At 39.0% G+C, this 72,089-nt stretch overlaps 2 protein-coding genes and 1 long non-coding RNA gene across 3 annotated transcripts; 2 read left to right on the top strand and 1 right to left on the bottom strand.

Moving 5' to 3' along the window:
- The first annotated feature begins 4,482 nt into the window (after positions 1–4,482).
- Positions 4,483–7,129, top strand: socs1a (suppressor of cytokine signaling 1a). Its single transcript, XM_042505066.1, has 2 exons — positions 4,483–4,802; positions 6,277–7,129. Exon 2 carries the CDS (start codon positions 6,334–6,336, stop codon positions 7,039–7,041), a length of 708 nt encoding a protein of 235 aa, XP_042361000.1. The 5' UTR covers positions 4,483–4,802; positions 6,277–6,333; the 3' UTR covers positions 7,042–7,129.
- A 6,876-nt stretch (positions 7,130–14,005) lies between these two features.
- On the bottom strand, positions 14,006–63,564 carry clec16a (C-type lectin domain containing 16A). Its single transcript, XM_042504234.1, has 24 exons — positions 63,387–63,564; positions 61,820–61,948; positions 60,745–60,878; positions 59,922–60,070; positions 57,764–57,869; positions 54,218–54,223; positions 51,561–51,684; positions 50,636–50,810; positions 49,181–49,231; positions 48,220–48,336; positions 42,923–43,247; positions 40,802–40,913; positions 40,583–40,683; positions 39,730–39,849; positions 38,805–38,914; positions 35,864–35,908; positions 33,114–33,164; positions 32,857–32,985; positions 31,445–31,565; positions 22,918–23,069; positions 21,753–21,957; positions 20,728–20,898; positions 18,578–18,715; positions 14,006–16,571 (listed from the first exon to the last, which is right to left on the bottom strand). Exons 1-24 carry the CDS (start codon positions 63,458–63,460, stop codon positions 16,018–16,020), a joined length of 3,399 nt encoding a protein of 1,132 aa, XP_042360168.1. The 5' UTR covers positions 63,461–63,564; the 3' UTR covers positions 14,006–16,017.
- Positions 63,565–64,641: 1,077 nt separating this feature from the next.
- LOC121956621 lies at positions 64,642–68,425 on the top strand. The gene is made up of 2 exons (XR_006106710.1): positions 64,642–64,785; positions 65,647–68,425. It is a non-coding gene; the product is annotated as an uncharacterized LOC121956621 (long non-coding RNA).
- The last annotated feature ends 3,664 nt before the right edge of the window (positions 68,426–72,089 follow it).

Raw genomic sequence — 72,089 nt, 5'->3', positions numbered from 1 at the left:
GGATGTAGTTTCTGCTGAACTGCTGCATTCATTCATTCATGCACACACCAACACACTCTGAATAGTCTGTAAGGATCTGTAATCAGACACAACAGGCACTCTGTTGAGCTGGCTACGTTTCAGTCTCTAGCTTCTCTCCCCCTTTCAGAGAAATGAAACTCATGGAGTAGCGTGTGCACGTGCAAATGCATGTAAACACTGAATGTATGCAACACACATGCACACATAACACACTGTTACAAACCGAATTGCACAGTATGTGATAATAGTGATTCAGAAATGCAATGACCGCAAGAAATCCCAAACAGACACACATGCAGAGACAGCAGCAGACATCCAGTGCTGCCGGGATAGTGTGTTTCTGATTAAGCAGAGAGCAGTAAACCCACTCCTCCCTCTCTCTGCCTCACCTCTCTCCGTACTTGAATCACATCTTGCTGCACAGATCTAAATGCATACTGCATGCGCCAACTCGAGCAGATAACATTCAACACCCTAGTAAGAAATAAAAATACACTTTATTTCCGGTATCAGCGATTATTCTCAGTGCCACCCTTAAAACACACACTGCTGCAGAGGATGAACTCTTTGCTTATAAAGTGCAGATAAAAATGTTATTTGTCAAATTTCAGAGTAGAAACAAAGGCATGTTTAAAGAAGCAACAATAACAGTGCTGGTCCACCATGAGATATGAGGCCAATTCTTAGAAGTAGTGGTTGCTTTTTAAAAGTTGTTTAAGGGTCAAAGGGCACCATTAAAAGAATGCTCCAGTAATTTGGCATTGCACTCTTACAACATTGGGGCGTATCAAAGCAGAACTACACTTATCATCTTTTTATATTGCTCACATTCTTCTTCCTTGTGATATTCAAGTGGGTGGAGATTTGGGTGTGTTATGGTAGTAGTAATTAATGTTGCCAGGGCTGCTAGCCTCAAGCAAAGGGCCAGAGAAGTCAGGAAAGCTACTTTCTTTCTAACTCCACACCCCCAGAGTCTTTTTCATTTTCAAAGCTCTGTGCATTGTACACAGAACAAACTGTCAACAGTTTGCAAGGCTCTGAGGTAGAGATGCATGCCAAAAGAAAAGCCCACACTATTGGTCGGAGGGGAAAATATTCCTACTTTTACACGTTTTGAAAGACTTGTGCAAGGTACGTCAAAAATCACAATGTAGACATAAAAGAAGGAGGCTATGATCACAAGGGTCACAAGGTCCAACATGTCTGACGTCAGTGGAAAACTTAAAAAAAATATCCTACTTTGATGTAAAGCAGCAAAATGGCACTAGCTGCTCCAGCTCTTCAACTTTTCCATATTTTGATCAATGTAAGGGCACGTTAATCAGAGTATGCTTGGCTGCATGTGCAAAGAAATATTGGTGGAATAATCATTTTCATTCAAACAGCTCAGTAGGAATAGGTACTTTTTCAGAATATAGGCAAAAACCTGAAAACTATTGGTAAAAGGAAAAAAAAAAGCAAAAAAAAAAGAATATTTGTGAACATAAAACCATGCATGTATGAAGAAACCGGTACAGCATTGGAGGGGAAAGCCTTTTTTTCCTATGATAGTTGTTTTGAGGGCACATAAAGCCAAAAAAGTTAAATTGCTGTGTATAAAATGACAGGGCATCACATGACAGATGTAATTACCCCATTTGGCCACTACAAATATCCCACTTCCACAGGGCCAAATTAAAACTGTAACTATTGACTCAATTGAGAGACTCAGTTGAAAGAATTTGACAGCACCTTTAACACACACACACACACACACACACACACACACACACACATATATATATATATATATATATATATATATATAGTACTCTCCAAGACCTGTAAACAGACTTTGATGTGTAAAATGGGTGGAGTTTCCCTTTAACAGTTGGGATATTGGATACAAAAAAAAACAAAACAGGTTGCATGCCTGTTTACTGTGTGGTGGAGGTGGAGGAGTAAACACATTTTAACCATTACCTGATAAGTAAGATGGGTGATGCAAGACTGATACAAAGCCCAAATTTCTTATCTCAGTGCTACAGAGTGGGCATGCTTAACACCAGCATATATACTGAAACAAACTAATCTGAGTACTAGTTGAGTCAGACTAGTCCTGATAAAATGAAACTAATCATGACACACACACACACACACACACACACACACACACACACACATACACACACACACACACACACACACACACACACCATGACCTCACCAACAGCATTTCTTTGCTATCATCTGTCTGTCTGCCTGCCTGTCTCTCTGCCTCTTTAAGCCATGCCAGCTGACCGCAAGTCTTTCCTTAACTTTCTGTTTGCTCTTGAGTAACCTAACAGCAGGACCGTCTGGGGCTTAGTTCATCTGACTCTCTAAAAACACCACTCAACCTATCATGCCCACATTTATTTGTGCATATTAGTGCAGCTATATATAGAATTATCGTGTAAGCTAAATGCCCAATACATGAATCATTTGGTATGAAAAAGTCATGAAGTCACTTACAATCATCTGCATAAACAACACAGCAGGCTAACAAAAGCAAAGAATCTCTCAGAATAATGTTAAGGTGAGATTTCAAAAATGTCCATCTTCAATTTAAAGTTTTTCTGCTGTCATTTTGGTACTTACTTCTAATTATGTAATTATAAATTGGGGCACAGAGTGATGTGGCTTCATGTGAAACAGTCGGCACTTACTCAGAAACAACACACCTCCGAGTTTCACTGGTCATGAAACAGCCACCATTTAACCACAGCTAAAGAGGGATACTACCTATCATGTGTCACACACACACACACACACACACACACACACACACACACACACACACACACACACACACACACACACACACACACACACAAGGACTCACAGTAGAATCAGCCTGATGTGGCTTAATGTTGAAAGACAAAACAATTAAATGATTGCCAGGATGTCACAACATGAGCATTTCTGAGATGAATTAGCCCAAAAGTGAGGGCCACGTGACACATTTTCTGCAGAAGAGCTATTGACAACAAATGAAGAAGTCCAGAAGAGGCCAGATTTGGTTCCCCACATGGCTCTAGTCAGCTGTTCACTACTGCTTTTTTGTAATCCTAACTGCTGAACATATTCTAAATATTGAGGGGGACATGTCCTGTGTCCCCCCTCTGCCAAACATGAGTGGATTACGAGACACAATGGGCCTCCGGGCACAGACATGAAACCCCCCCCAACTCTCCTACATAGGAGTAAAACATGGAGATTTTACAGTTGCTTAACCACTTTTTGTATGTTATCAGTCTCTTTGCAGCTGTTTCGCATCAGTTTGTGGTCATTTTGTGTCTCTTTGTGATTATTTTGCCCCTTTTGTAGTTGTTGTCAGTCTCTGTGTGTCTCATAGCTGGTGTTTTATATTTCTTTGTAAGTGTTCTGTCTCATGTTCTTTTTGTGTGTCTTTGCAGTCATTTTATGCTATTTTGTGCTCATTTTGAGTCTCTCTGTAGTCATTTTTAATCATTTTGTGACTGTTTTGTCCATTTTGGTAGTTGTTGTGAGTCTCTTTGCAGCTGTTTAACATTTCTTTGTAGTTGTTTTGTGTCTCTTTGTAGCCGGTTCATGTTTTGTTGTGGTCGTTTTGCCCCTTTATGTTATTGTAGTGAGTCTCTATGTTTCTTTTAAGCTGTTTTGCATCTCTTTGTTGTTGTTTTGTGTTTATTTATGGTCTTTTTGTGTGTCTTTGTGGTCATTTTGAGTCTCTTTCTGGTTGTTTTGCCCCTTTTTGTAGTTGTTGCGAGTCTCTTTGCAGCTGTTTTGCATCTCTTTGTGCTGTTTTGTGTCTGTTAGTAGTCATTTTGAATCTCTTTCTGGTCACACATGTTAGTTTAGTTTTTGCAATAATCCATCAATGCCACAAAAATGTTCACCTATGATCACACATGTATGCTATCTGACTACAAAGATCATTTTCCGTGCTTATCTTTTTTTTTTTTTTTTTTTTTTTTTTTTTTTTAAAGCACTTGATGTTTCTAATTTTTTCGGGAACTTCTGCAAGATCTGTTTGAAATGTCAACTGAGACTAAAGCCAAAACCAGACATGAAAGACTTTTAACTTGATATGTCATTAGATATGCAAAACGTTTCAGACAGGGCCATCCCACAGAATATACTGAGCACACCCTGTGCTCTTTTGAAATGACTTTTGACTTTTGCATGTTTAATTGCCTGAATTACAACAATGCATCTGTCATGACTCAATAAAATAGATCTTATCAAAGGCATACAGAGAAAGAGAGAGAGAGAGAAAATCCTCGTAAAATTTTTTTTAAAAGACTCGAAGCATATGTAATGGCAGCTGTCATTACTCGGATATGTCACCTGTCTTTCTGTAAACGTCCTGCTATCATGTGGCTTTGCGGTTTATTCGAAATCCTTTAATAATAATAGCTGCGTTGAAAAGAACTGAACGAGTTTCACTTTCGCTTCTCAGAAACTGGCTGTCTGCCTGTAAGCCGGTCCTCTCTGACAGAAAGGACATGAACAAGGGCGGAGCAAAGGAGCTTTATAAAGACACGAGAAATAAGCACCATACCAGCGCAAACACACAGCAGACAACGACCTGACGGCTGGAAATCACGGCCAGCAGCTCGACTCTGAGTCTTTCCCGAGCTGTCAAATGCAACGTTGCCGTCCAACACCGCGCTGCGGCACGGATTACCTGCAGGATATTTACTGATTTCAACGCAGTTTGCACTTTGGAAATACAGACAAAGGGATCTTTAAACAGCCGCTGTTGTTAGAACAAAACGGTAAGACTATACAAACTGGAGTTATGCTCTTTTGTGTGTATTTGAGGTGAAAAATGATGCTATGCAACAGTCATGGCTGCCCATTTCTGCGCTTGTGCAATGGAAAAAATAATGGATTCAAATGTTTAACTGTGGCTACACGGACTTTTTTGGTGCAAAAACGCGCTGTGGAGTTTCAGTCTTCCTCCTGTTTGATCTGCCCAGATGTTCAACATCAGCTCGCTGTGGACAATTAAACTGCATGTGGCGATGCAGTCAATAAAACAGGCACACTATCAAAGAAACACTCGCTCTAAATATAAATAGATTTTTAAAAAAAAAATAAATATGATTATATTTTGAATTTGATCCATTTTTATGGTTCAAACATCTGTTTGTGATAGCCTGGCGTTGGAACCTAAGTTTCCCAAAATTACAACACAGGTCAGCACCTGTTAGTCATTACCTTTTCCTGGAATGTGAAGCTATTTTTCATTAACTCGTGGCACAAGTTTTAGGTAATTCACAATGGGAGAAGGTGAAGCACACACAGGATAGACATGTTGAAATGTGATAAGATTTGGGTACAAACTGTCTTGAGTACTTATCGGATGAGTATCTGCAGATGGTCATCACTTCATCACATCAGTTCATTTTGATATTTCAAACCATTTATGTCATTAGAAACTCATGTATGCATGTATGCTTAAAATAGTTAGCTTTAAACATTTAAGCTGACTGAACTTGAGTACTTTTGAAATGATTAAAAACAAATACATTTAAAAATAAACTTAAATAAAATAGACTTGATCTTAATTCAGTTGTAGTTAAGTCATTTTATAACATAAAATAAAGAATTAAGGTAAACAGAAAGATTTAAGTACAATTGAAGTTTATTTGACTAGAAAAGTTTGTTTTGAATAACAACAAAATAACAACTCAAGTTCAGTCAACTTAAAATTGTAAGGCAGTCTGGACTAACTTTAGTAGGTTCACACATATTTTAATTTGACTGTGTAAGAGATAACTATTTTTTGTCTTTTGTAATCTGTTTGAAAAAAAAATGGTGTTTCAGTCATCAAAGCAGAAGCTATAAAGAAAAATTGCTGCTATAAACTGTGTGTGTGTGTGTGTGCGCGTGCAGCCAGTGTACACTAACCTAACTGTGGCTGACATCATAGCTGACTGTATTCGGGCCTGACCGCAGATTCCACTCACATCAAAGTCTGTGGCGCTCCATGGAAACTTGAAATTCTTTCTAACCTACAGTCAAAGAGACTGAGTTATGTGTCACCCCGCCACCCCCCCACCCACACACACATACACACACACACAGAGGTCCATATAGAGTATTAGGACCTTACATAGCATCTCCTAAAGGTTGTGTGTTGTTGATGTGAGTGACAAAGTTCACGGCCGCAGTCTGTGGCAACTGACTTTGAAAAATGTAATTTGTTTACATAGATAATAATTTCTTCTTTCTTGTCTCTGGCAGGATGTCAGTGTGGTGGTTAGAGATGGGAGAGGGTCTGGGGCCGCTCTCCCCTGTAGGATGGTAGCCGACAGCACGGTGGAAGGCAGTGACAAGATCCAGTTGTCAAGTTCGTCATCCTTGTCGTCCTCGTCATCCTCATCATCATCCTCATCATCGTCCTCATCATCTTCCTTGTCCTCATCGTCATCGTTGGCCAGCCCTCGCCGCACAGAGTCAGATCAGCTTCAGCATCGAGCCGCTCCAGATCCAAACCCAAGATCTGTGTCCGTCCCCTCTGTGTATCTGACCCACTTCCCCACCTTCTCCTGCAAAGAGGACTGCAAGATCATCACAGACACTGCAGCCAAGCTCGAGCGCAGCGGCTTCTACTGGGGCCCGCTGGGAGTTGAGGACGCCCATCGCATGCTACGAGACGCTCCTCTGGGCAGCTTCCTCATCCGTGACAGCCGCCAAAAAGACGTCTTCTTCACGCTGTCCTACCACGGCAAGAGTGGGCCGGTCAGCGTGCGCATCGACTACAAGCGGCAAAAGTTCTCACTGGCGGGCAACGAGCGATCCTTCCCGACGCTCTTCGCCCTCTTGGAGCATTACGTCAACTCTCCCAAGAAGAGCCTCAGCATCCCGTACAGGAAATGGGAGCCGACGCTGCAAGAGTTGTGCAGAAAGCGCATCATGGAGCTGTGTGGCGGAGAAAGCCAGGTGCCAAAGCTGCAGATTACTCATGTTGTGCAAGACTTCCTGTTGGAGTTCCCTTACAAACTATGACTAGCTTGCAGTGTAAAGTTCTGATAGTATTATTTTTACTTTCAAGACGGCAGCTTTTACCAAGTGATGGTAAACAAGACTGTTTGGTAAAGTCTGTCCATCAAGTGATGGAAGTTAAGACTGCATCGCCATGTTGCGGCAAAATGTTCCAGAAGAGACATTTTCGCCACAGTAAAGCACAGGCTGGCTGGACTGGGAGTGACATTTCAACATACAGAACCTCCAGAGACTCAACTTTCACACGCACAGAGCGCCTTCTGGTCTTGAGGTTGCACGAAAACTTGGAAAACGCTGCATTAAGAGAAGTCTACAGACGTAATGGAGCTTTTACAGAGATAAAAGAACTGATGGGGTTGGCTGTAGTTGACTGTTTGTGGCCTAAAGAGGCCCAAAAGTATTTAAAAATGGATTGTGGAAGGACTTTTAGAGCATCAACAGAGTGGACTTGTTGGAGGCCGAAACCATCCCAGGCTGTGGTACCAATAGGATTTACTTCTGTAGCAGACTTTAATACTCTAATGTTGAATGTTTACATAACAAATGAATGTTTGCCAGCATCGATGGCTCAAATACCACTTGATGTCTTCTTAAAATCTGCTCGCATGCAGATAAGATACTGTAGAGGACGTCAAAGAGTGTTGGAGTCACAAGGTCTGGTGTTAAGTTGTACTGTAAGTAGAGGCAGCTCACCTCTGATTCAACCACTTCTGCCAGGCAGATATTAAATTTGTCTTAACTGATATTGATATATATGAATATTTTTATATTTTTTAATGTATTTGAAATAAAACATATTTAAACTAACTTTGCTGAATTTTTAGTTATTTTTTCACTTTTTTTCCCCCCTGGACAGATACAAAGTTACAATAACACACTTTGTCCATGCTATTTTACAGACAATGGGACAGACAGACAGACAGGAAGTGTGACACGGTGGCGTACAGTAGCGTCACCACAGTGATTCATCTGTGTAGGATAAAGTGACAGGTGGGCGGGGCAACATTGGTAGAAAATGGACTGTTACGCTTAGACACACACACTTACCAGAAACGGGCAAAGGTGACACATAATGAAGTGTGTGATTGTGTGTGTGTGTGTGTTGTACTTTTAATGAGGACCCAGTGCACAACATTTCCTCAAGAGGAAGTGGGAAATTTAGGCAGGGTATTCGTGGTTTATAGAGGCATGTTAGATCAAGATTAGGATTAGAGTAACTGTTCATGTTTCAGTCTAGAGTTATGATAAACACTTTATATGCAGCAATCATTCAAAACACTTTTAAAGAAGCAGAGTGGAATAAAAGTAACAGAAGAAAGCAGGTGAAAGGTTAAAAGAAAGTCAAAATACTATGTCTGGCTAATGCACACAGAGATTAGAAGATGAATTTGCATATTAAAGTTATTTATACTGACTGACATGTCACCCATTCATAGTGGGTGTGGCAACTCTGAAACAGGTGGGTATACCTGGTTTGAATGCATGACTCATACTGCGTGTTTGACAGACAAACTGCAAACACTATATGGATGACGTTACACAGGCTTTTCTTAAGACTAGTCTAGTCTTGAGAAATAATGCCATGGTTAAATGGGAACAGCATGTGAAACACAGTGGTGATTAAATAGGAACACCCTTTACACATTCTAACAAAGGGCTCTTGCATTCATCCAAACTGTTGGGAAATTGCAGCAGAAAATTGGTGAAACCGTCTCTTTGTCCAAACCCAGAGTTTAACTTTAACACAAACCGATTGTAAAATGTGAAATGACGAGTATCCAGGTTGTGAAAATATTATCAGACTGCGAAACAACAATGACAAAACTTCTCGACATTGTTTCAAGAATAACACCAGTGTGTTTTTTTTTCCCTTTCTGACAGGTTTCCCTCCCATTGCCAAACATTTCATGATGCCCGTAGGTGCTTTCTATCAATTTCTATCAATCAGCCTAACACTTGAGGGAAGACACTGAAGTCTTTTTCAAGAAATGATATCTTAAAAATGTCACCTTGAGGGGGGTAGCCCAGGAATTAGTCCTAAAACCCAGAAATAAATTAGCATTTTAGAAACTCTGGTTCTCTGTCTTGAAGTCAGTGGGGTTTTTGACTGGGTTTTTGGTTAGGTGCAAGTTCTGTGGTTAACACAAACTGAAGAGACTTTCAGATTGTTTTCTATGGCATAAAATCCATCACTTAATACCCCATTCATCAAGTAAATAATCAGAAATGTTAGCTTGCCACAGAACGTATTTTCGGCTATCATCTAAAATCCAATGGAAAAATCCTATAGGACTTTAAAGGAGGGAACCAAGTCGACGACAACTTCTACATCACCGTACAGAAAAATATCTTCACAGAGCACTCCACAGCCTGCTTTATTATTTGCAGGGTTTGTTTTATGGTTATTAATATACAGGTTGGGAAAAGTAATTTTCCCTTTTCTTGCCAAGAATTAGACTAGGCTAGCTCTTTAAGCTAAGCTAACCTGCTATTCAAAATATTTACGACACAAACATGAGGGTATCTTCTTGTCTGTCTTTCAGCAAGAAAGCAAATTTCCCACATTTTCAAAGTATTCTTTTAGTTTGGTTAATTTGGTGCCAACGTTTAATAGTAAAAATTAAAAAGAGAATGTATGGGAACACAAACTAGATGTAGACAGACAACATGAACATTATGACTGGCATTTTTTATAGAAAGCAGAATCATTTACTCATATTTTGCAGTTTCATGACATTTGTGAGAGTGTGTGTCACCTTTTCAGACATTGTGGCTCACTTTTCATTTCTAATTTGGTTGTAACTTTAACTAACCTCCAACCTCTTCCTCATACCAAACCAGAACTCCAACGCTCAAACCAAACCTTACCATCAGGCTGTGTGATCTTTTCGGGGATTTTTTTTTTTTTTTTTTTAATCTCTTGGGTCTAGACAACTGCTGCCACACACACACACACACACACACACACACACACACACACACACACACACACACAAACACACACACGTTGAGTCATACTGAATATAATACTCACATCTTAATTCAAGTAAAGCCTGACTAGTTTGAGGATATAATTATCTCAGGTTGAGGAAGAGGCTGCAGGGGTGGAACATGTACACATACAAAGACACACCACAGTGGAAGATGAGTCAGTGATATAAGCGTTGATTGTAATATCTTAACTCTTATAGTGTGTATGTGTGACCAATCCTAACTTTTGAGGCTTTACGTAGAAAAAGAGATCACAGATTTAAACTCAAACTGTGTGTGCGTCTGTTATTGCGGTTCAGCGATTGAATCATACGTAGCAGTTTCATTCATAGCTACACAGTTTTCAGGACATTCCCGACTATTTTGAGAAGTGAAAGGTGAAGTGAGGTGTTCTGTGACGGTGAGCTTATCAGCTGATTTCTATGGAATCCTCCGCTCGGAGTTTCATGTCCTTTAAACAAACACACACACACACACACACACACACACACACCCTTCTCGAGAAATCAATTAAAAACCGACACCCAGACAAAGGTCCACACAAAAGGCAGAAGACACAATGAGAAAGAATAGCAGGGATGTTCTTTCAAAAATGAGCTTGATATTCATCGTTGATAAGAATGAAGGTCGTTAGCTTTTATATAGTCATACAATCTGGCTGCCTCAGTGATCTTGGTTTGTTTTTTTTTTCTTCTATAAACCAAACACAAATTCCTGAGTTGTCACTGAGAAAAGATATAAAAACCAAATTCCCTGAAGTCTGACATTAGTCACCAATTTCCTTTGTTTCTTTACGCCTCTTCACTGGATTTTTAACTCACCAGTTCTTGTTAATGGGATATCTTAGAATTTATGCTATCATGAGGAACTGATGTTAATCACACAACAGGGTAATGTTTGGACAAACTCCAAAAAAAGTCCACTTGGGATGTGTAATACAGCGTAATACAGTAGTTCCTCTTAACAGCTGCTAGATCATGACTCCAAGAATTCATAAACTTGTATCTCAAAACTCTCACAAATGACCCACAGCTGTAGGTGTAGAAAATAAAGGGGCACAGCCAGTTGCAGGGTTATTTACTATAAATGACATAAAATAGAGCCAACATGTAGACAGAAGGGTAGAAAGAATTGGGTCGAATAATGGGCTAGCTTGGTGTGACTTTAAAAAAACAGGTCAAGGCTGTTAAAAGTGTGTATTGTGAGGGCTTGATATGTTGTGCTTAAGACAGATACTTTAAGCAGCACTTTACTGTTCTCCCCTCTCACTAAAACAACACTTCCTTGTTTCTAAGACACACGTGACTGAACTAACGAATGAGACGCAAGGAGGACTATGGCATATTGGAGAAAAACCACAAAATAAGATATACACGTTATTAATCTTTGCTTAATGGTTAATACCCAGAACCAGCATCTGTAAAGAACCATCTAGTTTTAACTCGGAGGTCATGCAAACTTAAAAGCATCCTAGATATTCAAATCTGTGTAAGATCTCTACAGTCAGAACTTCAGCTTAACGCTGCATGTGTGGTTTAGAACAGAGAAAAAAAACACATGCATACACACACTAGTATGGTTGCAGTACCAGGAACTCATTCACATGTTTACGCACATGTAACCAGACTTCCCTGAAGCAAGAACCGCGATAAAAGCAACACATACAGACCACAAGACGACTGAGGGCTCCTGCAGCAGCCGCAGCAACAAAGGTGGAAAGTGTAAAGGTAACACGTCAGTCTCTCTCTCTCGCAGAAAAACACAAATATGAATTCAGGTTTTCACACAACAGTGTGTGGAACTGCAGTGTTTATCTTTATCGTCTACCTTTATCAGTGTAGGTCAGGGGTTTTGAGTTAATACGGCCATGAAAAACACCAGTTAAAGCTCTCTCACACAGTAATGTAGTAAGGGTGTGTGTGAGTGTGTTTCTTGGGTTGACAGTTCTTTTCTAATATTTCCTGTGGTTTTCTTGCTCAAACACTGAGGAGAACCTCCTGTTACTACTGGAGTTGATTCTGTGAAGAAGAGGGTGGAAAAAAAAAAATCACAAGCAAGAGCGGAAAAACGAAACAAACCCTCGTCTGCCTGCAAACACAACATTTAAACAGCGGCCTCACTGTTGTTAAGTAGAATAATTTATTGCAGTTCTTTATTTATTCCTCTGTTTCAGTTCATTAACAATAATTACAGGTTTAAAAGCAAAAAAGCATTTACAGAGCATACAAACATGTTACATACACGCACACTACAATCAGAGAGTAACGGAAGCGTGTCATGACGTTTGGATAGAGGTTGCCGATGGTTGACCTGCTGCCGCGTTGTCTTTCAACATGGCGGCGTGTTCAGTCAACCCATCAGAAGCAGCTCTACAAACTGTGCCAAGCCTCTTCAGCACGCCAGTGATCATCACTATCATTCTTCTGCTATTTACAGTAGCAAGATGGAAAGAGACAAAAACAAAAGAGTATTGCTCTGAATTTCTCCTTTACAAACTCGATGACTGTACAGTTACAAATAAAAGTGGTTGAGCATTAAGACTTGAGCTGTAAGTTAATGGCACAAAAAAGAAAGAGAAAATAGGGAGGGCTGAAGTTAATAATTAAAAATGCTGAGGAGATAATGAGAAAATATGTTCTACAGAATCCTGCTTTTGTTCCTAAGATTTACAAATAGAGTCATAAATCATGAATTAAGGATAAAACACACGGATCCCATTCAACATGATCAATAACACTGCAGTTTGGAGAGATAATTTGTCTGTTACATTCATCTCTCATTGGTTAGCTCTTAAGATTATTGCAGTAGTAAAGCTTTGTTCAGCTGATTAAAGGAGGGGTTCGCCCCCTCGACACTGACCTCAGAGCAGCACATAGCCCACATTCAGACGAGAACGCCCCAACTAAAAATTAAAAAAGTCTTTCCTTTGCGTTTTGAAAATATCCTCGCTCATAACATTGAGAGAATGACCCTCATGTACGCAGATCCGCAAAAACAACCAGGCCAGTAGTTGACGGTGCAACTTTGTCATGGTAAACCATAAATGCATGCAGGAAGTGCGGCCGTGACGTCAGCGTTCTCACAGGATCCGCGCATTGCCATTTACACCGCAACAGAAGAGGTTACGTTTCCGAAAGATTACACTTTGGAACCCTGCTTCAAAAGTTTGTGTTTGCATTTAATATTTCATGCAGGAACCGTTGCCGTGTTAAAAGCCCCTTCATGTTAGTTCATGTCAGTACCAAAACTTGCTTTTGGGTTTTGAGGTTATTATTTGTAAATTTCCTCGCTTTTAACGCAACCAACAATAAAATCTAAACACTAGGGCTGGGTATGGGTACTTGATATCATTAGGTATTTAGCAAAATAACCTAGTACCAAGAAGTAGTATCAAAATTTCTCCAGACAAAAAATACTTGCATTTATCCTCTTTTTCCCAAATTGAGAAAAAAATATTCTTGCTTTTGCTTGCAGCCAATCACAGCAAGCGTTGTACATTTCAATGCGACACGTGATTAGACCACAGTGGTTACAACCCACACAATGTGCAGTATAGTAAAGTCCAGCGCTGTGTTTTGGAGTTTGCATTCAGGGCGCTGAGATTCCAACAAAGTGTTTGAAAGTAAAGGTATCGAATTAAATAAGCTTTTGGTTTTGGTATCACTAAGGGTACTTGTATTGGTATCATCATCTTTTAAACGATTTCCGGTCCTAATACTGAAAGACAGAAAGGGCAGTCCAGCATTTCAAGATGCCACCAAAATGTTCAAAAGTATAGATAAACCACTCCATTCACATTATGAGTATGAATGAAGTACTTCACTGGTGCAGTGTCTCTTTAAGGACACTGGTATTGGTACTGGTGTCATAATTTTTTAAACCGACCCTACTAAACATTAGGTGCTTTAAGTTTTTTGCCTTTCCTTGAGAATCTAGATTTTATGCTGTACAAGAAGATGAATGGGGGATTTTTTTAATTTTTGGACATCTTTCTGTTTTGACAGACATTAAATCTCATTACAGACAGGATGTACTCTGTCTGTGTTAATCCAGATACATGGAGGGTTAAACTGAGCTCTGGTCAGTGCCTGAGGGGCAACCGGCAGATACATTCAACCCAGTGTTGCTGTGGCAGTGTGCAGACCTGAAGACGCGGATCATATTTCAAACGGTGTCTCATGACTCTTTAAAAGTTGGCACGCTAACACCACTTCTATCTATCAGCTCTATGTCACCCTATGAGGCTGTCAGTTAATCAAGCAAAGTAACTCTGAATCTATCGTCCTAAATATATCAAACAATACTCAACTTTTCAAAGAGAAAAACAGGAGTTCGCCTGTGTTGCTACAGGCTGAAATGCTTCAAGAAGAGAGTGAATGAATGTCTGCATGAACAAAGTGAATTATTAACTGCTACTCAGTGAACTGCTATCCATTATGTATAACCTGCACCACTCATTCAGCTCCATTCAGGTCTTTCAAAACAATTATTCTGTCAGTCAGGTTGCTTATCTGTGAATCTGCTCTGTGAATAAACACACATTATCTAATCCCTGCTGGCTTTAAACTACGGCATGGATATGGGAGGTCAGTTAGTGACCGAGAATTGAAGCTATAAATAAAACTCAACGAGGTCAAAGTTTGTTGATTATTGTTGCATATCTGACAGAAATGCTTTGTTAAACTGCACTCAAGCAACCCACACTGACCTGTCAGGCCACAAGCTCAACGATCGCAATGATGGAAACCAACTGTGATGACAATCAAAAAGCTGCTTTCACACACAGCTCATCTTGCACCTCAAGATGAATTAGTCCAAAAGTTTACTTGCAGGGGACATACACTTTAGGGGACAGTTCACCCACAAATCAAAAATACATGTTTTCCTTCTTAGCTGGAGTGCTATTTGTCAATTTAGAAAGAAAATAGTTCCTACTGAAACTGTTCAGAAGCTCTGTGAATTATCTCAATTAACTGGACCTTCTGGAAAAGGACACCACAATCTCAGTGCTGTCTACTTCCATTATATTGGAGAGAAGGCAGACATCTCTGTGGGCTCTTACACCAGCAACTCACAACCAAACAATCTAGATTGATAAATAACAAGACAGGTGAAATGAAAAATATGTATTTTTGAGTTCTGGTTGAACCGTCCCTTTAAAAAAAAAGTATGTGCTACAACGTAACATTAACACCAAATGAATGCTTACAGACCTGCTCCCTCCTCGCTGAAGATGCTGAAGATGCTGAAGATGATTTAACACATTTTCTACAATAGACACCAATCAGTCTATGGGAAATGAACGGATCATTACTTTACAATACCAGCTAAACAAAATGTAGAAAACACACACACAACCAAGGTGGCTGAATCATTCAAACACACCCAATGGCAGTTCTAGGTGGCAGTAACTGCTATCGGGTCTGACATGCAGCGGCAAAAAGGCAAGTGCAGCTGACTGTATGTAAAGCACGTGTGTGTGTGTGTGTGTGTGTGTGTGTGTGTGTGTGTGTGTGTTAGCATAGAAGTGACCACCACCTAAAACATTAGTGGTGAACGTAAGACAGAAAAATAGAGCAGGTCTAAACGGCTCACAGCAGCAGCATGTGGCGTATGCGTGTGTCTTTGAGCTGACAAACAATCGATCAGAATGAGTAAAAAACGTTGCTGGTTGTGCGCCTTTACACGCGCTTGCTAAAAACACGATTGGACACGCTCAGGTGCACAGAAAATCAAATGTGCTTTACGCCTTCCTCGAGTTCGCTGTCTCATCCTCTCTGAGTAAAAAGAGTCTTTCTTCATGTGCAAACACAAATGCTGAGATGCTTCCAAAATCCTCTTATGACTATTCGCATCACACACTATCTACAGGTAGCGACACGAAAATATACTGCGGTCAAACCGGATAGTTTAACTATCACACCTCACTGTCCTCTTAGTGCGCGAGAGACATGTTTAAGTGCATGAACGTGACTGTGTGTATGTTGCTTAATCCAGTTCAGGTGACTCTGGCGTTTCAGTGCGTGTCTCTGTGGCGTCTGTGTTCTCTACATGATCTTTATACGTGTCTTCACCTTCATGCTCGTTTTCTCCCTCTGGTCTCTCCAGTGCTTCATCAGTGGGAGTGACCAATTCTGTTGTTGTGGTTTCCTCTTTCACCGTTGCATCAGTCTCTGTCTCATCTGTCGGCGACCCCTCTTCGTCTTCTTTCTCTTCGCCACCATCCTCCTCCTCCTCCTCCTCTTCTGCGATGGAGGCGTCTGGTCTCTGGAGGGAGTGTATTGTGGGAATGTGGCTGGTGCAGGGGTGCAGGTGCGGTGAGTCTGCGGGGGGCAGCAGTGTGAGCGACTCCACGCTGAGGGTGTCTGCGCTGTTGTCGGTGAGGAGGGAGATGGTGGGCTGGGACGCTGGGGTGAGGCTCGGGGCCAAGGCTGTGACTGGGGCCGAGGGAGTAGAGGACACTAGTGTTACTTCTCCACCTCCTCCTTCCCCTTCTCCACCTGAGGAGGAGGGCGGGGTGTGCTCCAGAAATGTACCATCATCTAGAGAAGAGTGAGGAAGAGCGTGAGGCATGGTGGAAGACATGAAACTATGTGGCTTTTCTTTAAGAAAGCCTTAAAAAAATGTCTGTCCTGCTTGTTAACGTTCATTTTCTGAATAAAGATCATCTAAAAAGGTAAACAGTGTAGCTTACAATTATTATATCATAAAGTTCAACAAGAATATTATGAAATATCTCCAACTAGTGAAATTTCACAATATTTGCTGAACCCAGCAGAGACTTTAAAAACCTCATGATAACTTTGTAACCAGGGGGATACCGAACACCCTTAGGATTTGAACATGGCAACATCGACACACACGGGAGTAACTACATGTAGTAACTACATAGATCTATGCATATAAGAAGTAACACAGCACAGTGTGTTCACCAGGCACCTCCTTTTGTTTTCATTCTTACAATGTTGGGTTGGTTTCACGTGTTGAACATTAGTGCAGAACAGCTTTAAAAAGAAAGAAGAGGTACCGGATGGACACAGAACACAGGAATGTAATTATAAGTAGCGGAAGAAACACTACCTACAAAATAAGCTATGTGCAGCACTACAATGTAAACTACTATGTTACCATACTTACATTGTACAAGTTTAAGAATGCAAGATGAAAGACAACAAAACTGTTTTTACAATTATCACCGTCAGATGTAGAAAAATGGAAAAAACACTGTATGATGTATTACAGTTTTCTTAGGGAATGTAACTCTGGAGGTCTCTGCATTTCTGGGCCTATGAGTTGTAAACTGAGTGAATGTAATTAGCTAGACTGATTTACTTGTGCAACAATATCTGAAAACACTGGCTTGTTTCCACAAATGCACCCTCGTACTGGAATTGTTTTAGTCATTAAATAAAGCTTTTTTAAGATGTGCTGTTTACATTTGGTAATATTAGCTACAGTTATAAGAAACACTTACTGTCTATACCGACGTTGCCACGCTATGCAATACTTTAAGAAAAAAAAACAATATTCTATATGTCTTTCAGTATCACAGCAAAAAGAAAGAAAACTCCTATGCACACGAACTTGGACTTTTTTTCGTCTGTGCTGGTACAGAAAATGTCACTGAACACACACCTCCAGTCACGTGGTAGGTTCGTTGCTGGACATGCTTGAGGACCAGTTGATTTTCTTCCTCGTTTCATCTGTGCAGCCTTGAGTTGTAAATCTGATTGAAGAGCTGTTTTTTTTTTAAAATAACTTTAACTAAAATTGCAAAGTTTTCAAAGTGTGTTATTGAAAAAGTACCAAAGTTTTGATACCTTTGACAACCTTAAACTGTAAACATAGACTCAGTACCAAAAGAGCGGAGTCTGAACGTATGAAACGCTTGTATGAGATGAAACACTATTGATGTGAAAACTCAAATGGTGAATAAACAGCTAGAATCAACCTAACCAGAGTACTTAACCTTCCTAAACTCTCACTGCACTCAGTGTAACGTAACGCTCACCTGCTCCAGTATTCAGCTGAGGTGAGTTCAGGTGAAAGTGAGCAACAAAGCTTTGGAAACATACGCCCTGAATTACTTATAGCAGGAATTTACTTATGTTTGCTGCAACTCTGTAAACCAGTTTAACAGGTACTCTGAAGGGTGGATACATAATTACAGCAAACAACAAACTTAGTAACATATTGTGTATGACCCCAAGAGTTCTTATATACTAACGGCTCAACTGACAATACTGCAAACTAATGTGGTTTTTGTCTTGTGTGCATATGTAACTGTACCACAGTTACACCCTATACCCTAGATACGTGTCAAGGAGGTATGTGTGTGCTGTGTGCAGATATACTGCGTTGACCACACCTCAGTGCTCCAGTCTAGCTACGAGGTATGTTAGTTATTCTTTGCCAGTAAAATTTCTCTTTACCAAAAAGATTGATTTACATCACAGTCCAGATTCTGTGCCTTATAATGTAGCATATGTGCGTCTTTATGTGTGTATTTATGCATTTAGGGGGTGTTGATGTACTGTGTGTGAGCTACCTGTGGGGCTCTGAGCTGAAATAGTGCTTGCAGTAACAGAGTCACATCTTCCTGTGCTCCCACTCCCACTGGAGGGAGGCGAGGGGGAGGAGAGGGGCGATGGACTGTGCTGAGACACACAGTGAGCCACTGCAAAACCTGGAGACGGCGCACATGAACATAGACACACACGCACAGACATACAGTCATGTGTTACCATGGCTGGTAAATTATTTCATCTGACCATATCTCGCTCTAATGACTCAAGTTGAGTCTGAATTATTGTGTGGTACACAGCATATATACACACACATACACAACATGTACCTTCAGTAAGAGACTTATGTGTCAGGTGCAGTTTTTTTGCTTACATGCACATGTATGCCTATGTGTGTTTTCATATTCTGAGAGAAATATGAACTACAAACCACTGCAGTTCACCCAAAAGATACAGCAGTTAAGTACTAATCAGAAAAAAACATGTGAAAACATGTGGACCTAAATGAATGACTCAAATACAAGCCTGCTATCACTTTTTTTCCAGGACCTGCACGTGTTAAAGCTGGGGCAGACAGTTTTATCTTCCCATCTTTGGACAAAAATCCCCAAATAATCTTTAAGCACATTTTAATTCAAGTAGACTAAGAGAAAACTAGAACTCTGCATCTCCTCTTGGTTCTGTTTCCCGACATTGGGAAATCAGGGCTGTAAAAAGAGAGTTTGGCCAATCACAGATGTGCTTGCGTGTCCCCTCAGATTAAATGGCGGGGAATCCCACAAAGAAGTTGCTATTCCAACTTTGCCAACAACTGCCCACGCTGTGTAAATCAACCCAAAAAAGGAAGACGGACTTTTCAAGAGTCTAAAAGAGAGCCTTACAATACACGAAACAAAACAGGTGTCAATATTGGCAAAGCATTTCAGAGATGGAGAGAGAATGCTAATATTAGTTTAGCCTTCTCCTAACTGGGGCCAAAGACTTACGCCTGCTGCTTCAATTTTAAGTTTGTGTAGCATGACACTTCCAATTCACTCCTCACTGCTACAGACCACCACATCGAGAGGAGAGTGGGCAGCAGCTGCTGAGACGGACCCAAAGTTACTGGCAGAAAAATCAACGGTCCAGAAAAACCTGACTAACCGACGGATCAGCAAACTCTCTGTTGCTGTCGCTACAGGTGCGAACTTGTGCTGTTGTTGGTCACCAGCCTGCTGTAACACCCAGCACTGGGGGGATTCCACAGGCCAAATTTGAGCCACTTCAGCTGCCAACTGAAGACCAGTAACCAGAACTGCTGCCCCCTCTCCTCCTGGCTAAGAAGCCCACAGTGGCAGGGAGAAAGGCAGAGGGAGCCAGGGTGGGTAACTTGCTAGTTCTTCACTTATTTGTGGTCTGATAAACAGAGAGAAAACTCTACACTGAAATAAGATTAAATAAATCAATGCATGAGAATTGTCTGGTGGGAGGGGCTTAGGACAGAGAGGGGAGACCTGAAGGAGAGTATTGTAAAATTTGGCCTTTTTTGGTGCCTTTTCTAGATTTCTGCCTGCCCCAGCTTTAAATAAGAGCAGATTTCTTCACTGAGACAAACAAAATGTTCTACTCAGTAACTGCAGCAGGTTGTATGAATCCATGAAAAGGGATTTTTCAGGAACTAAAAAGGATACACAAGTGAACCTGAGGTAAAAGTACAGCAGATGGTATTTAAAATAAAAAGGAAATACATGTTTAATAAATGACAGCAAGGTCAGGGGAGTTTTCAGCAGCATTCTCAGGAGTCAAATCAAAAACCTATTTCCACCTAAGATACTATCACTATTTTGCTTGAAGGTCAAGGCAACTTTCAGAGAAAACTTTCTCTGAGAGTCTAAAAGAAAGGTCTTAATATATTTTAAATTACCTGATGCTATATTATTGATTATTATAATGATTAATATATGAGTATCTAGAGTGTGTCAATCACAGGAGAGCTTACTGCCATTGTTTTATGTTTGTATGATCATTCAGATCTAGATTATAAGCGCTCTGCTATTTTTCTTTTTAGTGTCTACTATGTTTACTTTTAAAGCCGAGAAAGAAGCACGAAAAGATGAGTTTCTGGATCTGTCAAGTCGTGTTTAGGCCTTAGTGTGTAGACGGTTTGTGTGGACTCTGGTTTTCTGTATTTCACCTGGTACTTTATCGACAGAGGCGAAGACTGATCTATTTGCCGTGGGATCGTTGGGCGCCCGTCTCGACTGCTCGTAGAACCGGAAAGGCAGAGCGCTGGGTGAAGCGTTGGATGTCTGACCGAAACCCAACACCTCTGTCGCACTGGGCTGCACAGGCAGGTCCAACAGAGCTGCATACGGAGGAAGGAGAGAGAGCAAGAGCACATTTATGGCGTCAAATGACAGAGAAGAGCGTCTACCTTACGTCACAGAGGGGGACTAAATTCAAACTTAGTCAAGAGCGTGTCTCACTGGTGTCCCCTGTATTTGTTTTTCACTAGTTTCAGTGTAACTAGGAAATGTTTTTGTATGCATGGATGTTTAGTCAATGAGACTTTTTGTAACTGCAGAGGCTATTTTGGCAGGACTCACATCCTCTTTTAATTTGCTGCATTGGCAAGATTTCTGATTTCTGTTATGACTTTTGTGTGTAATTCTACAGAACATCGTGAGGGGAAGTACAAGTGACTGATGGGCAAATCCATCAGTGAGAAATGACTGGAGGAGGGGGATGTCATTTTTAAAAATGGACTAATTGATTAGAACTGAGCAAGGAAATGATAGCTCTTAAAGAAATTAGCTATCAACTCTGTTGGAGAGCAGTTTCACTTCAATTAAATTTAGTAAAGTGACTAATAATTAATTGACCTTTTGATTACGCTTTTTTAATAATGTTTAATGAATCAGTGAAGCCCTGCTAAACATCTGTTAGGAGCAGTTAAACTTAAACATAAACTTTATTTAATTGTCTATTGTTATATTTTCGGTGCTGTGTACTACTGTTTTAAAGAGTTTTATTTTAACTCATTGTTTCGTGGTTGACATCTCATGATTTCAGTTAAAATCCACTTTACCGTATTTTCAAAGTGGCTTCTTAAAAACTTTCAACCTGTACGTGAAAAAAAAACAACCACACTACAAATGCTGAGGGGGTTTGACCTATTAAGCGAAGGCAGAAGCTTTAAACGACTTCCTGTTTACTCACCTGCGATCCTCTGCATCTTCATGCGTCTGGCCTGGATGCGACCCTTGGCCAGCCTCTGCTTGGCGATGATGCAGCGGATGTGGTCGGCAAAGATGAAGTTGGCCTGCAGGATGGGCAGGGGCTTGGCGTGGGGATTGGAGCTGGGCTTATGGATGACGATGTTCAGCGCTCTGCTATCGTCCTCAACGCCAGACACCTGCATGTCCTGTTGAGAGAGGGAGGGAGGGAGGGAGGGAGGGAGATAGTGTTGGACAGATTAAATAATGAGATGTAAAGAAAAAGTAAAATGGAGAAAGTGGGAATGAAAAAGTGACAATAAGAATAAAACAGTGCAACAAAGACAGACAGAAACAAGAAAATAATTTGAGTAAAGTAGCATGAAGCAAAAATGATAAAAAAGTGACTTAAAGGGGAGATAAATCTAATGTTAATGTTAATGTTAGATGGATTTGCAAGTTCAGGCCAAAAAACAGCAGTTCACATTCACAGAGAAGAAAAAGGAAGGAAATGTTATATGATATAGACTCAAATAATCAGGAAACACATTGTAAAAAGACTTCCACTGTGTCTGTTTCATAACAGCATACTGTATGCTCTGTTATTCATATTTTGGAACTTCGCTAGAAAAATTAAATGCAAAATCACTTTAGCTTATCTGAAACCATACTGACACAGCATGATTTAACATGTTTGACCCATCAACATGCCTAGAAATGACGTAAATGTGTTACTGTATGCTCAGTCATGATTTCTAGAATGCCTCCAGGTATAAGAGAATAAAAAAGGCTCACACAACAACAAGTCAACATCTGATAAATTAAGAGGAGAAAGAAAAAAAGAAGAGAAACAAGAACTTGGAGGGAGTGAGAGGGAGGATTGAGAAAACTGAGACAAAAAAGGAATGGGACATAGTATAAAATATTCTGTAAATTCATAAGATCTTGACTCAGTAACAGTAAAGTTGATGTGGATGAATTGGAGCTAGAAAAGAGGGAAAAAAATAAAATATGTGTAAAGTATACAAGAAGAGGAAAGTAGAAGTAGTTAAAATATAAAATAAAAAAATAAAAAACATAAATTGATTGTTCTATTGACTGAGCATTTCATTCACTCTTTAGCACAAATATTCATACACACAGACATCAACACAGCACTTTTCTCTTACTTGCAGAAGGCCCGCAAACTTGACTACACCCCATCCAAGGCGTTTGGTTTCTGGTTCAACCAGACTCATCTGGTACACATCGACAGCGAGGAACCTCTGGGCCTGGCCGCCATCTTTACTGACCACCATACAGGCTATCAGGTCACTATTATCTGAAAAAAACGACAAGACACGACAGTGAATTACTGCTATGTTACTAAACTCCAGGTATGGCTGAATAGGTGCCTCGAGTACGTCCGTGACCTTTATCAAACACAATATCACCTCTAATGACCAATATTATGCACTCAAATCATGAAATATGCCATTTCAATAGACACAAAAGATCAAGAGTCTGCAGCCAGGACAGGAGTCATCTCCATAGAGTTAAAATATGTACAGTAAGTGATGAAAGGAATGTAAAATAGTGTTTTTGCAGGCCCAGGCCTGTCCTGCAGCACTACAGTGCAAAGTGGTACTTGGAATTTCTCTTGTGCTGCTTTTCCAAGTATTTAAATCTTTGAAACCTGAAGCACACTGGAGTGATTTCTTTCTTCACCATGTTCACAATTTTAGTTTACAACATTAGCATGTTAGCGTCTGCTATTTAGCACAGCAGTTGAAATGTATCAGACATAAAGAAATGTATGGTTTGTGTCTTGTCTTGGTTTGGTATTCAGTCCTCAGAGTCCTTCACACTTGGCACATTTTATGAGAGGAGGCTATAGACATCTGGAGGTTAAGATGAGACAAAGACCTCTGTCTGTCCCAACATAAATAGTCTTAAGCAACGGTTGCACAGCATGTTTTGCCTTTTCCATGGTGGTGTTATTGTAAGGGATTCTGTATGCATGGGGACACACTGTAAAAAGCTGATAAAATGTAATGTTACTTAAATGTTTTGGTAAATCTGTGTGCATGCATACATGCTGTACCAAGAGTTTCGGTCATGTCAGATTGATGTCATAAACATGCATTATATTAAAGTAAAGACTCAAGTTTATTATATCAGTCAAAGTGAAGATTGACAAAAGGTTTTCCACATCAGGCGCTAAACATAGAGTACAGCTGATGTGAGTGTCATTGTTCTTTGCAGGAACTTTTGCAGGAAGACCCTGACACATTGTGATCAGTGTCGCCACCTCTTTTCCACTGAAAGTAGTGACTACAGCTTTAGATGATGTCATGCGCTCATTTGCAAAATGGTGCTGTCACTGCGTATTAATATTAGCATTCAAACTTTGCTGAATTAGGTTCAATAAAACAAATCATCATCATCAAAAAACAAACAAAAAAACCCAAAACATATGAGTATCATGAAAGCTTTGCTCAGAAGGAGACATGCATATACTCCTGCACGAGAAGCTCATGACAATGCAAGATTTAAAAATTAATGACGTCCTCCTACACTGAGTTGTAACATTAGCTAGCTAAATGGTCAAAGTCAGCTAGCAGTGGACGCACGCTTCCTTCTGAATGTTGATACAGCTGGCAGGTGCAGTTTGGTAGAAAGAAAATAGCCCCTCCTTGAAACTGCAAACAACAAGGTCTGTGGATTATCTTGAGTAACTGGGTCATGATTTCTGGAAAGAGACATTGCTGTTGAGTTTTTTTGTGATTTAAACACCACCAGCACCACATGTGCCGTCTAGTTCCATTAAATATGGGAGAGAAGGCCAAACATCTCTACGGCTGATATCTGTGACACACAGCAACTCACACTGAAACAATACAGATTGACAAATAGCGCTATAGGTAAGAGGAAAAATATATATTTTTGATTTTATGGTAAACCGTGTCTTTAGTAAGCTTTATAATAGACATTTCCACTTTAAATGCTGTAAAAATTATAGCACAGGGTACATAAAATGTATCATGAACATACAGAGTAGACATGGAGCACTTTCTTAGGACAAAGGTTGTTAATTAAACAATGAAGTTTCAATAAAATAAAATACAACAATAAATTGTCAGATGATGGAGATTAAAAATACTATATCGCCCACTAAAACACAACACTAAGATGACAGACTGAGACACACATGATTCATCATGGATATTTCACTGGAATATACTTGATTACTAATGCAAACCACATAAAATGAAGATACTGTAACTTTAACAGTGAGCTTCTGTTTTATTCTTCAATTGAAATTCAGACCCAACAATGAGTCATCTTCTTTAGAAACACCAAGGTGCAAAAATAAAAATACAGTCACTTGCCAGTCACTGAAAGAGTACAGTAGTGCTACTCCTAAAACACCTAAAGTGTATAGTTATTATTACTTAAACTATTCTTAATAAAGCAGTTTTATTTTTTTACTGTTGAGCTGCATTTGACTATAAAATTACTTTTGTGTCCACACACTAAAGTACATCCATACTGATACAAAGCACACAGTCAAAACAGACACACTCTTACACACACTTAAAGGGCAGAGCAGACTTTTCTCCCACGTATATCAGGGCGGTAAAGAAATGATAAGCCCACATCTTCAGTTTACTACAACACCTACAGAGAGGCAAACACGTAATGTGGGACTGATGCTGATCTGATTTGACAAGGCTGGTTTTGGTTTTAATATCACCCAACGCAACTGATTATAAATGTAAACTGGTAACACCTCACTAATGTACAGTCCCCCAAGGAAACTTCTATTATGCATGTAGAGTCTCACTCATGTCCTTTCAACTATTTATGCTCTATTGTTCCTTGATTCATCTTTACATTGTGAGTGGCTAATGTTAAACATGTGAAATTGGCTGAAGTACGTTTGTTCATTTAAGTTGCCTCCATGTTCACAGCTGTTGATGATGACTACATACTACATGGTGGCTTGTGGTGTAAATTATAGTGGCACCCTTTGGTTATATGACTTTCTCTCTTTCCTATATAAAACGATACAGAGGGTTACCAGGAACTTGCCTTTACACACTGAAACAGTGTGAAGGGAAAAGTACCTGCAGCTGCAGAGGTAGTCCCCGACTCACTAAGCCAGCAAAGTGACGCTAACAGCAAAATGGTCGGAGAAATTAGGGGAAATTTGATGGCCTGAATCCCCTGACCAGCTGGAAAAAAAACCCTCCCACCCCTGACTTCTTATTAACTTTGAGCTACCGAAGGCGGGGGTGGGGGTGGGTCCACTTGGTCATAAAGGCATGAGAATTTTGATCATTTAATTGACGACACCTTGACTTTGGGATCTTTAAAAGTTTCTATGACTGAACTTGTTTTGAAAGTACTTTTGGACAAATTGCAGGGAAGCACCTCTCTTTTTAAGATTTGGTGTCAAGTATCTTTCCATCTTTTAGCAAAGTCAACTCTGTATGGATACATAGATTTTAAATCTAAAAGATGGGATAGGATTAAATAAGTTTAGACTTCTACCTTCTCCTTTTCAGACATGAAAAAAATTAGACACACACACACACACACACACACACACACACACACACACTTTTTTAATTTACTTTTTCTAATTATTATTTTATTAACATGTTTGAAATTAAACATAATTCAGATTCAAAACTCAATTCAATTCAAGTTAATTCTTAGATACCCTCCCTCTCATAGAAGATGGTTGTTAAGAACAAAAGGAATATTAATGTTTATTCAGCAGTTACTGTTGCAGTGCCTGGAGGCATTCTGCTGTGTCACGTGTTACATTTATCAGTCCTTTTTGCCGGTTATCATCATTAGTCATTCAGCAAATGTGTTGTTGATGCTATTTATTGCAATAAAATTCTTCAGAAATTTGCTTAAGAAGAAATACACCCTGTGTTTTGCCTTTTTTTTTTTTTTTTTTTAAGAAACAGTGTGTAAGCTTTGGCCAAGTTGGCCCACATGAATACATGAATGGCCCTATCTAGAGCCAGTGTTTGGTTTGTCCGTTGTGGGCTATTTCAGAAATATTACAGTGCAACGTGGTGATCTCCATAGACACCCGCTCCCCGTGTGAATATTATCAACTCATTCTAAGCTAACTAAAACACAACAATCCTTATTTTCAGGTTATTATACACTAAACAAAACATACTTAATATATCATATTCCATTTCTGCCAATATATCCCCCTAAATCCTACACACTGGACATTTAACTACAATCAAAGTGCCAGTGAGCAAGATGGCGCCGTGTAGCTCTCTGTTACGTGTTCAACACTCCCCGTCCTTTCAAGTATTCCCTGGAGCTATCAAGTGACACGAAATAAACTTGCCAGGTTGCCCAAACATTACTGAAGGTAGACAATGGAGTGATTGTATTCACAGGTACAAGAAAAAAAACAAAAAACATGTGACTCCAGTTTAGATTCTCGCTTCATATCCCTTGAGCATTTCATGCTGCGATAACAGAAATGACTGGTTACACCTGATCATGTCCGTATAACACAAAGTCAGTGTCATCAATAATCTTCAAAAGTGACTATTTGAACAACTGTGACAATTTTAAACTCATTGTTGTGGATTACCGTTTTTGCATGGTCATGTGATTCACAAATATATGCAACTAGGAGTAGGTGCACTTACTAAACTCCACTTTTTCTGTTAAGGTTCCTGTTGATGGGAATGCAACATGACCTTCCAGTTGCAAGACCATCTGTATGAAACCACAAGACTACTACTGCACTGACACAATACACAGGTACAGACATTAGCAAATGTTCTGTGTTTCAACAGCTACCCAAGGATGTGGTGAAATGGAGGAGGTGGCAACTTAATGGTCAAAATAAGGAGTTTGTGGGTGGAAGGTTGCAGGTTCAAATCCCCCAACCCACAAGGAAAAACCCTCCCTCTTTCCACAATTACTCTGCCAGAGTGTTCTTAGTAAACCACCTTGCTCAAATGAAAGTGACAGTGACTTAGTAAGAACTAGAATTACCGCCTTGTGGTTGTATGCCTCAGCTAACCAGTCAAATAGCAGTTCACATCAATGTCTGTCTAGACTCATATGTATCCATGACAACAGACAATGCTTTAAATATACACGTTGCTGTAAAGAAGCTACTAATTCTGAAATGTGGATGCTTCACACATCTTCAGCACGCCAAAAAGGTGGTTTCAAGGTGGGCACTTAGGATAGTGTCACCAATTCAGTATTTGATTAAATGCCTCCCATTCTGTTCCTCAGGTATGGCCTTGAGTAATGGCCAGAGAAGTGTTTTGGTAGACCATTACAAATCACAAGTGGAGTTGACCTTTGACCTTCAGGATATATAATGTCATCACATCTTCATTTTATCAGATTAGACATTTCTGTGTAATTTTGTCATAATTAGCATGTGAATTCTTAAGTTTTAGCCAAAAATCTGTTTTGTGAGGTCGACTTTGACATTTGACCCACAAAATTTAAGTTTAAGTTTGAAAGCCAAATTTGAGGAAATTCCCTAAAGGTGTTTTTAAGATATTGTGCTCACAAGAATGAGAACAACACATCTTTTGTGTACATACTATTCTATTACTTACTTATTATTATGTGTACATACCTTATTTCCTCTATGTACATACTTATTTTATTACTTATTTATTGTTATTTGTTATTGTTATTTTCTTTGTTACATTTCACTTTTCTTTTTTCATGCTGCTGTAACATTTGGAATTTCCCCCAATGGGGGATCAATAAAGGAATATTCTATTCTATTCTAACACATGGTCACAGTTACCTTGAGATTTGACCTTTGACCACCAAATTCTAATAATTTCATGGTTGTGTCCAAGTGGGCGTTTGTGCCAAATCAGAGGAAATCCCCTCAAAATGTTCTTGACATATTTCGTTCATGAGAATGGGACAGACAGACAACCTGAAAAAATGATGCTTCCAGCCATGACTGTTGGTGCAGATGCATAGAAAAGGAAACAAAGTAGTAAACCCCAAAATGTTAAAGCAACATATTTTTTAACCATACATGTGTAAAGTTAAATGCAAGATGGATAACCATAATAACAAATAATTTTTAACTGAATCTTTTCAAGTTACAGAATTTTACTGGAAATCATGTCATATATGTTATGATAACATTTATAGACTATCATTAATTTTATCTGCCACAGACTCTTTCAACAGGCATTTGGAATGTAAAAACAGTCAGTTTCAATCACTGAATTCAATTTGAAAGTAAAACTGCACGGTGACATTTGGTTTCAATAAGTATGTTTCTATCTAGATCCATCAAGTATTCTTTTTTTTAGATATAATTTGCCCTTCCACAAAAAGGGAAATGAAGAAATACCAGAATTAAGTTTGTTTCCATTACCAGTCTAGCTTTCACCACAAAACATCAATCACAAAAGCGAAAAGTCTCTCAAGAATGAAAACTAGGTCAGCTATGAATGTCAGCTTATTATGGCTGTTTCATGCAGTCTGGGGACAAAATGTATAAAAAAAAAAAGAATACATATATTTTTAAATATTATGATGCATAAACCAATGGCAACATGACCACAACACATCTACAAAAATCATCTTGCTTCTGCGTAATTGGTTTCATCCATTCATCAGGCTTCTTTTTTCAGGTTTAAATCTTTAATCGTTCTGCAAATGTGTTTTCAAAAAGTACCGAAACTGCTGATCAGTCATCAGAGATGATATGATAACTCTTAAAAGGCCATGGCTACAAAGATTTGCCACAGGCTGTACAGTCATCACTACTTAGTAAACAACCCCATGGAATTTACAATGAACTCTTCTCTTCGAGTAGAATTCTAAGAAATGATATTAATGGTACGTCTGTAGCCTTTCCATTCTTTCAAATCACAAATAAGATTAAATATATGATGTAGGTAAAACAAACCCAAATACAGAACATTTTACTTGTATAGTGGTGCATGAAATGTAATTTGCAAAAAACTGTGTAACTTTCTTAACTTTTCATCCTTATAGTTGTGCGAATGATCAGTGCAGAGAATGAGAGAAGAAAAGAAATAGTGCAAATAAAGTGTGAAAGAGGAAAAGAAAACACACTGTAGAAGAAACTTTCTCTGCTTGCATCATAAGGTACACCTAATATAAATACTACATGACATATTGCGGAGTTTGTGGTCAGTGTTACTTTCTTTCTGAGAGCCTTGCTTATCAAAATAAACTTAAAATAAAATAAAAACGAGGGAATAGGCCCATTTCAAAGAAGAGAGGTGTCCTTCCTGTCTACACTTCCACTCCGCAGTCAGATCGAAAGCCATGACTGAATCGGTATAAACTCTATCCTTTCATTTTTATTATGTAAGTGACACTGAAATTAATTTTTACAAGGTAGTAATAACACACTATAAAACAATAATATAATTGCGTCAAAGGTGTCATCTATCCATGTCTATTTCAACTCATCCAGCGCAGGGCTGATAGCTGACATTGGGCGGGAGCTGTGGTCACATTGTGACGGCATGCCTTGCAAATATGATAGCCATCTTTTACCACAGATCATGAAGAAAAAAACTGGACTTATACACTACGTAAGATGAACAGTAATTGTTTGTTTTTTAATCCTATGTGATTCCCTTGTCATTTTGGAGATATCCAAAATGCTCCCACATTGTGGGCATTATTTAATAATAAAAAAAGAAATACAAATGGCTTAACCTTCAACATACTTTGGCGTGCAGCCTTGATGCAGCACCTTTGTGAGAACAATGATTCTGAAATTACCTTTTGAACTTACACACTTGAACAACACGTTATTCTTTATAAGTGAGTTGCAGCCTACTTTTAGTTACTGACAAGTGGAGCACTGTAAGGTTGCGTTGACAGAAAGTTGAATATATACATACATTTTGTATTATTTAAAGGTGTCATAGCACTGGTACTGCAAAAGTATGCATGTACATGTCAGCAAAAAAAAAGGCACAAACAACTTTGCAGAGCTTGTGCACTGAGTGTGTGTGACATCACTCCTGTTCACATCACTGTATGTGTGATATCTGACGAGGCAGAGCTAACCACGTGCAAGTTTCCTTCACATCATCTACACACCTGTGTACAGTAAGAGAAGGTTGTTCAGGTTATCTCGGCGTGTGGGAAGCTGCGTGCTCACATACGTGTGAGTGTGTCTGTATACTCGTCTGTGGTTGTGAATGTTGGCATGTGCATGTGTGTGGGTTAAGACTGAACTGAACCGTCCGTGTTGTACATCGAATGCTGTCCTCTGCAGAGAGAGTGTGTTCGACAGAGAGAAAGCGTGTCTGATGTGAGGCAGACATTCATGCTGTAAATGCAGATTGATGAAAGTTGTTTTGCGGAAACTGTAAACTGGTGGGGTAGTTTAGAGTTGTTTATCCTTCTCACGTAGGTAAAGAGGCCAGTGCCTGTAATTTTCTTTCCTTGCCTTTCATAGGTTACACTTTAATTGAACTAATTAAATTAAATTATGTCTTTTATGGTGTCCCTCCTTGAAGTTTGACCCTATTTCCCAAAAGTGTAAAAATTATAAATAAGCACACAAGCCCTCCTGAAGCATGTGGTCTACAAGTATAGAGTATGCCTCTGTTACTCTGTGGGTTTGTGTTCATGTGTGAGTTTCTGTGTGTGTATGTGTGTGTGTGTGTGTGTGTGTCTTACTGAGGTCTAGGACGTCATCTGTCTTGATGAGGTCTTCAGGTCTCGTCAGAGGCAGCTGCGTCTCGGGTTCTCCCTGGAGCTGAAGCGATAAGGACCGCAACATGAAGAACACACGGATCGCCTGTGCAGAGAGCAGAGAGGTCCCGCATAAACAGAGATGTTATGTTAAATGAACAGTTCACCTCAAAATCCAAAATATATTTTTTTCTCTTAACAGTAGTGCTATTTTTCAATCTAGATTATTTTGGTGTGAGTTGCAGTGTTGGAGATATTGGCCGTAGTGATGTCTGCCTTCTCTCCAATATAATGGAACTAGATTGGTGCTCTGAGTGACAAAAACAATCCATTTGAAAAACTCAAAAGCAATGTCTCTGTCCAGAAACCATGACATGGTTACTGAAAATAATCCACAGATCGTGCTGTGAGCAGTTCATTTACAAACTATTTTATTTCTATTGAACTACACCCGCCAACCTTATCACTGCACTGAAGGAAAGCACCAACTAATGTTACAGTTCAGTCCAGGAGGATGCCATTAATGTTTGCATTCATCTCGTGCAGTCACCAGCACAAGCCTCTCGTCCATGAATAGATATATGCGTTCCTGCTGCGTGGTGATTCCATAAGCGGGTGTGGTTTGGACAGAAAAAAATCAAATTGCTTGCAACAAGGTCTGTGGATTATCTTGAGTAACCAGGTCATGATTTCTGGAAAGAGACATTGCTGTTGAGTTTTCTCATGTATTTTTTTGGCCGAGTGCCATCTAGTTCCATTATATTAGACTGAAGGCAGACGTCTCTACGGCCAATATTTCCAACACTCTGCAACCCACACCCAAACAATCTAGACTGATAAACAGCAATAAGGGTAAGAGGAAAAATATGTATTTTTGATTTGGGGGTGAACTGTCCATTTAAATCCACTTTCCTGTCTAAAACATACAGTTACAACAAGCCAATATAAGAATTTAAGCATGACAACGCTCCAAAAAAAATGCCATTAGAGAACAATAGGTGAGGCTGATACGTCAGCCTTACAGTGTTTTTGTCACTGTCAGAATCAGGTTAATGCGTTTCATCTTTCATCTGAGCTTTGTAGTGCTGCAGTTTGTGTGCATCATGGATGCTTTTTTGGCAGAGCACCAAACCAAAGGAATGTGACGTGAGATGCACCTGGTATGTGTGTTACAGTGCAATTACCCTGATGTTTTAATGTCAACAATTCTCTAAGTAAAAATAGTTCTACTTAAATTTGCATATGGCATCAAGACGAAATTCATATTTATAGTACAAGACCCGACTTTCCCACAATCTTACATTTCTGAGAGTCACTGATTTCAGACTTAAGTGTTAGATGCATAGACTTAGTAATGTAGACTAAGCTTAAGCGTGCGTGCGTGTGTGTGAACATACCTTGCGTGTCTTTTCTACGTCACCGCAGGGCAGTCTCTTTACAAAGTCAATGCCAGTCAGAGGGGTCCCGGTGGGTGGCAGCAGCACTGAGGCATCCATCATTAGATACTCCACATTCAGCGGTTTACTCTGCAACATACACACATGCACAAGTCCAGACAAGCCCACGCACAGCACCGCACAAACATTACGAACACTGGAATTTTTTTCTGTAAGCTCAGGTCAATCATGCTACATTTTTTAAAAGGCCAACTAACCGTCATGCTCCTGTATTCATCTTCAAACATGTCCAGAAAGATCTCCTCGCCCTGTAATGACATGAAACAACTGGTAAATTAAAAATACTGCAGAAAATGTGTGGACAAAACATTTACAGTGAATTTTCAGATGGCTCGTGATTTTCAGAGTTTCACTGCCTTTTTGCATAAAGTGAACTCAGCTGTCAAAATGTTAGATGTATTCACACAATAAGTGTGTATGCATAATCTCTATGGACACACTGTTCTGTATGATAAATACATATTACACATCATGCATGCATACCCACTCACTCCTCTACACCCTTTCTTGTTAACCATCATCCTGGAACAGTGCCAAAGCAGCCAATACTAAATAGTAAAAGTCGTAACATACTGATTTTAAAGTTGTGGGCCATACTGGAATGTTTCTGTACACATTCTCTATCAACTAAAACTCTGATGAAACTTAACTAGCGGCTCCATTATTATTATTATTTTTTTTAGGTTTTTATATCATTCCGTAGCTTCCCAGTAATGTTGCTTAAGAATTCAAACCTGAAAACTCAAATTTTGATCCAAGCAGGTATGTTTTAGCCTCTAAATTGCTATTTCCCCAAGTCCTTCTAAAAACTTGTTTTCCACATGACTTGATGTATTTTCTGCACAATGTCACTGCTATATATAAGCCCAGTAGACTGCATAAAATGGATGTAGCTATTGTGACGTCACCCATTGGTTTTTGGAGTAGCATTTTAAAGTGTTGAATTCAGCATTTCAGTCGTCCCCACCTTGACTTTTTGGAGCCAGAAGAGACCATATTTAGCAGGCAGTTTTGAGCTATAGAGGAGCGAGAGATGGATCTGACTTACAGACTGTGTTTGAAGAATGCAGATGGATCTTCTTCTTAACAAGCCACCGCTGTATACTAAAAAGACTCATTTGCTTCAAGTACTTCTTTCAACTTTTCCTACTTTTCACCACTAGGTCATACGACATGACTCATAACCCATGCCAGTATCATATACTCACAATTGACTCATCTGTCTGCAGTTCTGTGCATGCAGGTTGTTGAAAAATAGTATATGGGAGTCAACACATTCTCACAGCACTTTGTAATAAGTACTGTTTGCTGTGGGAAGAATGCTGTTAATTTTCTTTTTGTTTGTGTTCATGGTCATATTTCTGGACAGCCTCCAAGTGTTACGACATTCTTCTACTGACGCACATAAACCAGTGACTTACTAAACAACAGTTTTTTTTATCTGGGGATATGAAACTGTTGCTGGCCCCCTTCTTGCAAACCTTGGGAGAGGTTTTCCTAAATGACGTTCCATCAACAAAGCAATGTTTGTATCCAAAACAGGAAATGCTTGACAGATAAGACAAGCAGCTTGGGCATGCATAGTTAAGCATCTAAGCATACAAGACAATGATTGCTTATAGGTTAATGTGAATTTTATATAATATTAATGATAAACTCTCTGTCTTTGTGGAACCACACTTATACATCCAAAACATTCCAACTAAAATCTGACACAATACTTGTAAAGGTGTTCTTGAATTAGTGAATGCAATGCTAAATGAAATTGTAATAATATGGTTTAATATTAAAAAGAAATTATTAATCGAGAAATAATCGTGATTATTTATATTAGGAAGCACTTCTCAGATTTCAGCTGTCAGATTAATGATCCTTTAATCCAGATAAACTTTAATCAAATAAATGTTTCATTTAATGAGATTTATTAGTCAAATGTTGTTTCCTCTTCTTAAAGAAAGTAGCTATACTGTTTCACTGTCATCCAAACTGAGAGGATAAGTCGGAGTGGAAGAATTAGTTAAAGCAGGATTTGAAAATCATTTAAACTTTTTTTTTCCATGATCTGCTGAGAACAAAAAGATAGTTAACAAATGAGCATTTATTTCATCAGGAAGCCCTTTTTTTTAAAAAAAAAAAAAAAAATATATATATATTTTTAAAGTCAGCACATTGATCAAAGTGACATTTTCCCAAATGCTGAACTAGAACTTGTCTGCCTCTGTTTGTCCTTCATGATCCATGAGGTCGTATTATGAGGTAAGCACACTTGACTCTGTTGACTGATTCCAAAACTGATATCCAAAGACACTCAAAGAGAAACAGAAAGCACTGACTGCACCGAAAGCATTTTGCCTATGTGTATAAATCTGATGTTTTATAGTATACATGGAGAGCACTTTCAGTTTTACCTTTTACATCCTCAGGGAAACGGTTTCAGTTATAATAAGTGGATACACTCACACACACAGACAAAAGAGACTTAACAGGTAGATTGTGATCAGCTTTTGTTGTGACATGCCCCTCAGGAAGAACCAGTAGCAACAAAAGATTCTCTGTTTACCGTTCTGCCTCTTTAATCTTTTGGTTTATTTTCCTTATTATTGTTGTATTATTATTGTTTGTTTGCCTGTCCCAGCAGAAGTGTCTGTCTGAGCAGCAACAATAGCAAGTTTTTCATGGTAAGACTGACAGCTAAAATCCTTTTGACTCTGCAAAATGCTGCATATTTTGCATTAATGTCATATGTAATACAGAGTCAGTCTGTTTGTTACAGTGTGTTTTTAAGTTAACTTGTTTTTGTGTATATATATATATAGAGTATATACAGTATGTGTTGGTGGATGGGAGAGAAGCACATATTTATGTAGGTTAGTGGTGCATGTTTGTGTGCACTGGGTAGATAAATATCTGGTTATGTGACAGGGTACGCGTTACTGTGTACATTCACCTTATAGAATCTTCGCAGTAAATGCAGACTTTCTTCTCTTGCACCCTGCAAAGACAAACAGTAGGAGATGATTGCAAATACATGGTCTGATCAGGCATGTCGCACACGCACGCACACACAAGTAACATATTCAAGAGGGTTGTGTTTTTAATTTTGGCTTATCTGAGGGACAAAGAAGTTTAAATGGTATTATTTTATACTTTTATACTTCTTTTATACTGAAAAAATAAACTACAGTCCCACAACACCAAAATGGAAATTAAAGCGATGTACTTCTGTGTCTTTTAGCCACCTAAAAAAACAATATCAGTTTAATTGTGCACTTCCTCAATGGAGTGTGGTGTTTTTGATATAATGGTGTCAAATCCCCATCAGTAAGGGTTTTCTTATGTCAAGGTTAAGCAGTTAAAATATTCTAGTGTTGCTAGACTGATACTGATTTTTTAGGTGGCTTAAAACTAATCAGTGAAGGCAGAGTTTGCTCAGCGCCGTTTGATTATATGTACGTGATGCAGCGATTTTCTACCTCTAAGTTATTGTAAATAAACAGTTAAAACTGTGATTCAGTCTATATCTTAGACTGTATAAATATTAGAGGTTTATTGCAGCTAGCTGAAACAGGGCATATTTCCACCTTCTGTGGCAGAGTTGTACATACTTCCATCAATAAATTGATTCTCCCGCAGTTCTTGTATACTGGGACAAGAACAGAAGTCCAATTTAATGGCCTAATTGAGTTATTACTGTGGCACGACTAAGCTGTGCATGTAAACGTACTGAGTAATTCCAACTAACAGTCTAACTGCTGTTTCTGAGAAAGGGTGAGACCTGTCATATCTAACTACTGGTGATACAACATGATAGGAATCTGCATCTGTCTACAATTATGCCATTCCAGTGCTGTTACATGAGGCCTTTTCCTTTAACATCAGTAAATGCCTCCCTGGTTTACCCATTTCACATCAAGAGTTGGAGGAAGGAAAGTTCTAACAACCACTTTAAGCTTTCTTTCCTCCAAATGTCTATGACTCTACTTAACAAGACAACAGTTCCATCCTTAGGTATGTAGTTCATAAGCAAGGAGGCATTATTGCATTTAGTTTCATGCATTATTTTTATAATTTTGTCCTGGTTTTTATGATGCCTATGTATTCATATATTTTATCTCACAAGACTTTTGCAATATTTTACATCATTATTGTGTCCTTGGTGTACCACTGTACTGACTTATTTGCTGCAGCTGTGTGTGGCACTAACACAGAGGCAAAATCTCCCCTTCATGATGATCTGATCTTATCTTATCTTATCTTATAATCAGGGCTCTTCCCACAGTTGCATTAGAATGAGGTAGTTTTAGTTACAGTAATCCTTTGACAAGGAAAGAAGTCGAGTGTGATTAATATTAAACAAAATAAACCCGGAAATGCTGGCCAATTTCCTGTCAGGGAATAGTAATAGGACTAGTCAGCTATTTCCCCATAGCAGGAAGGAAGGGGAATAAGTGGAGTCATGGCTGATTTGAAATAATGTCAATAACATGATTTCAAGGCTGGTTCTCTAGAATTGTATCCAAGTTAGGCAAAATAAACTTTGACTTAAAACAATGATGTAAAAAACCCTCAACATTTTACAGTTCCAGCCAAAGGAGCACCGTCATAATTGAAAGGTGCTTTTCAATAATGGGAAATTATTAAAGCACAAACCCCTAGTGATGTTTTACTGACTAATATCAAACGCAGGTGAAATCTAGTCTCAGAAAAATACGACTATGGGAAGGTTTCAGTTCACTTTGAAATTCTGTTACATCAGATAGTGATTTTTTTTCAAATCCCAACAAAATAACATCACACAGACGGTAGCACAACTACTTTCTGTAACGCCCGAAGAACAGGAATGCAGAGAGAGCGAAAGAGACAGAGAGAGAGAGAGAGAGAGAGAGAGAGCGAAAGAGAGGGGGGCGTGGAGAATTACTCTCAAGTAAGAAGAGGAAATAAAACATTTCTCAGAAGAGTGAAGATAATAAAAAACAAGTGCTGTGCTGTGAAGAGAGGAAGAGGAGTCAGAGGGAGTGAATGAGGAGGAGAAGACAATTAATGACATGAGATGTAGAGATTGGGAAGAGTGCTGGATGAGAGTTAAAGTCTGGTTTGTCCCTACTGAAGAAAGTCTGCCTTCATTACCACAAAGTAGTACTCACTGAGAAACCCTGCAGCTACTAGTTCTGAGGAAATGATGAAGTTCAGTGTAAAGGAGATGCTTTACTGCTATGGATGTCAAAACGTTGGATATTGCTCACATTTGACTTGATACCTAGAATTCTGTATTGGTACCCAACGGTAACTTTTTGTGGTATTGCACTCCCTGTAATAACAAAAACATAATTTTTGAACAAGCTCTGGGGGTGATATAGTCTTGCTCTCTTTCTCTGTGTGCTTCACATCATTAGGGTGATTTGGCCCCTCTGCTCTTTTCAATTCACATGTAGAGCTAAGTCTCTGTCTGTCTGTCAGTCTGTCTGTGTGTCTGCTTGCTTGTCTCTCTAGCTCTCTGTTAAGCGACAACTGTGAAATATGTAGAATAGATGTGCAATTTAAAAAACACAATCAAAAACAGCAGTGACAGGCCTGCTAGGAAATTTCTAAAATTAAAATAGAAAAGAAAATGGACTAGACACCGAAACTATTTGTGCTGAAATAATTATTTCATCTTGCCGGGAGGCTTCGGGACCCTTGGAAGCCCTTCCACCTCCTGTCTAAACCCAGTGTTCTCAGCCAGGTGTGCTCTCAGGTACTGAAATATGTCACTGATTGAATTCAACATGAATCAGTATTTTGTAGTACCAAGTAATATGGCTGTTACCCTGAAAAGCACAGAGTTCAGTACCCAACCATAGATGGATCTGTTTGCATGAGTGTAGCGTGTACATTTGTGTGTGCTGTACCTCCAGGCAGGCCAGATGAACGTCTTTGATAATACAGTTGTTTCCAGACAGCACCGACTGCTTTAATAAAAGGCAGCTCAGTTCCAGGGTAGCTAGACGCACTTTACCATCTACACACACACACACACACACACACACACACACACACACACACACAAGAAATAAATGAATAACTAATGAGGATAACACACTGTAGTTCCATTTTGTTTCTACAAAGTTAAGTACATTTTTTATCAAATATGTAATGAAAAGACGTAAATGTGTTCATAACATGAAATGTTTTACGAGCTACGTGTCTAACAACATGCTCTATTACATTTACAGTCACTTGAAAATAACTTTTCATAATACAAGTAGTGTTCATACAGAATGTGTCCTTGTCCATATGTTCAGCTTAAAGAAAATATCATATGACAGAATGATATATCTTTTCCTATGTTAATTTTATAGTCATCACAGCCATGTCTAGTGGATCTAGACATGGGAGACCCGCCTGTTTTGGCTAAGTCTCCCATGTCTAGATCCATTCCAGGAGAGGATCAATGCATCTGGATTCTTGTTTTATGTCTTTTTTTCCCCTTTTTCTTTCTTTCTTTCTTTATTTCTATTGTCTAATACCAGCGATGGGGGAGAGGGACGGATGGAAGGACGGACGGACGGACGGAAAAAAAACAACCAATTCTGCTCAAATTTCAAAGGGCTAAAGATACAGTCACAGACATAGAGTTGATTTTTAATTCTTTCGAGCACAGCTGCTGTTACTTTTCAAGCAGGGAGAAAACAGTAAGATCATATTTCTCTTAAGCATGTGTCTACATACATACATACATACATAAACAAACAAATGTAAGGTAAAGGAAATCCAAACAGGAATTCACCAAGGACTGGTTTGTATTAGTATTTTAGATAAGTGTGTGTGTGTTACCTGGCTGTGCAGCCTGGCTCATAACTCTGATCAGTCTCTCCACCAGTACCAGGCTGTAGGAGCTCCTCTCCTGGTCAGGAACCGGCAACTGCAAACGCTCCAGAAGATCTCGGTTTATGCCTACACATAAACGGGCGAACAGGCAGGCAGACAGGGTCAGGAAAAAGCTGCAAACAGATTTGCTGGCATAAACTCGAACACTGTGATGATAGTACACCGTCTTGGTCTGTGTCCAATCCAGAAAAAAACCTGAGAAGTGACCTCATTTAAATAAAGTTGGGTTCTCAGATTATAATATATTTCAACCTGGAGTTGCACACTAAGATTGTACTCGCCACCTTCATTGAAGTAATGAGGAAAATGAGGACTCACGTAAAACAACATATCCCTCTGTTATAGAGACATGTTGAGTTGGATACAAGCACAGCGTACTTGGTCTTACAGGATCTATTATAAGAGTGCTTCCTGAACAGATTTCATAATTTGTAGATTGATTTATTTGTAGATCAGCTTTAAAATTATGCTAAAAGTGTGAGTCCCCTTGACAGCGAAAAGACTCGCTGTTTTAAGCAGTCTGTTTGGTCTGCAGAAGAGTTTGAATGACTGCTTTGCCACCAGTCCAAATAAACTGGACTAAGTAGGAAAAAATCTCTTTAGTTTCTCAACTGAATGAAGCAGGCAAGGTGTAAAAGCATCCTCAGTCAGTTCTGTTTTTAGAAATAAAAGCAGCTGTGCGCAGCTTATATGGACCTCCTATACAGATGCCAGTTGCCTTCATTTAGCAGGTATCTAGAACAACCCACTATAACCAACCACATCATGTACATGTGTATAAATGAAAAGAGAGGCCAACCTTTGCTGTGCGACACGGCATAAAGCAGGCAGAGGACAAACAGGGCGTGGTAGTCATCACTGGTGCAGTCGAGAGCGCTGTATACCATGTCTAAGAACGGTCTGCAGAGAGAAAAGATATAATCAATCCAGAAACAATTGTGTCTTTCCTCGTGTTCATTATTTCCACATCTAGGCTAAAATAACAGTTTGATGTGTTCAGATGCGTGTGTACGTGTACCTGCTCCTCTGTGTGTGTGTGCGTGTGGCTGCAGCCGTCTTCTCTTCGTCAGTGATGTTCTGCTCCGTCAGCTCCGACACCATACACTTCTCCATCACCACCATCTCTATCTCTGTGTGCACACACACACGCATACTTTGGACCTACTTACATAATTGTCCATAAAAGCAACATTTTTTGGGAAACATATTTATATTCACATCGCACTTCCTGAACAAAAACACACATCATTTAAAGACAAAATTAGGTCTTGTCACCAAGTGAATATGAGTGAAAAGTCTGAGGTGATTCCTTCTCAACCTTCACAGCCTCAAAAACATGCTAAAATGTTTTAGGCAGCAGAGATCAGCCAATCACAGCATCAGTGTCTGTGTACTTTTGATTAGGGAATAAATTTGCAAATGCATTGTTTAGTGCATAAAATGTACTATTTAATAGGATTAAAATGTTCAGAATGTCACCTACAGTAAATTACCGTCTATCTTTCAAAAAGTCCATTTGATCTCTTTTCTTATCAATCAGTTAAATGGGGTGGGTGTCTTGTTACCACCTTCAGTGGCATATGTCTGATTTTGAAACTAACTGTTCCTCTGTCGCCCACAATGTTATTGGTGTTAAAACCCATGCAGCCAAAAACAATATGTGCATTTGCACTTTAGAAGCAGTTACAATTGTGAAGGTCTGTACACAGACTCTCTGCAAAAAGAGTCTCTATTCAGTCAAAGAAAGAATCACTTCAGACGAGTGAAATGGTATTTTGACCTAACACACACACTCACACTCAGACACTAACAAACACATACATGCACACGGAGCAGGAGTGAGACAGGCGGAGAGGTGAGGAGCACAGGATGGATGGTGTGTCACCGTGGAAATGGACAATTGGCTGCCATGGAGATTGTGTTGGGCGTGTGGTCAGTGGTAACCATGGGGAAATTAAAAAGGTGCCAAACAGGGGAAGCAGCTATAAGAGGGAGGCCTCATCTCCAAATCAGGCAAAGAGGAATTTTCAAATCTATTCATTTTCTCTCTGCAGTTTTTCTTCTGCATTGTTTAGCTTTACTTTCAACGCTGTTCTTCAACAAGATAACAACATGTTGTTGGTTTTCACACTTTTCCTTTTTCAGGAATCATTCATGCCTCTTACTGATGAAACTGTAAATGCATAGAGGTGACAGTAACAGTCATGTGCACACTGAATTAGGCGACTAGGGATGGGAATTGATCAGATTTCATTATGCTATTATCAGTTCTACTGATTGCTCTGTTTCTTGATCAATACCTGGACAATTTTCTGTATGGAGGAAAGGGTGTTTTCACTGTTTTAATGTCTGTTTTTATCTTTCATTTAGGTTTCCTTAGTCACATAAAATCTACAAAGAAAATGTTCTTATAACAAAGGAGAAAGACTTTCTTTGATCATGTAGCCCAGAGTTACTCTATAATTCTCTGGATTAGCAAGTGTGTGAATTACACTGCAGACTGGATTCTTGACTCACAGAGACAAACAGAGTGACAGGGCGGCTGACTCATATGAACGGGTCTGATGCAGGCTGAATACGCAGCGACAGGTCTGTGTTACAGAGCAGCATTTATTAAAAATACATCTGTTGGGTACTGCTGTGGTAATTTAACTCATCACACAGTATGATTTTGTGTTGCACATGTAACATTAATGTCACACTAGAGTACTCTTGTCAAGCTTCTTCATGAAATTAAGTCACACTTTGGGCAATTTTCTCCTCTACGCTATGACTTCTTGTTGCGAGTTTCCAGCAGCGTAGATGCATGAGTTTGACGTCACTATTTTGCAGAAAAACATGCCGGCATCTTTAAGAGGAATTGATAAGCTTGGAGGCATACGATTCCAATGGATTGGACAACGTAAAACTGTCTTTCGATTCCCATCCCTTCAGGCAAACAAAATGTCTGATGTCATCTTTAGTTATTCTGACTTTTAAAGAGTTAATTTCTCTCTTTTCTGTTTGGAGACAAGGGCTGCTGCTGTGGTGGCTGTTGGGTAACCAGGGTGCATCATGGGAGACTGTGTCTGATTGATGGGAGTAAAGAAACACTGACAAACAGTCTCGTACTGCTGTGTCCAGTGAGACACACACTCACCTTCCGCCGTCTCCCCACTTGCTCTGCTTCCCTTAGAACTCCCACCTCCTCCTCCTCCTACTCCCTCTGTACCTTTTCCCTTCTCCCTCTCTCGGCCTCCCTCCCTCTCTCCTCCTCTGCTGTCGTCGTCCCAGCCCTCCTCTGCTCCTACTCCGCCGCCGCCTCCTCCCCCTCCCCCAGCCCTTTCGTCATCCTCCTCCTCGCCTAGGTTCTTGTAGTTTGGCCTCTTCTGAGGTCTCTTGCGGCCACGGTGGCGGGATAGCTCCAGGGAGCGCTCCAGAGACTCAGGGGGCTTGGTGAAGCGACGTACACCTCCTGCACTGGCCTGGGGGTTAAAGAAGAACACAGAGACAAGGGCGTGAGATGGCAAGACAACATATGACTGAGAGTGACAAGTTATTATTTTGACAATATGTCAAAATTCTTTCTGGTGATCATGAAATTGTGAAAGCATTTTTTATCATGTGCTTTAGGTTAAAATAAAGCAGTTGCCACTCCATAACTTTGCTTATTGGTTTTTGACATTTATAGTGGTATCACAGTAGTAACTCTGCACCGTACCTCTCAGTATGTGCTGAATACAAAAGGCAGATAAAAGGCTCAGAAAAGGCTCTAAACACGTGATTAAAAAATGGGAGGAGTGTAACCTGTTAGGTAGTGATATTCTGAGGGAAAGACACTCAGAAGCAGGATACTAAGAAGAAACTAACTTTCCTGTTTCCAGGAAGCGATATTACTGTCACCCTTTTACTGGCAGAAGTGCGTGCAAAAAACTGACACACATAAACACGCATAATACACAAAACACCACTGATGTGCAAATGATTGTCTCACACATGCACACAAATACCGAGCCACAAGGCAAACACTTCTTGCACTATCTTGTTGATCTAAGTCTGCTAACACACAAAAGCCTCTTCCTCCCTGATACTTTTTATCAGTCAAAAATGACCACTTGACACACACACAAACTGGCTCTGAGGTCACTTTAGAGAGGCAGTACTAGAGCTAGAAATAACCAAAATTCTCACATACAGCCCTCAACTTTAAAACGAACGCAGATATGCACACAGGAAACTGGTGCAGTTGGTAAATGATAAGATGCTGCGCAGAGACGTCAACACCGACTTACAGTAAAACTAAGTGATCATGATGACAATGATAACTACTTCTGCCAATTCTTTTCTTGTAAAGTTATTTTGTGGGCCTTTTGTCTTAAATGGAGAGTACAGGTGAAGAGTGACAGGAAAGGGGGGAATGACAGAGAGGGGGCAACATGCAGCAAAGGGCCCCTGGTTGGAAATTAATCCAGGCCACTGCAACAAGGAAACAGCCTTAGTATACGTTGCGCACGTTCTACTAGTTGAGCTACTGAGGCGCACTTCTATTGCTAATTCTGATCATAAAATTGCTGCAAAGCTTCAGATTAAAATAATTTAATAAACTTTATGAATAACTACGGCCGTACTACATATCTAAAAAAGAAAGTAATGAGGAGCTTGGGCTCAGGTTTATATGGACTCAGTAATAGCTAACAGTAACAAACACAAATTCAAAATTAGACACACACATCCTGTAGTGGGTGCTGGATCCAACACGAACTAAAGGTCTGAGGGAGAGTATATTGGTTCAAAACGTCACTTGTGTTTGCAGAATAAAAATCCTTTAATGGGAGCTCCCTGGTGTGTGGATCTCCATCTACAACAGTAACAAACAGATCAAGACTGTACAGAGTCCAATGGTGCTGGCAAAAAAGGGCCACTGAATACCACGGTGATCCTTCTTTTGTGGTTTTGTTTCTATACAGAGGTTAAATTTTGTTGAAGAAGACAAGGTGAAACTAGGTGGCCCTATTTCACTTCGCTTCTTATGCTAACACAAACCACCAAGCGTGAACACGTGAACATGTAGGTACACACATATACGTGGTTTGCAGTGTCAGAGGATGAAGGCCCCTCTTCCTTATGTGCCACGAACAGCTGCAGTTTCTCAGCATACACACTTACTGAAAGGAGCTGTGTGTCAAATTAATCAAAACTAAAAGTTTTAATTTTTGTTTCGCCCTTCTCTGTAATCCCTTTCTCCCACACCCACTCTTGTCTTCCTTTTTGGCTTGTCTTCAAGTTTCCATGAGAGGAAAGGTGGTCTTATTAGGCATAAACACTTGAGAACGCCTTAGTTTCAGCGCACTCTGTGGCGAGGTATTCACAGAGGAATTCCATAATGGGATTGAGACAAAATAATACAGAAAAGTGGGAATTTAAGATTAAATTCTGCCTTTTAAATGTTTGTTTCAGATGAAGTCAGCCCTAGTTTTTGACTATTACCTAAAACATGATAAAGCTAAAGGCCTTCTCCGCTAATTCTACTAATTTCCACAGAATAATTAAAAATGTCTTTGTAATCCTCCCTGTAGCCAGTCAACAAAAACACTGATATCTGTATCATCCATCTGTATGGCTGGGTATGTCCTAGGCTTGAACTATAGTTGCTGCTAAAAAATGGTGTGTATGCTGTCAGACACAAACCACAGACCAGCAATAGTGTGTGTTGCACCTGTTGCTGACTATGTTCTGGTAAACCGCTCACACTGAGCCTATGCTGAGAAATTAATGGAGGTCATGGAGCATGCAAGGCAAACCTACACACACACACACACACACACACACACACACACACACACACACACACACACACACACAGAGACACCCAACAGCACAACAAAATAGGGCACCATGTGCAGAAAGAAGATAAAGATAAACTTCAAATGCACACAACAAAAACAGCTGCATGTGCTTTTAGCGAAAAAAAGATGCAGACATGCAGATGTTGACATTATGTATCTTACTGGTGCACTTGCAAGTAAACACATGTAGGAGAGAGAGAGAGAGAGATACTTTTTCCAGGAAAGAGATTTGGGTTAGGTGCGCCAGCCCTGTCAGTGTTTCATCATGTGACCTAATTTCCTGCCACATCACAGACAAACAGGAAGCATATGACCACCTGAGCAGAAACAGGGCCCATGCCTCATCTGTCGCTGTTTCATCTACAATAAATCAAACAATAACACATTGTCACATCTATCTGATGTGGCGGAAACAGTTCATATCCGCAATCCAGCGCATGTTAAAAAAAGAAAAAAGAAAAGAATATTCTTTTGTACAACTATTTAATCACCTCTTAGGCCACATCTGATTTAGAAAGATTTTTTTCCCATAAAAAATCATTTTGCTCAAACACAGGTGTCTTACGTGCCTGGGATCATGCAGAACGAACAAACATTTGAACACAGGTATGTGCACAAGCAATAAGCAATAAGTAAAGTAAAGATGCACACATCACTGTTATGTATACATCACTGTTATTGTACATTATATGTAGCGGACTCTAGGAAGAATAGCGGCAGCTATGATGCAGCTAATAGGGATCCTAAATAAAACTAAACTTCAGGTTAATGCAACTCAGTGGTTTGAATAAGTAACCAGTCATTTATTTAGAATAATAAAGCTTATTTGACTCTTAAGTAGAAAAAATATTAATTCAAGTTATGGGCCATGCTGAATGCTGTTGTGCCTTAAAGAAAGGCAAACTATCAAGTGGATTAGTGGCAGAACAGCAGAAAACAAATAAAGTGAAAAAACACAGGACCTAACTCAGATAATTAGCTGGATTACTGGTCTAAAAAAAGCCTATCTCAATCATATCTCTCTAGTTTATTTTAAGTGTGAAGTTTATTTTTTTTCTATTTCTGTAGCTTCTAAAGTACATATATAGATACTGTCTTAAACTTAATATATTCATACTTAAAATTTAGAAAAAAAAAGCTACTCAACACAATATTTCAAAAATGAAACGTGGCAGATTTTAAAGTCCAAAAGATGCAGAGACAGGGAAAAGCATGGCCCAATGAAAAGCTGGTAGTAGGGACTTGTTTGGGTCTGCTGTGGTAGACCGACGCTGTCAAGACATCACGCCTAGATGCACATTCACTGAAAAGGTAGGCTGCTTCTTACAACAGCCACAGGTCTGACTGACACTGACACACACACACACACACACACACACACACACACACACACACGCGTGCGCGCATACACACGCATACACACGCATACACACAACACAGAGAATAACCACAAGGGTTCTCAGAAATGCTCACCACCTCAACAACACCCACCTGGCTTTACAAACAGATGGTCAAAAAATTAAGAAGAGAGAGAGAGAGGGAGGGGAAGTGAAGAGTCTGTATTCACAGTAGAAGAAGAAAATGAGCAGAAGACAGAGTTAGAAAATGACATGAGTCAGATGGGGCAGATGAGGGGGAGACAAGGGGGAAATAGAAAAAGGCAAAGAGAAGGGAAATAACATGAAGATAGAGATGTAAATACAAACAGACGTGCAGGGGAAGTCAGGATGTTTCAATCCAAGGCTGGAAATAAGGGAGAGAGTGTAAAGAAGAAAAAAACAATGTCGATAATTAGCATATAGCTGGCATGTTGTGGGTGAATCATGGAGAAAACGATGACCCCACGATCTCATAACTACCTACACACACTTCTGGTTCTCAAGTCTTATGTGTGTGTAACTGTGTGCATCCATGTAGTCGCCTGCGTAGGCGTGCTTATGTGCATTACTTGCTTGTACGCTATAGTCCCAGTGTTTATATGAGTGTTCTAGTGTGACTATGTATCACAATGTACAGTGCATGTGTATATTGCCAATTAGTGGTTTGTAAAGGAGCTGTATGTGGCATTCAGAGCATATCTATGACTCAGAGTCAGCGGTGCAACTGTCAGCACACACTTTTCCAGATTGAGGTGGCTGAGCTGGCGGCTAGCTGCTAACAGTGCTAATTCCATAAACAGTGCTAACAATAAATACAGTGCGAAAAAAGCTAACATTGTTAACCTGAGGCAACAACGGAGGGTGGTATGCCTCTGCGACGATGCCTTCCCGATATCAGCTGTAACAGCTATATGAGCGCAGTGCAGAGCAGCGACAATTAACTAACCGGTGAGACACACACAGAGGAACTCACATGCATTAACAAACACTCTCAGCTGGACCGTTTTCCACAATAACGAAAAGAGAAGCTCAAATTACAACACAGAGAGGTAGTGTGACTTCATTCTCTGCTCTGGAAACCACTACTCCACTATGTCTTTACAAAGCAAATGATGGTTTACTGCTATATTCACACTCTGAATGCTCTGTTTTCCATGTTTGTCTGTATGGTGTGTGTATATAGTGTGTTTGACGGTATTATGTTTTTCTGAGTGTGCACATGTATGAATTACCGTGCTCTTGTGTTTGCTGGGCATGTCTGTCTGTGGTGTGAAGACAGACAGATCTCCATTGAGAATAACTTCAGCCAGGGCATTGACCATTGGCTGATAGTGGATGATGAGAAACACCTGGAAAACAAAAAGACATACACAGTTAAGAAAATAATACAAACATATTTAAAAAGAAGAACCGTTCATCGAAAATGAAATGACGTATGTATGTATATACGTATATGTCTTCCTCTGTACAAAACTGTGTCTTTTGACTGTATTACGTGTCAAATAAAAGTCTGAACAGGATACTTTAAATTTTAAAGTAAAACTTTGAAAGCAGAAGCAGTTAATTGGACAGGTTTAACTCAACAAACAACACACATGTGCCTGAAACTCTTTTTTTTTTGTTACAGAAATATCACTGAGTTCAGGATCCTCAGGGGTTTCAGAGCAGGAAATAAACTGACATGAAATTCACCGAAGTGATTCATAGAAATTTTACTTTGTGCGCATAATTTTCTTTTCAGTGTTTAACACATTTGATCAGGGATTAAAGGTATACTAGGAAGGGGTTTCCTAAAAAAACAATAGATTCATACAAAAGTAAGTTCTCTATTATCACCTATGACACACGAGGTGTTTGTTTATTTATCTGCAGAGACTTTTCCCTCTATCTGTATTTTCTCATCTCATCTCAAGACAAGACATTATAAAAACGTCAAGTCATTATAAAAACGTAGCGAACAACAAGGAGCGCGTATGGGACACGTTGTGGACAAAGTGCCGAAAAAATGCAAAAACAGTGAATCTGGGGTTGGCTTTCACTTTCAGTTTTGCCGGTAATACCATTTATAAACAGTAACAAACAACACCTGCATAGTCTAAAAGGCCAGAATGACTTGCAGATTAAAATCAAACCACACAACTAAAATATTCCAGTTTTTTAGCAATAGCTGGCCATCTGTTGTGTGTTGCTTACCTGAGACAGCAGGTAGAGGGACACCTGAGGGTTGATCTTTCGCTCTTCAGACTAAAGAAACAGAACAATTAAAGACCAGTCAGTGTCATACATGTAGCAGGTGCATAGCTAGTACCTAATGGAAAAGGAAAGGTATCATGAAATACGTTGAGATAAGACAAAGTAAAGACCTGGAATGATTTAATAGTCTGATAATCATTAATCAATAGTTTAATAGGTCGTACCAGTGTTGTTTTTGTTAAACCTTCCTTTTGTGCTGTTATTTTCAAAAGCATTTGACAGACCATACAATACAACCCATCAAATGTATGACAAGTTTTTACAACATCCATGGTTGATAATTATTTGTTATCCCTCATGATATTCCAAACACAGTATCTTATGAATGCAATACTATATGGCATCTGAATGGTGATAATTTGTCATCAGACCATCTCAGCATCTGAATGCACCTCCACTTCGTCATTTTAACACTGTCAATACTCAACCATTTAACATTTTAAAATTAAGTAACTTTGGGGGGGGTGGGTGTTTCATTATGCATCATCTATGTTGAGCAAGTTTTAAGTCATTCTGATAACGCATTAAAATGAAAACCACATTCAATAGTGACAGCACTGCTTGCATGAATTTGGAAATAGTTGTCAATGTGAGTTTTATATGAATTTATATCAATGTAAATGGAATATCTTGACGCATTTTCAATATGTCACCTTGGACTGTGAAGGACATTGTCACAGTTTTCAGACATTAGACAGACTAAACATTTATTGAATATTTGAAAAAAAAAAGAAGATTAAATTAATAATGAAAAGAATTATTACTTTTTAAAATATATTTTGTTTTGTTTTGTTTTTAGCCCATATAAGGCTGCAACTGAGCTGAATGTACACACACATAGTTTCTCTGACAGTGTTTAACACATTAGCATACAGGAAAAATATACGTGCATAGGTGTTATCACATGTCATGTGCTTACATTTTAGTGTTAACATTTCTTAGTAATGAACGGAGGAAGCAGGTTTTAAACAACAAAATCTCTCCATTTCAAGCAAGTTAACGTCAGCGTAAAATTATTACAAGTTCTCATGTCACCCTTCACACAGATGACCTCACAAACTAAACACAAACTAAAGACGAGCCCCTATTCTTATGTTACGGCTAGCTCAAACAGCTAACATCAAAATGGTCACAATATCTGGAGAGAAGTTTACCACATGTGAATTACTGAAGTAAATGAATGAATAAATGAGAACCAAATACCAAGCACCACAAAGGGACTCCTGTAGCAAGATGGAAAGAAAGACAGTTAAACAAAGAGTCCTGCCTATATAGCCTCAGCCCACTGATCAGCACAGGCGCCTGCCATCAGAGGATCTAGTTAGAGTGATCAACAGAAAACGACAAACTAAAATAAAATGTAATAATGTAGAGAATCAGGTGAAGGAAACATACCGTCTCAGGGATAACCAAAGAATAGACGTAAAGGGGTAGGAACAGACGGTTGAGAAGGTGGTCGGTCAAGACGTCGTTAAGGAATTCACAGTTGATAATGAGGATATCGTTCAGGTAGTGCAGATGGTCAAGGTGCTCCGCTACCAGGTCGCTTAACTTCCCTCTGTTTTTATGTCTGCAACACAACGAGAGGCATGAAAAACTCATGGCGTTGATGCTTAATTTATTCTTTTAAATCACAATTTTAAAACCCATTTTTATAGACTTGATTTTATATGATGTTGCCTTTTAAATTATTTTATTTAACTTATTTTAATGTTTTACTTATTTAATTTCTTTTTGTTTTAAGTTGCAATAGCCTTTAAAGTTTTGTTATTTATGGTCTGTTTATTTGTATTAATTTATATTGATAGTTTGCGTCCCGCATCTTGCATTATCTATGTAATTTTATCTAACTCTACCCTAGTTTTGTTTGGCTTGTGTACAGTAGGACTGTTTGGCTTTCTGTTGTTGTATTGCCTTCCTAGTATCCTATTTCTGCTTTTGCTTTGCTTATAAAACTTTTGTAAAGATGCTCTATAAATTAGGTTGCAATAATTATAATAGTAACAACAATAATAGTAGTAGTAGTAGTATTGTATGTTATTAAAACAAATGGCATTTTCATGTATGTACAGATTCACAATATGTATATTACGACACTGATGTATAGTGATAAATACATTTTTCTAGCCTAAAAGCTGCTTAGATGGAAATTTACAGGTTGTATTCAGCTATTTTTATTAAGTATTTCATAATGCAATGTATACAATGCATCATGCCCAAGAGTAGAATCATCATTTAAGGAGCAAAAACTAGACATACCTGACCCCTAGAGGCCTAAGTGAGAATCACTCTGATAAACACTGAGCAAGACGGCACTTACTCTTCATCTGTCTGCACACACTTGTCCAGCTCGATGACGTGGCTGCCAATAAACCAGACCAAGTTGCTGAAATATGGGACCGCCGTCTTATCTCGAATGTAGTGCAGCATGTGCTGGTTGTCCACTGGAGATGAGGGTCAGGAACGAGACAGAGGTTAGGATTGTTACCAAGGCTGGTCACTGATATGACATACCCACACACACACTCACACACATATACACATATTTTGTGATCCCAGAGAATTACCAGACTGTGACAGTTAAATATGATTTTCTAATAACAACAAAAACCATTAAGATTACAGGACAATTAAAAAAAACAACAACCATGTGAAGTCAAATTAAGTACATGAATTGGCTTATTGTTACTATTTTTTTTTTTTTAATGGGGATACTACTGGAGTGTGATTAAGAGGGAAGCCAGTTCAGTTTCATATCAGAGCAACAGTGTGAATGGGGCTACTCTCGCTGTTGTAAACCAAGAAAAAAAATCTTTTTGAACCGCTCTTACGTCTTTTTAATCTAGGTCTGTGATCTGATCCTGCACTCACAAGTTCGTCATGCTCATTGATGCTTTCTGAAGAGGAGTTATCTTTAGACAGTGCAAGATCTGAGCCTGATTTTGTCAGTTTGTATTAATAGTAATGAAAGTCACAAGATTAGTCAAAGAACTTTTTTAAAAAGAACTTAAAAAATTTCATTCATGTCAAAAGGTCACAAGGGAACTCCACCCAGCTTGAGGCTCAAGGCAACATTAGCTGTTACGAGCATAACACATGCAAATCTCTGACTTAACTATAAGCTGCATTGTGAGTAGTTGCATTATAGGTTCCAGGTTTCATATAAAAGACAATATTTCTGCTGAATTCTTATTTTTAACTGTCCATTTTGAGTCTGTCAGCATTACAGTAGTGCAATGCTAGATCGGGGTAGTACTCTTTAACGGACAGTTATCTCCAAAATCAAAAATACCTCCTCTTACCTGTAGTTCTATTTATCAATTATTATTATTTCGGTGTCTAATCGAGGCTGAGAGGCTTGTGCCTGTGACAGTGTGAAATGTAAACATTAATGGCGCACTCCTCAGCTGGGCTGTAACGTAAAGTACGTTGTGTTGTGTTGTCTTGTGAAAGTACAAGATGGCGCCGTGAGAGTGGCAGCCTGTTGCAGCAGCTCTTTGAATGTGTTTTTTTTTTATTGTTTTCTATAAAGTTTTTATAGTGTTTTATTGTATACTGTTCTGTGCATCTGGGCACTCCACAACGCCAAGATGTTTTTTTGGAAATTCGGACATTTTTTTACTAAATTTCCCTCCGGGAATCAATAAAGTCGTCTAAGCTTGCTCAGTAATGCTAAGTGAACTAGCAGTAGATGCACGCTTCCTTTTGCACAGTGGTATGGTTGTTGGGTGTCATTTAGTAGAAAGAAAATAGTTCCTACATGAAACTGCTAACAACAATGTTTATGGACTATCTTCATGTAACTGGGTCATGAATTCTGGAAGGAGACATTGCTGTTGAGATTTTCAGATGTATTTTTTTTGGCGCTTTGAGTACCACAAGCAGAATGCAAATCTAGTTTCATTATATTGGAAAGAAGGCAGACATCTCTACAGCCGATACCTCCCGACACTGCAACTCAAGCCAAAACAATCTAGTATGATAAATAGCACTTCAGAAAAGAGGAAAAATACGTATTTGCAAGCAGTCTTATTTAACTGGAAGAGAAAATACAGAGCAGAAAAATCTGACAAATACGTTACACAGTATTTGCAAATATTTCCATGATCAGTTTTCATGTGTTTGAAATAAAAGCCTACTCTAGTTCAGCACACAGGGCACTTTAGGGAAACCAAGACATTTTAGATGATCACTGTAGGATACATCTGTTCTGTGAAGGACGTCTTAATTGACTTGAGATGCAAACAGTGCTGGTGTAGCGACACTTTCTCATGTCATAAATGCAAATAAAAGCTGATCGTAATCTCATAATGCCAATCTACACGGGTCAAACAGAGACAAATCATGAATGAGCAGCCAAATCACATCAATGAATTACATAATAGCAGAAAACAAATAGACAAATCACAAGCTGCCACTACTCAAAGTCAGTGTCATTCCAGCTTTGTCCATTTAATGGATCAAGTGATAATTAAATCAGAGGGTGACACTGACTAAATAACCACAGTGACCAAAACTGTCAAACCCATCACCAAAATAACAACCAACAAGTGGGGCTCAACTGAATTAAGTGTGTGGTACAATTGAACCAAAAAAAATTTGTAAAAAAAAGCATGCAGGTTTTTCCGCATGTGTGTAGGTGGTGATACAGACTGATTTACAAAAACAGGAATTGCTAGGATATTCATAACAGTACATTTATAACAAATACATCATCAGGTACAAGTAGGGCTGGGTATCAACAAACACTGACAAGTAATGGATTATAATTACTCATTTTAAACCATCTTTTGTAAACATTTCAAATTGGCGGCATTAAAATCTATATATGACAAGTGTCATTGCCAGCATCTATACTGATAAAATCAGCCAACTTTGAAAACTTTAATTAATTAAAAGGAAAGAAAATAACAAGAAAACATGTTTCTAGGATACCCAGCCCTAAAAAAAAAGACTGAATGAATGGAACCAACTTACATGAAACTGGAGTTAGGCAGATGGGGCGCGCAGAGGGAGGGGGGAGAGGAGGAGAGAGACAAGGAGAGGAAGAGTAGGAGTGGTTGTTGAAAAGGAGGAGGAGGGAGAGGGGGAAACAGACACAGGGTTAATGTGTGTAAAGGGGCGGCTGTGAAGGGGTGGAGGCTGGGAAGGACCCCGCAGGTATCTTAACCAATTAACTGCAAACAATGACACATCTGGCAAAGGAGTTTACACGTTACCTCAACATTTTATTTTTTAGGAAATCACATTGCTATTTTACCGTGTAATATGTCAACAAGAGAGAACAGAAATAAGCAGCGAGTTACCACAGAAAAAAAACTACTGTGGTAGCACAAGTTGACTAAAATATCTTCATGCTAGCTTAGATGCTGAGAAAATCCTTTTCCAGGTTGTCATTTGTTGCAGTACATGACCTAAGGAATCAGTAGGAAGCATCAAACTGACATGTTCAACATTAAGATGTGGGGGAAAAAAGTTTTATTGGAAACTACAGACCCATTTCTAGTGTGGTGACACTGCAAGTGCTGATCTCAAAGACTGTCATTTAAATGTCTAAGTCACCATCTATCGCTGAATGAGGTAATACAAAGGTGTTGAGCCTATGACCCACTAACATCAGATAAGTATCAGATTATTTATTTTTAGTTACTTCTAATGCAAATCGAAAGTTTTCTACTGCTGGGGCTTCACATACAGAGCATCTAACCGGTGCAACACGGGCTGACTTCTTGGACAAATGGGGCTTGATGTCAGTGCTCAATACCTATTAGATATTGACAGTATCAAGTAGTATCAAAAAATGTCCAGTCAGATGACACCTGCATTTGATCCTTTTTGTACCCAGATCTAGGGAACAACCTTTATTCATATGTTCTTTAATCTAATGTGACCTGCGATAAGCCCACTATCACAGAGGCTACAACCCAAACATTCAGTGGTGTGGTTAGGTCAAATGCAGTGTATCTGATGGAGTTGGCAGATCAGTGTTAATAAATATTTTTAATAATTTGCACCCTTTTAAATTATTGTTTTGGTGTATAAATCGTTTGGTGGAGGAGTGGTGGTGGCATTTTTTTTTTTGCAACTGACTGTTTCCATTCACATGATGGGTAGCAAATGAAGGAGTATTGTCTCCGGTAGTGTCATTTTTTGACAGCAGATCAGTTTAAAATTTTGCAAGGAGTAAAGATCAGCCAGGAGCAGCCACTGTGAGCTGTTAGATCAGGAGCTGCAGGTGACAGGCTGCAAACCGTCAACTTAGCAAGGTAAACCACTCCTTTCACTGTGCCCTGCTGTCTGCAGAATCATGCCATCTGCAGCGTAAATTCAGATTACACTTGTTTAAAGAGTGATGGAAAAAGTCCATGTGTTATCTGACTTCTTTATTGAAACAACAATAGTTTGCTTTGCTGCTCCATGAAGTCAGTTACCTATTCTATTAATCCATATTTTCTGATACTTCACTAACTATAATTGTCACCAGATCAACCAGGACTGAAATCCTCGTGATTGCCAATTAAAGTTATGGGTTTATTTTGGAAAATAATTACATTTAAGGGTTTGAAATGATTTGAACTTCTTTTTTTGTTACAATAACAGCTTTCACTGAATAAACTCACAATGCATTGGATATTTCCCATTGCAGCAGTGTCTCAGAATGTACTTTAGGATATTGATGTTCTATGTGGTACCCTGATAATTTAAAAATGCTGGAAAAAGTCAGAGTTGATGCTTCCCTCTTTAACAGATTCCTTTCTACAGCATAGCACATGGCCAGACCAGCAATGATATGTTCCCCACACCACTAGTTTACGTTATAAATGACTTGTACCTCTACTGTGGCTAAAGTCAGTTGAGCTAACTGTAATGACGTCACTGTTGGGAGTTACAGAATCAAGACTTTATGGACAAAGTGAGACGCAAAGTTGTGCAAAGTGTTACATGCAGTTATACAAACAGGTACGGAGAAAGACAGGACGCTATAGTTGATATGTTGCAGTGAGTGTATGTTGAGGAAATGTTAGTGAAGAGAAGCATGATGTGAGCAGAAAAGCCAAACCCAATAAATGCACCACCCGCCTCCCCTGGAGTGTCATCAACCAGCACAGAGCCCGGAGGAGCCCAGAGAGACAGCAGGAAGACACACAGTGTGGAAAGCAACACAGCCTTTAAAACAATCCTGCTGTTTATAGACTCACAGCATCACTGCTGTGTTGCTCCTGTACTCACAGGACATTTATTTTGAAAAACCTGCAGGTTGCAGTATTTTTTTTGTTGGAGGGATTGCAACAACACTTTGCATGCTGGGCAGAATGGACTTGATAAAGAGTTAGTTCCTTTATGCACACTTGAGATAAGTGAGGCAGTGATACTGAACCTTTTGGTGATGCTACCTGGCGTCTTGCACACATGCAAAGCTCAAATGTTAGCTGCTGTTTCAGGTACATAGGTTCAAAAATCATAACAAAAAATTGGTCTCTAACAGATTGTATTTTTTGGAGAAAATGCAGGAATTTGTTTTTGCATTATTAAGTTAGCATTTCTTTGATCATATTATTATACAGTAAAGTGTAAAAGTAAAGCATGACAGTGACTTAACAGGAGTTGTCAAGAATAACATAAGAAAAGTTAATAATGACTATACAATAAATGGATAACTGTGGCTGTAAATTAGTGTAACTAAAATAATTTAAATTTTGGTCAAAGATTTATAATGCATACAGTAAAGTATACCGTTATCTTTTATACAAATGAAAAATATGTAATTAATTACGAAAATCTGATGCTGGCTAAATATCCTTATTAATGCATGCAACGGACATCACAATTGGCTTGTTGCGATAGAAACAAAAACAAGTACAAATGTTTGAATTTAAGTATCAGCAGACATTACAGAGATAATCAGTATTTGATAATACAGAATAAAACCCTTCATTTGTTCTCAAAGTAACCAACTATTCCCCAAAGTGGTTTGTTTGCACAACAAAAAAGAACCACACAGCTACTGCCTGACGGCTGTTTCAAGCGTTACAGGGAGATCTTACCATATACAGAATATGACAGTATACAGAATATCTGCTTTATGCCTAAAAGCAGACAGTATTACTGTAAAAAAAAAAAAACAACTCAAATCAGTTGTAGCCATTTTGGTACATGATCAGAGATATTTAAAATTCTTGTGAATAATGGATAATTTCTTAAAGTTTTTTTTTTAACTATGGTTGCAGGACTTCTTGAAAAACTTAAGCCTTAGAGAGCCACTCTTTTATATTAGAATGATGATTAGTCACATACATTAGTAGGCAATGAAACATTTAAGGCCAAAACTCCAGCAGACTGAATCTGTGTGTTTGTTTATCACAGCGTTACCTGTTAGTCATGCTCATGCACCGGAAGCAGCAGTGACAAGAGGGCAGGAGTACAGAGAAAGGCAGAGGGAGTCCCAGCATCTTGTGAGTGTGTCTATGCACTTGTGTGTGTTTGTATGGTTAGCATGTGCGCATGCGTGTTCCTGGCACTCACCTTTGTAGACGTTGAGTGTAATGGTCCGGACTGCGATGCGAACCATGCTTTCAGGGTGGTTGAAAAACTTAATGGCCTCGGTGTACAGGGCAAAGTCATTAGTGTGCTGTGTGTGGGAGACAGAGAGGGGGCGCCAGTGAGCAAGGCACGGCATTGCACCACTGTGCTCTGGCCACAAACGACCACAGAGCGAAAGAGAGAGAGAAAGCAGCTTGTGGAGAGAGCAATTCTTAACAGTATCGCATTTTGATAAGAAATGACTTAATGAGAGTAAAAACTGGTGTTTAGATTTCTATTTAACTGAGAAAACGTTCTGCAAATGTTTAAGTGCAAATCTGGGCACTGCTTAAAAATACAGAAACACAGGCAATTTCCCCTGTGGACCAACTAAAATCCTTCAGAATTCAACATAAATGTCTCATGACTCAAGTCAATATGGGTGCAATATTGGATGGATTAGTGACGTACTTTTTCTCTGACTTGTAGAGGACACACTTCATATAGTATCAAGTAAAAGAACATATTGTATCCTTTTGCTTTGGATGTCTATTGCCCTTTCTAAAACATGACAGACATACAAAAAGACCAAGCTCAACTTGAGGGACTTTTGCTCCTCCAAACAATCTAACAGCACTTTAGATGGGCAACATGTATTAGCATACCAGCATGTTGCACTTAGTAAATCTGCTCATGACAAACGAGCTGCTCTGCATCTTACAGCCATCTCTCTCTGTGCCAGTGCCTGATCCTACTACCCAACCATTCCTCAGTCACTGCGACCTCCAGCCAATCACAGTGGAGTGCCAAAAACATGTAGAGGTCACAGCGAGTGAAGAAACTTGACCCTGACACCAATCCCAGACCAAGAGTAAGTCATCTGATCTCAAAAATGTCACTTGTGTAGATCTGACAGCAACAGAAGTGGCTGAAGTAATCAGTTATCCAACAGCACCCTCTGGAGGAGAATCCAAAGTCTATCCATAAATTATGACAAAATGAAGTGACTGATTATTTATAAACAAGACCATTTGATTATAAAAAAAAAAGGTTGCAATGAAGTTCTTTTGTATTCTAAATATTAGTTTTTCAAATTGACAAAATGTCACTAAGTTGCATAAAACTTTACACACAGAAAAGAGAAATGTCTTCCTTTGCATTCCAAAAAGGCAAGTTTTACTTTTATTGTTGATCAATAAATCAAGTAAAATAAATAAATATAAAATAAAATAGTTGTAGTTTATCTAAACACACATATAAATACTCTCAGATCTACACTTTGGGTCTGGTTTTGGCTTCAGGGGCAAAGCTACCATCGACAGTACACCAATAACTTTCCCCAGCACACACAGGCCAACGGAAGGACTACAGATACTGCTGAAACATTAGAGGGTAACAACGTCATCCGTTTTCTTTGGTGTCACCCACTATTACAGCATGCACAGACACACACAGCAACAGTCCTGAATGATAATATTTGATATTTAAATTAAGAATAATAACAGTTTTGAAACTGAATTTCAGAAAAACAACATCTTGTTGTGAAACTGTGGTCTAAAAGGACCAATAAATGAAACATTCCCTCGAATGACAGTAACACTGACACTTGTGTGTTTGTTTCAGCAGGTGAGGAGAAAGACGACTTGAGGACAAGGCTGGCTTAATCAACCCATCCAGACAGGAAGCTGACGTTTTGTCAGGGGAAGTGTGCTGCTAAAGACTGTTGGAAGGAAACAGCCTGGTAAGTGCAAACATGGGTCGACTTGCATAAAATGCAAAAAAGCTTCTGGATTTATAACAAATTTACCAGCAGTGAATTTTTTTTTTTTTTTTTTTTTTTAACAATAACTATTGCATTGAGGGATCTTGTGTACCACTGTGAAATATCACAAGTAGTTAAGTTGCTGAATTTCAGCAAAAGCCTAATTTTTCTCGCTGAATCTGCCCTACTGGTTTTACCAATCGGTTCCAATACACTGTCATTCTCTATGTCACTCTCTCAATGCTAAGCCTCTAATCTTTCATCTCTTCCTTCCTCTTTGTGAAAGAAAAAGTGCAGAGTGAAAGTTGTTGGTACTTTCAAAGATCCACTTTCACAGATACTCTTCGTTTTTCCTTTCTTCCCTCTAACCCCCCCCCCCCATCCGTCTATCGGCCTCACCTCGTTGTAGAAGAAGTGCACAGTGTGGTTGTTGAGTTTGAGTGACAGGGTCTTGAGAAAAGAGATATAGTAGGCCATTATCTCCTCATCTGAGAAATCAAACTTGTGGACGATGATGGAGTTCACATGGTTGTTCGACAAGAGGTAATCTGAAACAAGAAGAGATCCGATCATGCTTGTTCATACGACATGTTTTTAGCAGGATGGCCTTTTGTGAGCTGCACTATTTTCATTTTTGCTCTATAATGAGATCATCAGTGGGGTTGGACTCCTGCAGTGAACATGAGAAAAGACTCCTGTTGAGACGATAACACGACTGTGATTTTTGATTCCTCTAAAATCTGCCTAAATGCAAAGCTTGCTTACTTTATGACAGATAGCAGCCCACTGTATAAATGACAGTATCAGCTGTGAGTCTGTGGTTGCTTAGCAACAACAAAAAAATGCAGCAGGCTGCTCTGCATTGTATATCACAACAAAGAAAGGCGGTGCAACATGCCTTGCATTGTTTAGTCGACAAAACCCATCAAAAAACATGTACATGTTGATTTACAACACTGTGAACAACTTAGTTCCAGCCCTAAACTGCACTAGAGATATTGCTTTTCATACAAAAGCAATGTGTTGTATTATGAAGTTCCCACCACCATTACAGCCACAAAACCTACCAAATGCGTCAACATAAAAAAGGAATCAAGCTGTGGTCTTGAAAATACCAACATCTTATGAAAAAGTATTACATGTATTAGGATATTTAATTGCAAAACATTACAGCATAAACTTTTTCCATTTTTTTTCTAACTGTGTTGATTCAGGTACTTACATAGAGAAGTCTCATGACTGATGTTCTCAAACAGTATATTGAGGGTTTGGAGGAGTTGGACGCACACGTAGCGTCCTGACTTCTGACGCAGGATGTTCAGGAAGAAGGCAAACATGTTCTTCTCCAGGAAGAAGCTGGACAAAGACACAAGAGTGCACAAAAAACACATACAGAAGTCAGTTCATGATGACTTGATCTTAAAATATAATTATCAAAAAGAAGACTGGATAAGCGGTTCAAACCCATACCATATTATATGCGCAATGTCACTGATTTGATTACAGCATTAGACATTTGCTGCATTTCTGCCCCTGCCTCTCCCCATGTTTCCTGTCTATATCTATACAGAAAAAATATATATAAATAATAAAAATAAAAATAATTAAAATAAAAATAATTAAATATAACAGAAAAAAAAGTTATATATATACCAAAAATAGGCAAGAAAGTTAGAGTTTATGTCCATGTTTGTTCTAAGCGTATCTTGATCACACAAAGTACTTTCAACATCCTCTGTGGCTTTTCTGCTTTTCAAAGCCATTTCCTGTTTCATACAATAAAGCCAGAGGTGGTAAAGTGGATAAACAGAAGCGATGACATGCAGCTCTAATTGCAAAGCTGCTTCTGATTACAAACAAAACACTTTGGTTTTATGACACTGAGTCCCCAGAAATGACACTTCTTTCCCCAGAATATTTCTTTAAATACGATAATTAATGCTATTATTATATAGAGATATGTCTTTTCTCTGCACAAATATAAAGAATTCTCAAGTCTAGATGTTTCTATTTTGTGTAGAGCCAGCGTGACAGCGTGGAAATCAGGAATCCCTTTGATAAAGAGACACAGTTCTGATTATTTATCGCCAGAGCAGAGCAGCATGGTAGCCCAGTTGCTAGTAATGTTGCTATATGGAGAGACGTCAGGACTAGGAGTCTTAAATTCCTTGTGAATGTAAATAAATGTAAATGCAAAACTGTCGCTATTTGTTTGGTTGATTCCCACACAAGGAATCGCATCTGCATGAGTAGCTACAGGTGAGAGATCTCGCAAAAAGACGTGGACTGGTTCTTACTCAAATACAGAGCTGTCATTCTGGTCCCCCCAGATGAGGATCTCTGTGATGGAGCGGATGGTCTCCACTAGAAGGTTTCGGTTGTGGTCTGTCACTGTGGTGTTTTTGGTCAGAACATGGTACATATACCTGATGGAGAGACATAAATGAGGGGAAGATTTGTGGAAAAAAGTAGCAAAAGCACAACTCAGATACAATTCATACAAATCAATCTCCAAATTTTAGAGCAAAAAGATAGACAGCATAAAATATTGACTTAGATCCTCTTATGGTGGTTCTCGGAGTCATAGACTTAAACATAGTTTTACAAAAATGGCATGGAACACATCATGGTTTGTCAGCCTTCAGGCATACAGGCTGATCCCATAAATGACAAAATGAAACACTTCTGTAAAGATTATTAGATTTTTTCTGAAAAAAAAAAGAATTTTTCATAAAACTTGGCCGTCTTTTGTAGATCACAACTATAACTACTATACTTTCAACTATATGAAACCCTCTGAAAAAAAGTTAAGATTGCATTAATCACGTTTTCATGAAATTATTATTATTGTATTTTTTATTTATTTATACTCTCTTTTATAGACCTTCCTTTAATGCCCCTCTTTTTTTCTTCTTCTTGGTTTAGTTTATGTTATGCACCATGACTGTTATTATACTTTGTATGTGTGCATGTGAATAGTGTATAAAGATTAGTTTAATGCAAAAATGCATTATTGAAAATCAAATAATACTGCTCCATAGACCATAACAAGAAACTAATAGGGCACTGACAGCAAGATTGGTAATTTTACAGGGCTATGAAGAATAATATTAAACCTATCTGGATGTTTAAAATCAAATTTTTTAAAAATTTAAGACAGAAGGGCAGAAAATGGAGTAATTTTTATCAGCCCATGAAGGTAGCCTCTAAATTATAATCTACATATCAATCTCCAAATGTTGTAACATACAAAACACTAAATTAAGGCCCCTGCACTGTACATTCACATAGTTGATTTCACCTGGTTTGTCTGATTACAATGCTTCTCGGGACTTTATAGGTGCGTGCACACTAAGCTTGATTACTATTCACTTTTTTGTTTTGCACCTGTTGTGATGGGACAATTATAAGTTGCGGTTTCTTTATGGTACAGAGATTTTGGAGACATCACTTATTATCTGCATATCTCATCATCACTTCAACCTGAGCAGAGGTCCTGCTAATCAGACACAAGAAATAAGAACACCTGTGCAAGCCCTTTAATTCGTTATGCTTCGATATTCAGCTTGTATGGACAGTCTCTGTTTGATAGTGTCCAAAATCATTTGAGTAGTACAGGGTAAATTCTGTGTTAGGGTGGATTTTCACTCTAAAGCTAACAGCTAGCTCACACGCATTCTTACCTCACCGCATAGAATAGACACAACACGACAATCATACATTATATTAGTTGACTGGACAGCTACAGGTAGTTAGCTACTATTATTTCAGCTATTAAGTACTAAGCTAATGATAATGCTGACAGCCGTTCTCAACCGGCTATCGTAGAGGCTAACGTTAGCATATCTAATGCTAGCTACTCACTTTAAATGGTCCAACGAGTGGATGTTTTTCGTTTTCCCCTGTCCTCCGACCCAACTCCGTGACCGCCCAAACATGGTTGTGATTTTAAAGGGGTGTAATGTTTTGACAGGCACGTTATTTTGCTAGTGTCCGCATCTATCCATTACACCCACTTTCCCGTACAGATAGCTACTTAGCAAACAGAAGGTGATAGGCGGCGATAGCAGCGCTGAGGGGTCATTGCGTAACAGTTTTGTGTATAGTATGTCTGGGAGTTGTAGTTTTTCTCCTATTATGGACACATAATACAGCATAGGAGAGTGAATGGTGAAAAACTACAACATTCACTTCTATGTGGCGGTGACGATAAAAGCACGCGACACGTCCTCGCGAGGGGCCCGTTGAGCTGATCGACAACTTAAGGGCCAATCAGAGTAGAGCCTGCCAGGCGGTGAACCAATCAGCTGCCGAGGCTTCAGATGTCGCTGTTGGTCGGGACTGTTTTGATGCAGTTAGCAAAAATGTTAGAAGGGACGTTTAGCTTTAAAAACATCGACTGAAGCGTGTTTTTATGAACGTTGTCTATCACCTGGTATGGCTGTGGATACAAGAAAACTCGAAACACTTAGTTTATAGAAATGTTCGTGTTTTTTTTTTCACTAGCATAGCATGCTACTGTTTTTAGCCTTAGCCAGCTGGCATGGCGTGAATTCCGCAAAGAACCAATGTCAAGAATGCGTCGAGCTCGCTAACGTGTTATTTTGATACTGCAAGATAGTTATTATTAGCTATGAACCCTGAGCCCTCAAGTCTGCCTGCATTTCTGTCGTTTTCTTCGGGACCATACAGATAAAACAGCTGCATCTCAACCACTATTTGCAGATCGGGACGAGCCGAAATGGACGCCCCATCACCCCAAAGATATTTCTAGCGGCGATACCAGTAACTCCAGCCCGGCCTTGCACAAGAACCCAACCCGTGGCTCTCTTTCTTTTCTATGACACATCCAATCTATGCCCAGTTAGATTCGGTGGAATCGCTGTTGGACGAACTCCCATATATGTTTTATCTGGGCCTGTTCTTTGTGAACGTCCTGATCCTCTACTATGCCTTTCTGATGGAGTACATCGTCCTGAATGTGGGGATAGTATTTCTGCCTGAGGATATGGACCAGGCGCTAGTGGACCTCGGGGTGCTGTCCGACCCGGCCTCTGTCCCCTATGACACGGACACGGAGCTGGATGTGTTTGAGGGGTATCTTGAGTGACAGGGCGGTCCTGGAGGAGGTGAAAGAAAGTGAAGTGGTGGAGATGATGCAGAGGTCCAGCGTGAACACTCCCTGGTCAGTGATGTGGGGAAGAAACGCCCCAAAGCAGATGCTGTTGCTGCCTTTTTCTCACACAGACATATCAGTGAAAAAGTAAGTGCATACTAGATATTTTGTGTATTTAGGTCCGTTTCATGCTCAGAACTAAAACTATAGACCATAAGATACAGGGCACAGACATGCAAAAAGCCGAATTCGAAGTCATTTTTGTTGTTTTGTGTCATCTTGTATTCATGTTGTGTATCTTTGTGGTTGTTTTGCATCTGCTTGTTGTTGTTGTTGTTGTTATGCATGTATTTTGTATTTTTGTGTGTCATTGTAGTCCTCAGGTCATTCTATGAGGTCATCCTGTGTCTCTTTGTGTTGTTTTGCCTCTTTTTTGTAGTTCTGTGTATATTTGAAGTCATTTTGTGTCCTTTTTGGTTGTTTTGTGTCTTGTATTCATTTTGTGTCTCTTTTTTTTTTTTGTTTTTCCATTTCTTAAATATAATGAATATTTTTGTTGTTGTGTGTCTCCTGGTGGTCCTTATATATGTCTTTTAGGTCATTACATATTTCTTCGAGGTCACTTTGTGTGTTTTTTGGTCATTTTGTGTCTCTTTGTGGTTGTTTTGTTCCCTTTTTTTTAGTTGTCTTGTGTCTATTCATAGTTTTTGTTGTCATTTTGATTCTCCTCCTGGTCGGTATAATGTAATTTGAACGACATTTTGCAGGCGAAGGCCATAGGGGCCTCTTTTAATTTGGGCCCTAAAACCTGTGTCCTGTTGACCTGTAAAGTAATCCATCCAAGATTAGGCTACTTACTTCACAGGTCAAGCAGCAAAAACCTTTGAAATCTGCATTCGCAACTGATACGAACAAGAGGCTTTGTGAATCTAAACATATATTTCTGTGCACCCTTTCATGTTATGTAAAAGGTATTTGCCCTAACACTTGTGTCCCACATGTCTTTAGGTTGTCACGACTTAAAAGAAGGTAGTCCAAGGAAGAGATTCAGCACCTGCCGGCCACATGATCAGCAACTGTCCCATGGGAAGAGCACTCTGCAGTGGATCGGCTCAGTCTGTTGCCATTCTAAAAGCAATTGTCTCTACTCAAATGTGATGGGCTTAGCACCAACATCTGTGTCCTTCATTATGGACATAATGAAAGGAAGTGCAATGTGCTGCAAGTGCAATGAGACAGTTGTACCCTGTGGATGTAAAATGAATGTTAGCAGACGTGGTGCATGACTCAGGTCGTCTGCATTGCAGCCAAGTTCAGATACAGTAGCCTGGTGTGACTGGTATTTACTCTGAACAATTACCCAGTCTGTGCAAGATCTGGTGGCCGACTGCTGAAGGAACTGAATTGAAACTTGCCACCTCAGTCATAGTGTGATGTCCTACGCTGTGTGACATCTTGGAAGAACTGGCAAACAGCGCAAAAACAATGTCCACATTGGGTCTGTTGAATACTGAATCACTCACAGAACAACTTGTTTTAAGTGTTTGTCCTTTTAAGTTTTCACAATGCATTTTTGCAGGCTCATCCTTGAGGTGTAATTTAAAATTGTGTCTTTTGAGGTCATCCAATACTGTATGTCTGCTTTAGGGATTCACACACTCTCAGGAGCACAGTTAGGAACTCTGGGTGCACTGGCAAGACACTGACACTGGACACAGGATGTGAAACTTTAGGATATAGGAGAGAAATAATGTTTTCAAACTCTCCTATGTATCAGAAACATTGTACCACATGTGCTTCACTCTTTACTGTTATGTAGAAATTCTAAAAGTATCTAGAGAGAGTTGTACGTCCTGTGATGATCCATATCACATAATTTTCATTTTTCCACTCAAAAGTTAATAGCAATAGTTATGTTCGCAGCTGTTGCCAGTATGAGTCGTGTCAACGGCTGAAATCTCATGGAAGAGAGCCTCAGAAGAAGTGCTTCAGACATTTGACTTTTTCATCCTCCGTTTGTTGCATTCGTGTTTGTTCTTTTAATGTTATAAATGTGTGTTAGACGCATAGAAAAGACTCGATGCATGATATTGGTTGTGGGTTTTTTTTAAAAAAGATTAGCTTTTGTTGTCAGAGTACTGTTTTATTGCACTTTCTTCTGTTTTACTTTGTTATGAATTTAGAATTCAGTTAATAAAATGTATATTCTTGGCAGCAATAATAAACTGGATTCAAGCAATGAGGCAGTTCAGTAGCTGAATGAGATCATGCACATAATTAGACAATTACAGTCCATCTGTTTGGTTTGTGTGGATGGATGGAAGTGAAGCGCCTCCTGTCAGTGACGCTTTCTAAAGAGATAGTTCACTTAAGCTACTATCTATTTGTAAGCCTTGAAAGTACTGTACATACTGTAGGTCTGCGAAGAGTACCTATAGCCCAGCTAATTAACTAAACGTTGATTTTGGATGCAGAGGAGCCAGTATTTTCTCACAGCATACAGCACCCGTCTACCAGAATAACCAAACTGTGCAAAATAATCATTACAGTGTGGTTGTTGCACGCACATTTCATACTCTGAACAAGCTTTAGTACATCATTTCATTGCCTGGCTGTCAGTGTTTTGAACATAACATTCTCCAAGACAACCTTTCACCAATGGCTCACTAGATATTAACTGTCCATAACTCAAGAACAGGGAAGTTAAAAACGAATTGTGTCAAAAACGTTGCAGGAAACTGAAGAGACTTCTTATGCCATGCAAGACTGTTTTTCAGAGCACCAGAGTTCAACGAGTATTGAATAATGATGGCTGATGACCAAATTCTTTCTTCCTTATGGATTAAAGCTGCCTGTAAGCAATATATTGTGGTGACATTTTACAATGTTTGGATTGGATTGTTAATGCAGTTATATGAATGGGTGTGTCTATTTTTGGCAGGATAAATGTTCATGGGATCACTCGACACTAAAGCTCAGGATGCTAATATTCATTAAGTATTATAAAACATGTATGTATGGAGTTTGATTAAAAAAGATCATAGGATCAGTAACAAAAAAGGGCTTGTTGTGGATGAACAGTGAATTGTGTGTAATCAAACTGCATCATGCTGGAGGTGGAAAGCATTAAAGGGATAGTTCTGGGTTATTTTTTTTTTAGTTTTTTTGTAGTGGGGTTGTATGGTACCTATCCAGAGTCCACGTATTACAAACAGTAGATGTCAGCTGACATGTCACCAGTTTGGAGAAGTGGCAGGAGTAACTTCCATGTTGCTTCTCCATACTATAGGTTTGCCACCTTACATCTGCTGTACGCAACACACTGATAACAGATAAATACCTCTGACAACTCCACTTCAAAAGATACTGACTGTCCCCTTTAACACATTGATGTCAGTACAGTAAGTTGGGTAATTCAAATTAATGTATCCATATTCTAAAAATCATTTGCAAATGAAACTGTTAGACAGGGGGGGTCCTAATTTTGTATGAAAACTGTTAATAAATCACTGGTGTTAGCTGCAGGTATAAGACTGTGCCATTTTTCCAGGCATGATACCACACTGTGCTGGTCAGGTTCTGATCAACTCTGCTCACAGCATCTTAGTTAAGAAACCCGTGAGACTTCTCAAAGACTGTGAGAGATCATCTGCATACAGCCTTTACCCAGTGCTCGTGTCATCCCTCCACATCTGCTTCTTTGCAGACATGCACATGCTATAATAAGCTATGGATCGTAACAGAGTTTTATTTTCCAATGTGTATTTAATAAACTTTGAGCGAATGATATCTGTGTTGTCTCTAACTTCAACTGTCACTGTTGATGTGTGCTTTCTGATTATCTTGCAGTAGAGCAAAACATTTTAACCCTTTGAGACATCACTTTTCTTGTGCTGCTTTCAGACGCCTTTCACAAGTATTTAACCTTTGACCCTGAGCAAATTGGTGCAGGAAAAGGCAATATGCATCATGGTAAAAAATGTTCCACAAATTGCAAGAAATTAGTAGATTTAGATTTTTTTTTAAAGAGATTGGTAAAATGTCTAGGGAAAAAGAGAAGGCGGGGGATACCATATTTATAATGATCATGATAACATATTTTTAAAATAATGTATCAACATCATTATTATTTTTAAGCGTTTTTTCCAGAATATTTCTTTGTTGTTTTTTTAAAACTTTTTTTGTCATTTTCTTGTATTTGTCTGTTTATTTGCTTATTTTTGGGTCATGTCTTTTTTCGTTGCTCATTTCCTTCTTCTAGTGGTTTTGAAAGAACTCAAGCCAATTTGCTCAGGTGTGAAAGGGTTAAAGTAATGTCAGGTAGTTTACATGTTACCATGAGCTTTTTTGGTGTCACTTTACATTTTGTCCACAAGAGAGCGCCACCCTGTCAGACAACAACCGCAGCTTGTTGGAAAGTGTTGATGCTGCTGATGTTTGATAAAGAAAATATTCAGCAGACTTATTTAGAAGCTGCACCGTATGACATGTATTTTAGTAAAATGTCTGCTTGAGTCTGATATTTAAGATAGTTGTCATGCATCCATGAGGTACAGATTTTATACAGGCATGATACAATTTCACATACAAAAAATAAAATACTTTTAGTTGACTAAATGTATTTCGCTATAGCTGTCTGGTCTAATAAAAGGCAAAAATGCAAAAAAGAAATCTAAAAAAAAACCCAACTATTTTTATTTTGTATTTATGGATATTCAAGTATGTCCATTTACAGTGTAAATAAACATTATGGCCTAATACATTTAATTTGTACTGTAAATTGTTAGAGGGCTCATAAAAATAAGTGCATGCAGAGAAGACCTTTAGCACCAACCCTCAAAGAATCTGCTGCTTGTATTATAAAACCATTCACACAGCCAAAATGAGAGTCTAAAAATACAAAAGAAGAAGCTAGATTGTGTTGAGTGTTTCACATCTGTGACCTATGTGACGAAATGCAAAATGCCGAGAAGATGAAGAGCAGCATTTTGTAATCAACCATGGCCAAAATGAGCCAAATCTCGCTTCACTGCTTTCATTCACTTGAACTGATGAACAAATCAGAGATGTGGGTGCAAGAGATATTTAAATATGCATGTTGCAGCAGAGAAGCTACAATTCTAAAACATGGATGCTTCACACACATCTCATATAATTATAAAGTCTCCTTTACAGTATTACTTGAGTCAAAGTCTTAAAGTATCTGATATTTAGTGTCATCAGTAATTTTATATTAAATTTACTTTAGTGTTGAAAGCAAAAGCACAAGTAAAAGCCGCCAATAGATAAACAAATTGTGAGAAATTTTGAGTATATTTCTTCATAACTCACATCACCTTAAAAGTGGAGCATACATTGCGCTTTAAGAAAGACAAGGTGTTTTTTTTGTCGAGTTTTTCGTTCCTTCCCACTCCTTCACTCATCAGTCTATCCCTTCCTTTCCTATTTTGTAGTAAGTAATTTAGATGCATAGGGGAAATGTGGAGAGGAAGTATAAAAACTCAAGTAAAGTACAGATGCTCCCAAAAAGTACTTAAGTACGGTAACAACACCACTGGAAAAGATTTTAGTGTTAAAAAATAGCTCAGGATGCAGAAGTCCATGCAAAAAAGGTGGTGGTTTTGACTGAAGGAACATTTTTTTGAAAATAAAGAATACAGAAGAAACAGAAATGAATCATAAAGAAACAGAGTGTGTTCAATCATAAAGAAACAGAGGAGAACAAAAAAAAAATAATAATGAGCAACTGAGGTGAAAAAAATCTCAGCTTGTCAGCAAGCTGCCACTGACAGCCTCTTCCCCACAGACAATGCCCAGGTGGCTTTTTATAACCCCTCCTGACTCCACCTTAATCACACTCAACAACTACATGGGGGGATGGTAAACCAGCACGGAAGTAAAGCTGAAACCTGATTCTAACAGGCAAATTTAAACATACAAATTGCAATAACAACAACTAAAAAAATTAAAGGTGAACAAGAATGAATATATCTCTCTCTAGCATGAATGTGATGCTCCCACATCCTCAATCAGTCACCATTGTCTGATCACACAGCAAGAGGAACTCAAACTACTGAGCCCTCCCCCTCTCTCCTCCGCCCAGACGGCCAGCAACCACGATGACACCGCTGAACAAAGAGCAAAATCATCATTACAGTCCATAAACCAGCTTAATACATAAATCAAACTCAAAACCTGATTAGTAAGAAACCTAGGTTGTTAGGTATAGATGGATAAAAGCGGAGGAAGGACAACTAATTGATAACTCCACTCTAACAAGGCGCAGGTGGCCTGATCAAGCCTGATGACAGGAACTGCTGCTGGTCATCAGGGCATGATAAAGGGTGTCAAGGCAACCTTTGGACTGTCATAAACCCAATTTGCAGCTCTAGTGCAGGCACTAGCCTCCTAACTGTACTCATGATAACTAATAAATCTGATGAAGGTGCATTCAGTTACTTTAGTCCTTGTCTTTGGAACAAACTCCTTTACAATATAAGATGCACAACTTACTGCATTGTCTTTTAAAAGCAAGCTTAAGACCTACCTGTTCTCTCAGGCCTATGGTTGACAAGTGTTTTAATCTCTCTCTCTCTCTCTGTATAGGTGGGTACACTATGTTGGTGGATGGGCAGGGTCTGAATCACAGCCATCTCTGCGATTTGCTGGTGATTTTTTTTCTGTGCGCCTTTTTCTACCCCTGTCCTGGTTTTTTAAATGAATGTTTTGAAGAATTTCGGCAAGCTCGTCTAACATGGAGGCCCATTCCCATAAAAAGCAAGCTCAAATCCACCAGAAGAGCAAAATCTCAATAGCTGATGAGATGGATGACATTTATGGCAGTACGTAGTAAGAAACATTTTTCTACCTTTCAACGAACTAAGAGCTGGGGCGCATTTAAGGATCCCAGAATGGTATGAGGAGCCTTGACATCATATCTGTGAAATAATATCTGCAAGTAAAATACAGACATTGCTTATCAGGTGCGAATGTGCCACATGAAACATAGACGTAGTTTCTAAATTGCATGACGTCCCCGGGTAATACTTGTCCTTTGTGAATAGGGCTATAGTTAGATTATTAATTCTTGAGTTACAGCCAAAAACATGTCTTGTGAGGTCACAGCAACCACAAAAATCTTATTGTTGTATCCTTGAGTTCAAGTAAACGTTTGTGCCAAATTGGAATAAATTCTCTGAAGGAAGTCAATTTACCTTGGGATTAATAAAATGAATCCAATCTAATCTAATAAAAATATGTTAACAACAGTCAAACAGATGAAATGTCACAGCAAACTTCTCCTATGACCAACAAAATCTAATCAGTTCATCACTGAGTCCAAGTGGACATTTGTGGCAAATTTGAAGTAAATTCTTTGATATCGCATTTACAAGAATGTGACAGATGTAGGGACAGAAAGCATGCCTCTCTTAGACAAAAACACATGGGAA

This window comes from Plectropomus leopardus, chromosome 17, assembly GCF_008729295.1.
Source record: "Plectropomus leopardus isolate mb chromosome 17, YSFRI_Pleo_2.0, whole genome shotgun sequence".
Classification (NCBI taxonomy): domain Eukaryota; kingdom Metazoa; phylum Chordata; class Actinopteri; order Perciformes; family Serranidae; genus Plectropomus; species Plectropomus leopardus.
Note: the sequence above shows the minus strand (reverse complement) of the source record. Positions and strands in the feature narration are given on the sequence as shown.

Excerpts from the sequence above, each read along its gene's own strand:
- clec16a (XM_042504234.1), bottom strand. The coding sequence starts at position 63,460 with ATGTTTGGGCGGTCACGGAGTTGGGTCGGAGGACAGGGGAAAACGAAA. Across the intron at positions 49,232-50,635 it reads CTTTGGTTATCCCTGAGACG|TCTGAAGAGCGAAAGATCAA; the intron begins GTATGTTTCCTT and ends CTGTTTCTTTAG. Across the intron at positions 35,909-38,804 it reads TTCATCTGGCCTGCCTGGAG|GGTGCAAGAGAAGAAAGTCT; the intron begins GTACAGCACACA and ends TTGTCTTTGCAG.
- socs1a (XM_042505066.1), top strand. The coding sequence starts at position 6,334 with ATGGTAGCCGACAGCACGGTGGAAGGCAGTGACAAGATCCAGTTGTCA.